The sequence below is a fragment of the Borostomias antarcticus genome, assembly GCF_949987555.1.
Source record: "Borostomias antarcticus genome assembly, chromosome: 26".
Classification (NCBI taxonomy): Eukaryota; Metazoa; Chordata; class Actinopteri; order Stomiiformes; family Stomiidae; genus Borostomias; species Borostomias antarcticus.
Window position 1 is genome coordinate 855,482 of NC_140259.1, and position 72,089 is coordinate 927,570.

The 72,089-nt window shown below is 46.4% G+C and overlaps 1 protein-coding gene across 1 annotated transcript; it reads right to left on the reverse strand.

The window, feature by feature from the left end:
* Positions 1–44,084: 44,084 nt before the first annotated feature.
* On the reverse strand, positions 44,085–53,442 carry LOC311326203 (peroxiredoxin-like 2C; the record flags this gene model as incomplete). Its single annotated transcript, XM_084459070.1, has 7 exons — positions 44,085–44,215; positions 44,481–44,615; positions 44,792–44,897; positions 44,993–45,046; positions 45,175–45,243; positions 52,881–52,993; positions 53,313–53,442. The coding sequence occupies 7 exons, from the start codon at positions 53,440–53,442 to the stop codon at positions 44,085–44,087; spliced, it is 738 nt and encodes a 245-aa protein (XP_084315196.1).
* Between the last annotated feature and the right edge of the window lie 18,647 nt (positions 53,443–72,089).

Consider the following 72,089-nt stretch of genomic DNA (forward strand, 5'->3'; position numbering starts at 1 on the left):
GCAGATGGCTCTGGTTTGTCCTCTGTCCTCCCTCCTCTTACACCATTAAGCACACTGGACATGGATATTCTATGATTTTACACCCTGCCTTCTGTTCATATGTTATGCACCTGATCAACAGGAGGAAAAATGGCCCTGATCCAATGTGGCTCTCCTTCCGGTGTAGACACTACTTTCTGTCTTCTCCTCTCACGGTTTTCTGTTTTAAGTTAAGGCTAGGTCTTAGGGGGCTAGGGGCCTAGGGTGCTGACCCGGGCTAGGGTCTGAGCCGACCTAGGTGGGTTTAGGATGTAGGGTTGATGGGGAGGGTTCAGATTGGACCTGTATGGGAGTTCTCCCTTCACATGGTCGTGTCATCATAGATTTTTTCACCCTATTGGACTGTCCAGTCTCTGGTTGGACTCTCCCAGTGGCATCACCTGTGGAGATAGGAGAGTGTGGTGAGTAGGCTGGTTTTGTTTTCCGGAAACTATATGTAGGGGGTGTGCGTGTGTGTGTGTGTGTGTGTGTCCCCAGGTGAGGTGTGTATGCTCTCTAGGACCCTCTCCATGTTGTTCACCTGTGCTCTGGTCGTGTCTGTCAGTTTGTGTTTGTATCTTTTCTCTGCCCATATCCCTGCTATGTGTAGTTCAACATTGTTGTCTGGGTGAGAGGGCTGTGTGTGTGTGTGTGTGTGTAAACAGAATTAATAATGTCCTTATACTGTGTATGCATTATATTGAAGATGTTAGTCAGCCACTGTGTGGTGCATTCTGTTATCAGTGTCCTAATGTGTTCTGTGGGTGAGGAGGGCTTAATGAAGTCTGCCATCCTCTTGGCCTGTCTCCTTATGCCTACAGGGAAGGTGTGTTTCTCCAAGGCTTCCTCCACTCTCTCCTGATGGTGCATGGCTTGGATGACCCTGAAGTAGCCTTTGGCTTCCTCCCTAATGGCTGGATCAATAGGTGAGTATTTGTGTGTAATGTTGCATGTGTGGCGTGGTCTAGTGTGGTGTGCGTGATAGGTGGGGTACATCCTGTTCTGCTCACTAGGTGGAGGCATAGTGTTACTGCTGGGAGGAAAAGTGAAGAGTCAGTCAGGGGGTGAGGTTCTTACCACCTTCAGTGGAGGTCCAGTCGTACCGTCCTTGGTTTCCTGGTTCAGGTTCTGTGGACTCAGGCGAAGAGGTAAGTATCCTTCAATTGCAGGTTTTCAACAGTCAATCTTCTTAGTAGGGTTAGTAATCCTTTAGATGTGACAGTTTATAAAAGGGTTAAAAGTCCATGCTGCATGGTTCTCTTGGAGGTTATTCCAGCAAAGGCCTAGCTTTTTCTTCAAACCCTCCCCAGATTAAAACTTCACTTTTATTTAGGTTCAATTAAAAAGCCAGTATAGGCTCAATTGTAAAACTCCCAGCAGCTGCAAAGCTAAAATGGGTTCTGTAAACTACCCGACGTTTCACAGCATCTCCTGCTTCTTCAGGGGTAAAACAATCTAATGTGTGTGCAGGTACAATAGCTGAATCCCAATCTGAGTGCGCAAACCACCCTTGCGGCCCCTCGTACTTGTGGCCTGAGGCCTGAGCACTTAATTGACGTCAGCTGGAAGGGCCAGAGGGTGCAGGGCCGTGAATTAAATGGGACAGCACTCCCAGTTTCGCTCAATGCCCCTCCCACTTCGTTTTCATTGGCTGCCGCGTTCCTCCGACGCAGAGGCTGCTCTGACGCTCCCTTCAGCTCTGCAAATTGACCGATTGACGTCTGTTTTAATTTATTAATAATTAAAACATTAGGTTGGGTGGGATATGTTTGCAGCATGTGGATTTCAAGATAAATGTTGTGTTATCTGCAAATGTCATCATTTATGTGTGATGCACTCGGATCATGACTCGGATGCACTCAAGCACTGTGTCACATGAGACGCGGTGGGCTGTGGGTATTTTCTGCTCCTAAGTCCGTGAAATTGCGGACTTTCGGTAAGTGCGGTTACAGTGCGCAAAATGGCGGCGTGGCGCACTTGTGGACCTAGCAATTCCGTTTTGGGACTACCCTGAGCCCTTGTGGACTTAGCGGGAACGCGCATGTAAGGCCACAAGGCCGCGAGTGCTCTGCACTTTCGCCTAAGTGCGCGATTTGGGATTCAGCCTATATGTAGGCCCTAACAGGAACGGGAAGTCTCTGTCTAGGGGGGTGGGACTGGAAGCTGCCCTTCTAATAGGTGGAGGCCATAATCAATCAGTCTCTTCTAGTTTCGGCGGGAAACGTGCTGATAGGTCAGTTCCAGATGATAGTGCTGCCCTCCATCTTTGTAGTTTCTTAGAGGTTTTTCCTTTTCAGGTTGTTGTGTAACCACTAAAATGTATTTTCTACAATGTAGGTACACAGGTAAGTAAAAAGAATAAAATGCAGGAGAAGAGACAACACCATGGCACTGGCTGGGTTAGGTTGAGGTAAATGATACTTTATCTGCTTTTTTAGACTTTAGTTGCACGGGCCTATAGTGTGCTCTATCCCCTCAACAATACTACAACATAGTCAAACATAAAAGAAGGAGTGTCAGACATTATTGGCATCTCATGTCTTTTAATGTCTAATGTGATTTTTTCTTTTTCAGGTTCTCCTTCAGATGGATCCAGGCCCCTTTGGACTTTGGCGGCGCCTAGAGGAGTTCAGGTAAGTGTATTTGTGTGTGTGTGTGTGTGTGTGTGTGTGTGTGTGCACTGTAAAAAAAATCGTAAAAATACGGTACAATGTACTGTGTTAATATGAAGGAAATTTTTGTATCATTTTTTCACATTTTGGATTTCGGAGTTGAGGTAACCTTTTTAGCACCTATGTGGTAAAAATAATCAATAATTACTTTTTTCTTTTTATCTAAAACTTTATGTTAAGCTCAGCTGAGTAGCTATCATTTTTAGTTGGGAAGAGTTCATCTTTTAGCTAACGTTAACTGGGTCTAGCTAGCTAGCATTAGCGAGCTGGAACGTTACCAGATAACTTTAAGATAGGAATATTTTGCCGACTCATTCTGGGACTCATGTTTGATGGTATTGTGTTAACTTAACTTATTATTATAAATTGGATATCAGGTAGAGTTAGGCTAATGCCCCAGTTTTAGCCTCAGGCAGTCCGGAGGACCGCGTTAGTGGTCGGTTGGTACAGTCAGGTAACGTTATGTGAATTCCCATTTCTACCAAATTAACTAACGTTAGCCACCATAGTTTGGTACTGTTTGACTGACTGCAAATGTTAACTTAACTCTCAAACTGTTAAAGTCATGTTAACTTAGTTGCTCTCTGGTTGTTTGACACATTGATGTTGGATCCGGCACATTTATCGTCGCATTGTAACACGTTGAAAGGTTTGATATTCGCGGAGGTACCCAGCGTGTGTATTGTGTCCTCACCCTCTGATTAACTTAGCTAACTTATGTGGAGATGCGGTTGATTGTTGGAGATGCGGTTTATGTAGGCATAATATATAATAATAATAATAATAATAATATAATAATAGGTTTATGTAGGCATAATGCTGAGCGGAGCATTTTAAGCGCGCGCATATTGCAGTGACATTGTTGAGCAGTAGTGATAAATGTATGTGTGCACGTAGGTCAGTGTCAGGTCAGGGTCAGGTCAACACCCTACCGGAGTGCCTAAGAAGGGCCGAAACAACGGAGGTCTTCAAGCGAGACCTCAAGACATACCTTTTCGACCTAGCCTACAATCACTAGCTAGGAACTTGAGACACAAAAAGGCAGCCTCAAACCTACCTGTGAATCCTCTGTATACATTGGTCCAGTAGATGCCCCACTGTCGCCCGCAGACAATAGATACCCCCGTGTCAGTTGTGGATGTTGTAGTACTTAGTTAACACACACGTACACACAGACACACACCAGTCCACATCCAGCTTAGGCCTGGACCTGGGCCCAGTTCCCTTTCCCCTCACCCTACCCCGGGTCCGTATCCTTTTCCCACCCCCAACCCTACCCCCGACCCCTGCCTCTAACTGGACCCAGGCACACCTACACTCACGCTCACACACATACAGACATACACCAGTCCTGGGCTCAGATCCCCTCCCCCTCACCCTAACCCGGGTCCGTATCCTTTTCCTACCCCCCACCCTACCCCTGACCCCTGCCTCTATCTGGGCCCAGGCACGCACACACACACAGACACACATCAGGGTTTGCCACACCTCTCCCATGATGCTCTTATCCTTTCTTGCTCTAAAAATGTAGTTTGATGTAATGTACTGCTCTATATATGGCTCTGTGTGCTACTAACCCTGTTCTGCCTCCCCTCTCCCTAGTGCCTCTCTCTCTCCCTCCTATCTTCTAACCAGGTCCAGTGGATGCCCCACTGTCACCAGCAGACCACCCTGAGACCGATAGATACCCCTGTGTCTGCTGCAGATGTCGTAACAAATTAGTTAACACACACACACGTACACACGGACATACAACAGTCCACTTCCGGCTTTAGGCCTGGGCCCAGTACCCCCTACCCCTCACCCTAACCCGGGTCCGTATCCTCTTCCTACCCCAACCCTACCCCAGACCCCTGCCTCTACCTGGACCCAGGCACACTCACACACACACTGACATACACCAGTCCTGGGCTCAGATCCCCTTCCCCTCAGCCTAACCCGGGTCCGTATCCTTTTCCTACCCCCCACCCTACCCCAACCCCTGCCTCTATCGGGGCCCAGGCACATTTATGCACACACAGACATACACAAATGTTTGCCATGTCTCTCCTATGATGTTATTAGCCTCTCTTACTCTGAAAATGTAATTTAATGTTATTTATTGCTCTATAAATGTTCTTAGCCGGTAGACTAACATACTCCAGGAGCTTGCTCGATTGCCTCGTTGAGAGGGGTCAGGGAAGAATTTTTACAGCTCACTTATCTGGCCCCCGGGTGATTACTGTGTTTTTGCTTCCCTCTGGAATATGTAGGGGTGGGATGTCTGCCCACCTCCCTTGTTCTCTGTAAAGCGCATTGTGTTGCCTCTGGGTATGAAATGCGCTATATAAATAAAGCTTTGATTGATTGATTGATTGATTGAGTGTAATGCCTTCAACAGTCAACAGGTGGTGCTGACGCTTTACATTCCTCCTTCCTGAGTTGTCTGATGATGCAGAGCAAAGTAATGATGATGTGAGTGAAGTGCAAGATGCCTACAAAGAGAATCTAGCTCTGTTTTACTTGAGTTCTCAGGCAAAGTATTTAGTCCCAGCCTCCACAATTACAGAGATAGCAAATTAAATGAAAACTTCAGGATATTCAACAGGAGTATACAATGGGTGTGCTGTCCCGTGAACTTGAACAGTGTGGTGTTTCAACAGAGACATTAACACGTCTTGGGAAGAGTACATACGAGCAGAGCCCTATGCATGAGGCCTTGCATGCAAATGGTCCTTTAACTACGCACCATCGAAGGATGCAATATGACAAGACGCACTATAATTATGTTCAGCCAGTTGAAGTCTCACTTGGGTACATTGAGGGGCAGAAGAGGCACTATCATTACATTCCAATACTGGAAAGCCTCAGAGCAATGCTAAAACAGGGAAGTGCAGCTCAGCAGAGTTTGAACCTTCTTGTTGAAGATGGTACACTCCGTGATTTCACTGATGGGCATGTCATTAGATGTAATGCTATGTTTGCCTCAGACCCAGATTCTTTAAAGGTGATGCTTTTCCAAGACGCTTTTGAGGTGGCTAATCCTCTTGGATCTGCCAAGCAAAAGCACAAAGTATTAGCGGTCTACTTCACTCTGGGAAATGTCTATCCACACCATTGATCAACTGTTGATCAATTACAGTTGGTACTGCTCTGTAAAGAGAAAGACTGTAAATATTTTGGAGTGGATAACGTTTTCAGTGCGCTTATGTCAGACCTGTGTGAGCTGGAGACCAAGGGCATCTTTTTTGAGGGTAAGACCTCTACGGGTACTGTCGCATGCATAATGGGAGATAACCTGCACTGTAAAAAATACACTGTGAATTTCACAGTAACTAACTGGCAGCCAGTGGCCAGCGACTTACTGTAAAAAAAAATCACAGTAAGTCGCTGGCCACTGGCTGCCAGTTAATTACTGTGTTTTATTTTACAGTAAGTCGCTGGCCACTGGCTGCCAGTTAATTACTGTGAAATTCAGTGTATTTTTTTTAAAAACACAACAGTATCATACTGTAAAATAAAACAGTAATTAGTATGTACTGTATTTTTTGTTACAGTAGTAGTGTGGTAACTGTAAAATATAAAACAGTAATTACTGTCTACTGTATTTTTTGTTACAGTAGTAGTGTGGTAACTGTAAAATATAAAACAGTAATTAGTATGTACTGTATTTTTTGTTACAGTAGTAGTGTGGTAACTGTAAAATATAAAACAGTAATTACTGTGTACTGTATTTTTTGTTACAGTAGTAGTGTGGTAACTGTAAAATATAAAACAGTAATTACTGTGTACTGTATTTTTTGTTACAGTAGTAGTGTGGTAACTGTAAAATATAAAACAGTAATTACTGTGTACTGTATTTTTTGTTACAGTAGTAGTGTGCTAACTAAAATATTTTTAGGGCTGTAAAAAAAACAGTGATTTCCTCATACTGTATTTTTATTTTCATCATTAACATCAGCAACATCAACTCTAACATGACTCACACTCAGCATTACTTTTTACCTTAACATGACTCTAACATGACTCTAGCATGACTCTAACTTGACTAAAATAGAGAGGAAAAAACAGAGAGAACTGTGGCTATTGAGAAGAAAGGGCTGTATATACTCATCTAAACGCTGTCACAATATACTAGCGGGCTATGAACATCCATGAATATTAAACCGCTTACTTCAACAAGGGGTAGAGAAGTGAACCACGTCAAAGCAGCTTTGCATTTTTTGCATGGGAACAATGCTGTAAAGCACGGTGAGCTTGTTTCTATTCTTACCATTCTATGTGTAACATATGTGTGTATGTTGTGCTAACTCCACACAAAAAAATAATATTGCCAACCACATGAATACAAAATGCCTGAGAAAAATGTTCAAGCAACTCCCAGACCTAATGACCTAATTTTGATGACAAACAAACTTTTAAACTATTTGACGAAGCCAAATACTACTTTTTACCTTAACATGACTCTAACATGACTCTAGCATGACTCTAGCATGACTCTAACATGACTCTAACATTACTCTAACATGACTAACATTCATCATTACTCACATGACGTGCATAACATGACTCTTAATGTGTCTCTTTCAGATCACTCTTGCTTGCGTCTCTTTCAGATCACTCTTGCTTGTAGGGTGCACCTCCTGTGAATCAAATACAAAATGGAAAACAGCTTTTTAAATCTCCAGGATCTTAAGAGATTAATTAGAGACTAATACTGTAAAAACTTAAGATGAAAACAAAACGCATCTTCATGGATAAATCCACAAGACCTCTTCATTATCAGAACCTCACCTCCACCTAGTTATTTTGCCAGTCAAAGGCATTGAAGTCCCTCATGAACGAAAGGACGTGTGGGTTTATGTACGATGTCTTCCGCTTCACAACTCTTCCAGTTTTCCGGCTTGTCTGGACCTTAGCAGTGCACTTGCTGGAGTCAGGATTAATCCTTACAAGGAACCTAATAGAAATTAAAATGGAAGGTAATCAAATAACCTGACTCTAGAATCAGTTACGCCAGTTAGGAGGTCAGAGGTCAGTCAGATGTGTGTGTGTGTGTGTAGTTTCCCACACTAGAAGGTAAATAGTGCACTGAAAGCCAAACCCTAACCCTAACCCTTCTATTTAAGTAAATGTAAAAGAAATGTAAAATAATGTTTTGTTAGCCTTACCTCTGAACAAACTCCAGAGTTGTGGCAGCTTCTACCTGATATTCAATATTGAATATGTAGAAACTGGCGAACAAGACGGCCAAGGCAGTTACGAAGTCTGGGATGGGAGGTGAATGTGGGATCACAACTCGGCCCTCTATGGACAGCATCCACTTGTTCGCAGACCACACAGTGTCTCCTGCAATAATCAAACATAAAAAACAATTCAATTAACATGTCCGCAGACCCTCTTCATTTTTGTCCTATGCAGAACAGAAAAGGGAGTGGGACCCTATGACATCTTTGAAATGGTACTGTATTTAGAAAACAGAGCCGCCACACATTACCCCACTGTATTTTGTATACATGTATCAATGTCCACATAATTGTATTAATCTTCAAAAGACTACTTTTATTGAATGAGTTTTACCTAGCACAATGAGCCTCGGGGTGATGGGAAGGGAGAGTTCGGCCTCGGCAGATGTTGTAGTCGTCTGTCAGTATTAGAGTTAGATGTTAATAGAAACACTCCCAAGCAATTACTATAGTCTGTAACTTAATAGTTTCTGCTTCAAGGGTAAGTGTGTCTTCAGCCTGGTCTCAATATGATAATTTGTCAATAATTTGCAGGCCAACAAGCAATAGTTTAAAAACATAAATGCATATTTAAGGGCCCCTGGTTAGAGTGTATACAAACCTATTATTTGATTGCAGGGTAGAGAACATTAATTACAGAAAGAATAGTGACAAAAAAACGTACATCAGCAAGGACAAAAAGGGCGCCCTCTGCCTCTTTGAAATGTGTCATCATGACCAAAATCGCTGCAAGACCATTGGTGCCCTCTCGGTCCTCCTTCAACGCTTCTCTCAGGACAGCTTTGACTTCCTTACTCCACTTCATCAGCTGACTTCTGAAGAACTCCAGGAGCCTCTTCCCTTTCAGTGATAATTTAAAAAAAAACTTCCATTAGTATATAGCACCTTTCATACAGTACACAAATTGCAGTATGAAGACATAAAATAAGCATAAAATGACAAGAGTAAGAGAAATGCAGAACATAATAATAAAATAGCAATGGATTAAAAGGCTACAGTAGAATAGCATCTCATAAGTATGTCAACTAGTTGCCAGCCTACCTTTTTGGTCGAGATCTTCGTTTAGTCTGGTGCACAGGTCAAACCAGTGAGGTTGGTGAAGTGGGAAAGTAAAAGTGGCCAAGACAGGAGAAATGGCCACTGCTTACTTATGTCCAGAATGCTGGGGGGTGGGTCTGCATTTATATCCTCTCGCTGTTTTGTGTAAGTAATTGCCATTAGCTCCTTTACCCTCCCTCTGCCAGTTGCCCCTAGCCCCTCTTGACTGAAAATATCCACCATCTCCTTCCTTTTTTCTTCAATTGTTGCGGACGTTTCCCCCTCTGGATACTCCTGTGGCTGCCAATTGACACACCCATAACTATCAACCTTAGCACACTTGGCAGGTGAGAGCTGGTTGTCATCACTTATCAGAGAGCGTCTGGGTTTCCTCAGACGGGCAAGTGTGTTGCCTCTGTTGAGATATTCAACTCGGGTCTTCAGCTGAGTCTGTAGACTATAGTAGCCACATCCAATTATTTCTCCCTCCTCCGTTTTATCTAAAAAACTGCTTGGATGCTTCTGGATTATAGCCTTTGCTACTGCTGCGCAGTCTTGGCGTGTCGGGTTCAAGGACTTCTCTCTCATGGAATTGATGGTGACTTTCACCATGTGTCTGCGATCTTCTGCCTCTGGCCTCTTACCAGCCTCAATGGCTCTTTTGAGAGTGGGCCTAATTTTGTCCCATGGCACCTGGAAGTTGTCCAAACTACTGTTCTCACTGGCTATTTGCCTGGGGGAAGACACAGGGGTGGAGGAAGAGCTGGAGGAAAAAAACGCTTCTGTCTCAGATGAAGAGGCGGCCGATTGGGGACTTCTTAGATCTGCATACAAATATTAGCACATAAGAAAAAGTACAGCTTAGTACCTTAATAGTGACAAAATAGTTTGCCTACATTTTGCAGTGTTAATTGGAATCACTATCATGAAGATATAATCAGCATATTAAAACATATAGGCTAAATGAGATAGCTGTAAAATGCACCTACTGTAATGAAATTCTTACCACACTAAAATTGAGCTACACTGAAATTCTTACCACTTTTGAAGGCACGGAGAATCTTTCTGCACTGAATAGGTGTGACCAGATGTCTAATGTCTTCCTCCTTAATTAGTTGTAGATCATCTGGCCCTTCCACCCCTATTGACACCAACTCCTCAACTAGTTTCTCTGTGTCTAATTGTGGTAGCACAGTCTGTATGACTCTCTTAATGGAGTCCATTATTTGGTCTTTTACCTGTAACACAGAAAATGGTGCATGGCAATCAGGTGGAGAGAACAAAGTGATTACATACTGGGTACTGGCAATGGATAGTAATCTGCAAGACTGTCCACTGTCACACACTCATAATGCACATTTGCTGCCAGCATGCATGCTGTCCTTCATTGAGTCCTGTTATTTATTTATTGCATTTATTTATTGAATGAGTCATTGTATGTATGTCCTTGTATGCATGCCCATGCCCATGCATGTTAACCTGTTTATTTATTGTATTTATTGATTGATTGATTGATTGTACTGATTGATTGTATTTATTTATTGAATGAGTCCTTGACTTTATTGAATGAGTCCTAACACCCAGCCATGCATGTTAACCCTTTGAATCATGCAGACATGCACTACTATGCAATGGTCCTTTACCTGTAACACACAGAATGGTGCATGGCAATCAGGTGGAGATCAAACTGATTATATACTGGCAATGGATAGTAATCTGCAAGACTGTCCACTGTCACACATGTGATAGTTATTTTAGACTGGTGTAGTCCAAAGATTTACCAAGATACGTTCAAAAGGTTGAGTCTGGTTTATTGAATGAAATCAAATACTTGCGCAAGGACTTCCTGACAAACGCAGCAAAGGTGGTTCAGTCAGAGAAGTGAAGTCAGTCACTTCTGGCTGTGGCTTATGTACAGTCCAAACAAAGGTACAGTGTTTCCAGGATGTGATTGGCTACTGCATTGTACATGAATGGCAGGCGTGGCCAAGAGTAAAGACATGTGACATGAGAAAACAAAGAAAACAAAAGTCTGAATCAGGACGAGGAAGACCAAGGTGGGGCCCCTCCGACCTAAACAAAGAGATGAGGAAGAGCTATGCAGAGTGTGCTCACAATTACAAAAGAGGGAGAGCTGAGGTGTTTTACATGACTGAAAACTGGGTTTTGCAGGGGACTTGGGGGGAGGTGACAAATTACAAAGACAAAGGCCCAAGGTGTTTGGATGCAAATTCCTGGACAATCCCTCATTTGTGCCTGAACAGGCACACAAAAATAAAATCCAAACACAGTGTAAACAGTCAGCTATGCTATACATGTGGAAAGGAAATAATCTCTCCACTAGGTGGAGAAAAAAAAAAAAAAAAAAAAAATCTCTTTTTTTTTTTTTTTTTTAAATTATTTTCTCTCAACATGCAAAATCACACACCAAAACCCCTTGCTTCAGAAATTTGACAGGAAACAAGATAAAAAAATTGACATGATTATATACTATTTATAGTCTAAGAGTGGACAACCATTCACCAAAAAACAAACTTGATTAAACAAGGCAAAAAAAAAAGATAAAATGGTTACCAGTGTAAGAGGGGCAAAAAACCTCTTGGTCAATTTAGAGGAAAAACCCAAACTTATTTATCAACTCATGTTTCAACCATTGCAACTCTTGTAAACAAATATGATATTTTCCAGATTATTTCAAAGTTCATTCACTCTTGTGAATAATTGCATGTGATGTCCTATGGAACATAGATTCCATGTGTGCGTCGCTGAATGTTTAATGTAGGTTCCAGTGTGTGCGATCAGAGGTGCAGTCCGATTGCTCATCAGAGGAGAATGTCATCTGGGGAATGCAAGGCGTCTTCTCTTCTAGATCGCAACTTCGATGTCGCGTTGCTTGAAATCAGTTATGTTCAATGTTAGTGTGTGCAGGTGTGTGTGCGTGTGTGGTGCATCTTGTGAGGAGGTGACCAGCAAGGTCATTTTTCCTCCGATTCCTCGTCAGAGGAGAGGACAGTGTGATGGCCCATGGTTTTGGCCTCTGAGCCCTCTGGTTCAGCTGCATTCTGATCTCCTGGTGTTTGCGATCCCTTGGTGGACCGTCCTCTGCTGCTTGGACCCGTCGGCAATGCTTGCATGGATCCAACGAAGTCCTCTCAGATCGCTGTCTGCGTGATGAGTAGAAACTGGTACGGCCCGAGCCACCTCGGCGAGTTCCAGCTCCTTCGTCTGTGGTCGTGGACCAGGACCCAATCCCCAGGAGAGATGTGATGCAGGAACCCCTCCTTAGCCTCAGGAAATGGCGGTCCTCATTCTGTTGGAGACATCTGTTAACATCCTCCGCCACCCCTGTTTTTGAAACATGATCTGGCCCGTGGGCTAGTTTGAAAGCATAATGAAAACATGAACGAGGTAGTACAGGTTTGTCATTAGGCCCTAGATACAGGTTAGTTTGGTGGTGGAAATGTGCACTTAGTCCTTCATTTCTTTTTCTCCGCAGGTGGAGCAGATGCTTGTAGGTCAGAAATGTAGGCTCTTGAACTGAACCCGGTCCATCCCTGTACTGCTCCACGTAGGGTCGGCCCGGGTCGTGCTGCTGGAGGGCTCACCTCGGCGCTCCCGCCTCCAGCACAGGCTGATGAAGTGCTCCGTCTGTGGATCCACAGATGAGAGAGACAAACAGAGACAAAACAGAAGAGCAAAAGAGAGTCCTCTGGTCTGGTCTCCCTGTTCCCTTCTTTGGTCAGGAACGGTTATTCAACAGTCTGTAGGAGATACTCAGAAACATGGTTAAGCGCAAGCTCCTGCTTTGGGGAAAAAATGTTGTTATTCTGTCAGGAAAACTTAAACAGGGTGACTGTTCAAGTGTCATTTAGAGCCAGTCTGCAGTACCCTACAGTGACATCAGGGGCAGTGTTAGAATGACTTCAACACGCCCAGTCCCCAGTCATGATCAAGGCAATTGGATTTGGCTCTAGCAGTTCTCTTGCAATTTTATGAAAATAAAATACGCTATATTCTCGTCTCAACAAAACAACACCCCCTAAAGGTGAAAGCAAAAATTTCCTGAAGTCAGGATAAAAATAGAGATGGGGCAAAGAAAATGACACTAAAATGAACTGGCTTCATTTACAATTAACTAATCAAAAAACTCCATCAAAGCTTCATTTGTATAGCTAAAATTTGTATATCTAAACCCTCCCTCTTCTGCATTTGAGGACAGAGTATTTGGGCACTGCTCCTGTTTCATACTTATCTGTCGCTCACAGTGAGTAGGTGACATGGCGTTGGTCTGCATCTCACGAACCCCAGATCGCCCATCTGTAGGGAAACAGGCCAGTAACCTCCGGTGTCCTGTGCCCGTCTCCTGGTTCGGCATTCACCCATCACTCCCGGAACGACAGTTGTCTGTAAAAAAACCACTCAGAAAAAACACTCAGGCCCGATGAATGTGCCTCAAACTATAAACATGAGATATTTAACATAACCATTTAAAAAATATAATTGGGTTATGAGATGCTGCATTCAGATTAAGACACTAGCAACCCTTATCTATTCCCCCCACTATTATGCACAACCCTTATGTCTTAAGCTACATATCAGAAAGAGAGACAAAACAAACAACAGTTAAAACAGACCAACAGCAGGTTCCAATGTCCCCAGGAAGGCATGATCCCATGATCCAGGCTCCTCAAAGACCTGCCGCCCAGGGTCCATAGCACCTGAAAATTAAGACTCAAAACACAGACTGGGTTCAATAGCAGAGGAGAAGGCCTAATGCCAGCTCCTCAAAAAACACATTATCATTATATGAATGAAAATTCATACAGTAGAAATGCATAAAACGAACAGCTTATGGCCATTCATTGACTATTGAAACAAAACTCCTGAATCAAACACCTATTCAAAACCCTGTCAGACTTTTGAGTTCGCTCTACATCTATTTTATCCTGTTTATTTACCCTTAAAAATTTAAAACTCTCTATCTTGGCTAGTTTAAAATCACTTTTATGGGTTGTTCAAGGGAAGTCCAGCAGGTGGCGCTCGACCCCAAAATCGGAGGCTCTTCCCTTTCATTTAGCTTGCGGTAACTGTGACACTGTTCAATCCAGTGACCATATTGACCACAATGAAAACATGCCTCATCTTTCCCACTCTGTCTGTACCTGTGAACATGCTTAGACCTACTGCTACGTTGCCTATTCTCCCTTTGTCGCCGTCCCCGTTTTTGTTTCAGACCTGCACCTTTATTTTGAATGTCTAATTGTCTCAATTGAGCAGCCTGAAGTCTAGCGGCACCATCCTTGACTTTTTTCAAATTCCGTTGTTCAATGTAATGTCGGAGGCGTTCGGAATACCGGAAATGATCAACAACTTCCCCGAGAGAAGTTGATTCCCAGGTGTGGCATATCATCCTCACTTGGTCAGACAAAGAGGAGAGAGAGTTATTCATTAACTGTTGTTTCAAAATCTTTTTATAATCGGCGTTCGCTTTGTCCATGCCACTGTGTGACGCGAAGACTGATTCCAGTCTTTCCCAAAATTTCTCGAACTGCTCATCGGAATTTTGTTTACAATACGTGATACGGTCCCAATCCATCTTTTTAGGGAATCGAGTTTTGATTCTGTTCAACAGCGCAGTGTTTTGTGCAGTAAAATCGACATGAGAAAAAGGCAACGTTATATCAAACGGGTCTTTTACTTCGATCCATTTTAACCCAAGTACTTGTCGCATGATCATGGCGATTTCCTCGGCGTGAGGCTCATACATTCGAACTAAACTGTTAAAAAGATTCTCGAACTCGTTCATGTCTTTGGTTGGATCGGGCAAGGTTTTAGCAACATCACGGAGTTCGTCTGAACGCCACGGTCTGTACACCCTGATTTCAGGGGTCCAGGCCGCGTGGCCCTCTTCATCCTCTGTTTGAGACGGTCGGGGATTAGGGTTCGGGCATCGTACCATTGGGGCTAGGAGTTGCGGTTCCTCCAGACTATTACTAGCTATTTGTAGTTGTTCCAACTTTAACTTAGCCTCAGATATGGCTCCAGCCAATTCTTTCTTCCTGTCCTGTTTTTGCTCGGCCGAATACCTCGTAGAAAGGGGCGCGCTTAACTCGTATTGTAGAGGGGAGAGAGAAGGGGCGTGGCTAAATGCGGGAGCAGCAACAGCCTGGTTGGGTGTGAGCACGGAGCATCGAGTCGAGGGGGGGGGGAAATCTAATTTTAAATCAGAGTTATTCTGCTGGGGAAATGGCGGAGAGACTGTTTGCTGAACCTCATTATCTTTCCTTCCTGACCTAAGAACCCGCTCTCGTGCTACTCTCTCCCAAATCTTAAAAACAGACCAGTCTACAGAATTAACAGGCTTTTCCCTTAACCTAATCATCTCAACCACCTCTAGCTGAGCCCGAATCTTAGCTAAAAATGTAACACTAAAATGCAGATGTGGATGTAAGAAATCGAAAATGCTTTAGTACATAACGAAATTCTGCCAACAAACGCTCGCAGAATAATGCTTCAGCGCAACAATCTTCTCAGGCTAGCAGTAGAATCCTGTGACCTCCTCTAGCCCTATGTTATTAGCCGGGGTTACATTGACACCTAGTGGTGATCCCAAAATGTTGCATGTATGACCCGGAAGTTGTCTTTGGCAGCGCGGGGAAATTTAAAGAAACAAATCCCAAATAATCACGACGCAGCCTAAAAAAACCCCAAAACAGCAATGAAAGGAACCCTTGTGGTTAACTCACGGCGGGAAAGAATACAATTTCGAAAGAAACACACATTAAGACATTAAATTCGCTTAGTACTCACTCAGTCAGGAATCTCTTTGTTCTCCCTCTGGCTCAAGGCGGATCACCGGGAGTTGTTTTCCGGCGTCTCCTAGGCAACCAGTTAACTAGCCTACTGGGAATCTAGCAGAATTTTAACAGTCTAAAAAGGGTACAAAACAATACTTTACCTGGATCCATGGCGCGCATAACAAACAATTATCAAGAGCCGAGGCTCAAACAGTGAACACATAAGACGAACAAGACGAAAACAAAGGCCCACGTTTACAAACAAAGCATGCTCGGCTACACTAGCAACTTTGGTCCAGGCTAAACCTGACGTCTAGATCCTACCAAAATTACTGTACAGCCACTTGGTCAGAGGTAACGCTCGTTATGTTTACCAAGTCACCCGGGAACAAAGGGGAAAACGTTTCTCCAAGAAACGCGGATTGCAAAAACGCTCAATCACTCCCGTAGCTACCATCTCGTTGGTAATCGTTCTTCAACGAACATCAACAATCACTTCGAAGCTAGTCGGCAATCGTGCTAACACGAACATCAACAACGGGGCTTAAGCTAGTTGGTATCGTTCTTGAAACGAAACATCAACAATGAGGCTTAAGCTAGTTGGTATCGTTCTGGAAACGAAACATCAACCATGCTCGCCCTACCCTCGGTAGGACTAAATACCCACGCTGGGGTTCCTGTTTTCACCAATCCAGACCAACACAACTGAACCAAATCAAGGCAAATACAACTCAGAACCACAAGAGGGTTCGTTTAAACGTACCTGTGCGCTTCAAGAATCCAGTGGAAGAACTGAGGAAATAATCTCACCTTGCGCTCTGGCGCAAGAGAGAAAATTGATTTTCCAACGCCCACTATGGACCGACACGTCTGCCGATCAGTCCTTTCCACTGGAATCCCGAAGCAAACGCAGGCAGTGCTCCCATTCCCGTTCGCCAAACTGTGATAGTTATTTTAGACTGGTGTAGTCCAAAGATTTACCAAGATACGTTCAAAAGGTTGAGTCTGGTTTATTGAATGAAATCAAATACTTGCGCAAGGACTTCCTGACAAACGCAGCAAAGGTGGTTCAGTCAGAGAAGTGAAGTCAGTCACTTCTGGCTGTGGCTTATGTACAGTCCAAACAAAGGTACAGTGTTTCCAGGATGTGATTGGCTACTGCATTGTACATGAATGGCAGGCGTGGCCAAGAGTAAAGACATGTGACATGAGAAAACAAAGAAAACAAAAGTCTGAATCAGGACGAGGAAGACCAAGGTGGGGCCCCTCCGACCTAAACAAAGAGATGAGGAAGAGCTATGCAGAGTGTGCTCACAATTACAAAAGAGGGAGAGCTGAGGTGTTTTACATGACTGAAAACTGGGTTTTGCAGGGGACTTGGGGGGAGGTGACAAATTACAAAGACAAAGGCCCAAGGTGTTTGGATGCAAATTCCTGGACACACACTCATAATGAGCATCATTAGTGCTTTGTAGACAGTGCACACCAAGATCCACAACAGGCACTGACTGATGCTGTTCAACAACAAAGTGCACACATGACTGATTAATCAATATGAGCACTATTTTTCCAAACTTGTAGCCCATTTCACTTTGGTGAACTACAACAGCCATGCCTCTTTTGTACAGTGTCCCCTTGAATGTGACAGAGGGTGTTTCAATAGTCTCCTCTGGACGAAGGCCTTTGAGACTGACAGCCCTCTGAATGTCATGCTGGTACAGTTGGTCATTAAACCTTGTTGCTTCCCCTATTTGGAGCATTGGAAGAAATAAGCTGCCAGCATATAAATACGCTTGTAGCAACTGGTGTCGTTCGGCTAAAGTACTGCAGAGGTTTTTAAAGTTGTGCAGTTTCCGAGCACACTGCTTAAAATAGCTGTGCTTGCTCTCAAAGCGCAATGTCCACAATCGAATAAGTGGACCAAAATGGAGGATGAGGTCAGGGTAGTGGACAAGGTAATGGTGCTTGGGTTTCAGCGGTTTTCTGGGAAATAAAGTGATTCTTAGTTGGATATACTCCTCAATAGAAGTCTTCAGATATGCTACTTGGTTGGCATGGATCTTCGGTGCACATATCAGATCAACAACTTCTCTTAGCTTTAGACACAACTGCCAAACATTGTTTTCTAGCGGAGTTTTGATCCTGTCCCCAATCATTACAGGAAGGAGACGCAAGAGGCACCAGTTTTGAGCAGCATGCCCTCCGAGCTTTTCCCCATCTGGTCTAACCTCACATGGTTTGTTGTTAGCATCGCTGCCTTTGTATGGGAAGTGTGATATTATCCTGTTTAGCTGGCAATAAGTGAACTGTTTCTCGACCGTCACCAAGTGCTTTATGTACATGGCAAGATCAACAGAAACAATACCTTCAAACAGGTCATGACCCAAACAGGGAGGGAGGCCTGGCTGGCACACATGATAATACTTCAGCTGATTGAAAACTGAGTCAAACTTTACCCCATTGATAATGTCCCCAGTTACTGATTCCTGTGCCACACAGTTGTTATAAGTCTCTACTGATCTAACAGGACCTGATTTTGTTGGTGTTCACTGGAAGGTTTCCCTGTCTATGAGGCAAAATCTGCAAAAGTATCTGCTTGAACTGAAGTTTACAGTAAAACCTCCAATCCAGTGTGATCCTAGATTATCCCCAGTGATAGCAATCACAGTACCCCTCACCATGTTCCCATCAGGGCCCTGAATTCCAGTTTCTTCCATTTCCTTCAAGTCACCAACTACAGCAGAAAATACCTTTTCCTGGCCAAAAAATTTGAAGTCCTCCTCCCTGCACAACAAAACTAGCTGCATTGGATCAACGGCAGACCTGTTGTGTGTTGCGATCTCTGCTAGTGTCATATACACTGCTAAAATCTTATGTTTCTTTCTACCAGATCCTAGAGGGTTAGCAACCTCAAATGAATCTTGATACAAGATTATGGATATTGAGGATGGTGATTCTTTTAACAATTTATTGTTTCTGAATATTTTCCCATCTCTCAGGTCTTCCAGCACATCAGGAGTTGGTGTGTCTAATTTTGCTTGGCGATATTGTTGTTGAACTGAGGACTGACTGAGTAATGCCTTCACTGTATCTTTAATGGACACATACTGGAAAAATCTCTCTTTTCCATTAGCATCAATACCCAAGTAAATCTGGGTTGGCTCAACGTAATCAAATTCACTCTTGAAGAGAGTTTTTCTTGTTTGATCAGTTCTAAATACTCCCTCATTGCACCTTTTCAGGAGGTCTTTTTTTTTTAGATCATCAACTAGTTCCCTAATATCATTTTCCGGCACATTTTTGTGCAACTTTGTGTTACAACTTTGTTAAATCATCATGCAATTTATACAAAAGATGGTCTGTGCTTTCACTGTGCACCTTCTGGAACTCCGCAATTAGAGTCTGAATAACACTGGCTGGTAGCAGCATTTTAGCCTGCATTCTAAGATAAAACAAAGCCAAACTTTTCATAAAATCGTTCTCATTGATTTCATTACTTGTACTTCCATCATCCATCTCCTCCACTCCATCATCATTTACATTAGCACCATCCAAATCTGCTTGAGACGTTTGGGTCATTTCACTGGAGCTAGTTGTGCTGCTGACATTACTAAAGGTGGAGGATCTTATTTTATGTTTCCGAGTCATGTGTGAGGTGAAAGACGAACAGACACTAAAATACTTTGAACAATTATCATAGGGGCAAAACACGTGTTTACCGTCTTTAATATGTAACTTTAGATGCTCACATAAGGTTGGCAAATGTGTTGTCTCAAAGCTACAAACCTCGATTGTACATGCTAAGGCATGTCCTTCCATGGGTGTTTGTGGCACTCGTTCAACTGTGTGGAATCTGTACATATGAGTTTTAAGTGCCGCAACTGTCCTAAAACCATTCAAGTTAGGGCATCCTGCATGTCCACACTGAAAGCTAATGTTTGGTATATTTCTATGAGTTTTAGCATGCCAAATGAATGCATACAATGATGCTGTACTTAACTCACAAATGTTACACGTGTAAGACATATTGACAAGCTAACACGAACACGACGAAAAGGTTGAAAAGCTAGCTAGCTAGCTAACCGGAGATTCTAGCTAGCTCAGCTAGCTAACTCTGAAGGACGTCTGAGTTAACCTTTTCCACGAACGTTAGTTAAGCAGCCTGACGTCGGACTGTAGGCTAAAACATAACTTTCATAAACGAACTGGAACTGAATTTTGAAAAATGAAGCTGGATTTAGTCACTTACAGGAGGCGAACTGTAACGTTGCTCCACTCCCAGACCTGGCGCGTCCACAGCCACTTGTTGCAGTCCACTTGGAAAAAAAAAAAAAGGCAACGGATGCAGGTCTGTTTCTGTAGACTGCTCCCGACTGGAACTAAATTAGATTGAACTGAAATTTAATGAAAATGCAAAAATGAAATGAAAATGCAAAAATACCGCTATTTGTGTACGCTAGATCTCTCTCTCAAAAGAAAGGATGGAAAAGACGGAAAGTTTCCGTCTGACTAGGAAAAAGTGGCGCGCCTTTCAAATTTCCAACCAACGGTCCGTAACCCTGTGAATTTATACAGTATTACCGTGGTTACTGTGAATTCCTACAGTAGTATAATGGCTACTGTGAATGTCCACAGTAATATAATGGTAAGTTTGAATTTCCACAGTAATATAATAGTTACTGTGAATTCCTACAGTACTATAATGGTTACTGTGAATTTCTAATGGCTACTGTGAAATTCTACAGTAATATAGTGGTTATTGTGAATTTCTACAGTACTATAATGGTTACCGTGAATGTCCACAGTAATATAATGGTTAGTGTGAATTTCAACAGTAATATAATAGTTACTGTGAGTTTCTACAGTACTATAATGGTTACTGTGAATTTCTAATGGCTACTGTGAAATTCTACAGTAATATAGTGGTTAGTGTGAATGTCTACAGTAGTATAATAGTTACTGTGAATTTACACAATAGTGTTTTTATTGCTGTGATTTCCACAGTACCATGTTGATTATTGCTTATTACACAGTACTGTACTTTAAAGAATGTTCACAGTAAGTAACTGTGCAGAAACCAAGTAAATTACTGTGAAATTCACAGCCATTTTTTACAGTGTATGTGGACAAAGGAGACCCGGCGATGGCCGTCACGCTGACCATCTTCCACAATACGGTGAACGCACTCACTCACTCACGCACGCACTCACTCACTCACGCACTCGCTCGCTCGCACGCACGCACACACTCGCACACGCACACACACCCACGCACGCACGCACTCACACGCACTCGCACGCACTCACGCACGCACTCGCACGCACTCACGCACGCACTCTCACGCACGCACTCACTCACACACACACACTCGCACTCACTCACTCACTCACTCACTCACTCATTCACTCACGCACGCACTCACGCACTCACTCACTCACTCACTCACTCACTCACTCACTCACTCACTCACGCACGCACTCACTCACTGCCTGACATCTTCTTCCTCTCTCTTTCTCTCTCTCTCTTTTTCTCTCTCTTTTTCTCTCTCTTTCTCTCTCTCTCTTTCTCTCTCTCTTTCTATCTCTCTTTCTCTCTCTCTCTGTCTATCTCTCTCTTTATCTCTCTGTCTCTCTCTCTGTCTCTTGTCTTATAGCTGCGGTGCTGTGGACTGGTGGGTGCGTTGGACATCCTAGTGAAAAAGACGTGTCCTAACCATAGCTTTCTGGAGACCTTCACCATGCCTGTGAGTATACTAATATGACCTCACTATACCTGTGAGTATACTAATATGACCTCACTATACCTGTGAGTATAATAATATAATAATATGACCTCACTTCACTGTACCTGTGAGTATAATAATATAATAATATGACCTCACTTCACTATACCTGTGAGTATAATAATATAATAATATGACCTCACTTCACTATACCTGTGAGTATAATAATATAAACTCACTTCACTATACCTGTGAGTATAATAATATAATAATATGACCTCACTTCACTATACCTGTGAGTATAATAATATAAACTCACTTCACTATACCTGTGAGTATAATAATATAATAATATGACCTCACTTCACTATACCTGTGAGTATAATAATATAAACTCACTTCACTATACCTGTGAGTATAATAATATAATAATATGACCTCACTTCACTATACCTGTGAGTATAATAATATAATAATATGACCTCACTTCACTATACCTGTGAGTATAATAATATAATAATATGACCTCACTTCACTATACCTGTGAGTATAATAATATAAACTCACTTCACTATACCTGTGAGTATAATAATATAAACTCACTTCACTATATCTGTGAGTATAATAATATAAACTCTCTTCACTGTACCTGTGAGTATAATAATATAAACTCTCTTCACTGTACCTGTGAGTATAATAATATAAACTCTCTTCACTGTACCTGTGAGTATAATAATATAAACTCTCTTCACTATACCTGTGAGTATAATAATATAAACTCTCTTCACTGTACCTGTGAGTATAATAATATGAACTGTCAGCCAACTACTCTCAAGGATTTATACTCAGAATGACTGTAGCTGTATTAGTCACACTTAACTACAGTAGGTCTGTCTTCTCTATACCACATAAGACAACAAAATGGATGACCAAAGATGCCTTCAGTTGTGATTAAATATCTATTTCTCTAAATGGTTCACCAGATATAGATGAAAAAACTCAATTCTAACTCTCAGAGTAAACAGACTGCACCTTAATTATTATTATATCAATTAAAATTCAATATGGAAGATTACAGAATAACTGTCCTAATACTTTAACCTCCTCTCCTCTCCTCTCCTCTCCTCTCCTCTCCTCTCCTCTCCTCTCCTCTCCTCTCCTCTCCTCTCCTCTCCTCTCCTCTCCTCTCCTCTCCTCTCCTGTCCTCTCCTCTCCTCTCCTCTCCTGTCCTGTCCTCTCCTCTCCTCTCCTCTCCTCTCCTGTCCTCTCCTCTCCTGTCCTGTCCTGTCCTCTCCTCTCCTCTCCTCTCCTCTCCTCTCCTCTCCTGTCCTCTCTCCTCCTCTCCTCTAGGCCTGTCCCACGGTCATCATGAACCTGTTCCAGGAGAAAGCCCCCCTGGTGATGGGTCTGTTCCTGGGCACGGCTGCCCTGCTGGTGGGCCCACTTCCATACTATACACTACGCACTTCCATACTATACACTACGCACTATACTAGTGTAGTAGCACAATAGAACACACACACACACGCGCACACACAAACACACAGTAGCTCAGGAGGTAGAGCAGCCGTCTGCTGAGTGGAAGGTTCCCGGTTCGATGGCAGCTCCCAGCAGCATGTCGGAGTGTCCTTGAGCCTGCCCACTTCTCCTAGCTTCCTTGAGCCTGCCCACGGCTCCTAGCTTCCTTGAGCCCGCCCACGGCTCCTAGCTTCCTTGAGCCCGCCCACTGCTCCTAGCTTCCTTGAGCCTGCCCACGGCTCCTAGCTTCCTTGAGCCCGCCCACGGCTCCTAGCTTCCTTGAGCCTGCCCACTGCTCCTAGCTCCTAGCTCCTTGAGCCTGCCCACTGCTCCTAGCTTCCTTGAGCCCGCCCACGGCTCCTAGCTTCCTTGAGCCTGCCCACGGCTCCTAGCTTCCTTGGGTCAATCACAGAGGACCCATTCCACCGGTGACACTGCTGTACTTAACTGCCCCCTGGTGGCAACCGAACACCCAGCACCGTACTGCACACTATAAACCACTCCACACTGTCTGTTAGAGCCACGGTACAACACACAGCTCTGAGAACTACTGACCTGTTCACTATGAACTACTGACCTGTTCACTATGAACTACTGACCTGTTCACTATGGAGCAGATGGAGGAGAGAGGGAGAGAGAGAGATAGAGAGAGGGAGAGAGAGATGGAGGGAGGGAGAGAGAGGGAGAGAGAGATAGATGGAGGGAGGGAGAGAGAGGGAGAGAGAGATAGATAGAGGGAGGGAGAGAAAGGGAGAGAGAGATAGAGGGAGGGAAAGAGAGAGACAGAGGGAGGGAGAGAGAGAGGGAGAGAGAGAGGGAGGAAGAGAGGGGGAAAGAGAGATAGAGGGAGGGAGAGAGAGAGATAGCGGGAGAGAGAGAGAGATAGAGGGAGGGAGAGAGAGAGATAGAGGGAGGGAGAGAGAGATAGAGGGAGGGAGAGAGAGGGAAAGTCAGTTTGGAAGGCACCAGGTGGTTAAATAATGGTAAATGGTGTAAAGAACCAGTGAGGAGCAGAGCAGATGGAAATGCTAAATGGACGGCACTTATAGAGCACGTTTACCCAAAGCGCTTTACAGCGAAGGCCTCTCATTCACCCACTCACACACACATCAATGGCGGCAGCTGCAAGATGCAAGGTGCCAGCCTGCTCACTGGGAGCGATTTGGGGTTCAAAAGGGCACTTCGACATGTGGTCAGGAGGAGCCGGGATTCGAACCGCCGACCCTACGATCACCGGGTGACCCGCTCTACCTCCTGAGCTACAGACGCCCGGACGAGAGACATCAACTCCAAACCTCAAGATTGTTAACATCTCTTTGTTCCCCCTTCTCCTCTCCTCTGCTGTGTGCTGACCCCTACCTACCTGTGTGTGATGACCTGTGACCCCTACCTACCTGTGTGTGCTGACCTGTGACCCCTACCTACCTGTGTGTGATGACCCCTACCTACCTGTGTGTGATGACCCCTACCTACCTGTGTGTGCTGACCTGTGACCCCTACCTCTGTGTGTGATGACCCCTACCTACCTGTGTGTGATGACCCCTACCTACCTGTGTGTCGCTTACATCTCACCTCCTCATCTAATGACTTTCTTCCCTCGCTCCCTTTCTGTCTCCCTCCTTGCCTCTTTCCCCCTCCATCTCTCTCTCTCTCCATCTCTCTCTCCCTCCATCTCTCTCTCTCTCCTTGCTCTTTCTGTCCGTCTCCTCCTCCTCCGTTCTGTTCTCCCTCCCTCCATCTCTCCTCTCGCTCTCTCTGTCCATCACCTCTATCTCCTATCCGTTTGTCCTCTCTCCATCAATCAATCTCTCCTTGCTCTCTCTGTCTGTCACCTCCTCTTCCTCCTCCTCCCCCTTGCTCTCTCTGTCTGTCACCTCCTCCTCTTCCTCCTCCCCCCACCCCTCCTGTCCTCCTCCATGACCCTCCGTCTCTCTCCCTCCCCCCCCCACCCCTCCTCTCCTCCTCCATGACCCTCCGTCTCTCTCCCTCCCCCCCCACCCCTCCTCTCCTCCTCCATGACCCTCCGTCTCTCTCCCTCCCCCCCCATCCCTCCTCTCCTCCTCCCTGATCCTCCGTCTCTCTCCCTCCCCCCCATCCCTCCTCTCCTCCTCCATGACCCTCCGTCTCTCTCCCTCCCCCCCCATCCCTCCTCTCCTCCTCCATGACCCTCCGTCTCTCTCCCCCCCCCATCCCTCCTCTCCTCCTCCATGACCCTCCGTCTCTCTCCCTCCCCCCCATCCCTCCTCTCCTCCTCCATGACCCTCCGTCTCTCTCCCTCCTCCCATCCCTCCTCTCCTCCTCCATGACCCTCCGTCTCTCTCCCTCCTCCCCCCATCCCTCCTCTCCTCCTCCATGACCCTCCGTCTCTCTCCCTCCTCCCCCCATCCCTCCTCTCCTCCTCCATGACCCTCCGTCTCTCTCCCTCCCCCCCATCCCTCCTCTCCTCCTCCATGACCCTCCGTCTCTCTCCCTCCCCCCCAGGTCGCAGCCATCGTGTTGAGCTCAATCCTCAGGAAGGAGATCTGGCGCTCCCACTCCTCCTCCTCCTCCGCCACCTACGTGCTCCTCTCCCCCCCCGCCACCCCCTTCTCCCCCCCCGCCACCCCCTTCTCCCCCCCCCGCCCCCTTCTCCCCCCCCCAGCCCGACCCTTACCAGGACCCCGTGGTCTTCACCCCTCTGACCGTCTCCATGACCACTGCCTCCGCTTGCATCTAACCCCTCTGTCTGCAGACCTGGGGGCAGTTTCATTAGTCTAGGGGCAGTTTCATTAGTCTAGGGGCATTTCAGTAGTATTTGTAAATAATACAATACCCAGGTCTGATCTCCCATATCGCACACTACCGGCTTTGTTTGCCTCTGTGTTCAGCTCAATCCTCTGTGTTCAGCTCAATCCTCTGTGTTCAGCTCAATCCTCTGTGTTCAGCTCAATCCTCTGTGTTCAGCTCAATCCTCTGTGTTCAGCTCAATCCTCTGTGTTCAGCTCAATCCTCTGTGTTCAGCTCAATCCTCTGGCTTCTTTTCACTGTTTAGTGACTGGATAATGTTTTCATTCTGTCCTTGGCTTGGGTGAGGGTTTCAGACTGTAGTAGGCTAGGGTTAGGGTTATAGGGTTAGGGTTAGGGTTAGGGTTAGGGTGAGGGTTAGGGTTAGGGTTAGGGTTAGGGTTAGGGTTATAGGGTTAGGGTTATAGGGTTAGGGTTATAGGGTTAGGGTTAGGGTTATAGGGTGAGGGTTATAGGGTGAGGGTTAGGGTTAGGGTTATAGGGTTAGGGCTTGGGTGAGGGTTTCAGACTGTAGTAGGCTGAGCAACTACTCACACTCTCCTGCACCACCATGACCTTCACACCATGACCTTCACACCATGACCTTCACACCATGACCTTCACACCATGACCTTCACACCATGACCTTCACACCATGACCTTCACTCCAGAGAATCTCCATTACTTAACCCTCTCTCTGTCTCCTCCTAGTCCTGAAAGTGTTCAGGGTCAAAGTTCCCGCACCTCCTGGTCCCCTCCCACTCTGCTTAACCCCCCGACCTTGCCCCCCCTCCTCCCCCTCCCCCTCCCGCAGGTCACAGCGTCGGCGTGCGCCGCCGTCCTCATGAAGGAGATAAAGAGGAGCGAGCGAGGGGTGCCGGTCCACTACAGCCAGCCCATCTGCTGAGGGGTGTGGAGGAGGACCAACCAGTGCAGCCACTGGCAACGTTTAATGCAAACTTGAATGGAGGTCCCCCGCCCGCGTTTCTTCTTCTCCTGCTGCTTTCACTGCTGCTTCACACAGGAAGTGTGGACCCACAAGGGATGTTTACTGTTAAGTAGTTGAGTGTGATTTGCATGGTCAGCTGGTGTGAACCAGAATAGTCTCAGGACTGTATTCCATGTTCGTACCAGAAGGGCATCGTGTTTCTATGAATCCATTCCACAGGGGTCAGTAAATTGGCTGGCTTTGTGCATTTTACCTTCAATCATTTATTTTTGTATTGTATAGCCTAACATGCTAGCTTCACTATGACGTTGTCATAACAGCTTCTGATGGCCACATAAAGAAGTGAACCTAGTTGTATTATGCAAATAAAAATGCATTTATTTTGGCCTTCCGGGAGTCCGTTTATAAAGAAGGGCCCGGCCATGTGTCTACTGAGACGGGCCAGGGTGTCGTTACACTGAGAGAATCCCCTTCCTGCTCCCCAGAATGGCTGTTGAGTGAAGCGACAGGCCGGCAGCCTGTGGTAATAATCAAGGCTTTGGCTGCACAAGCAGTTGATCCCGAGGACCTCGAGTGCAGACAGCTGCTTTTCTAGTGACCAAATGATGCCGAGAGACTCGCCAGTTTGTGTCATCTGACAAAAATAGCCGGTAGAGATTTTTCCAAACGCTTGTTTGTACGTTTGTTACACTGTAATCCAAGTATTTCCGTCCTGTTACAAATGGCTGTATTCTAATGTTGTTCTACTGAGTATCTTGGCCAGTTGTTGAAAAAATAAACATTCTTAAGTGCTTCTTTTCTTTAACGCCGGCTCCTGTCTGTCTGTGATTGAATGAGTGCTTGAGGATAAACATCACAGACCAATGTTGTGGATATACTTTATTTGTAATATTTATTTTTTTATTGTGCTCATGTATAGAAAAAAAGGCAAGGCAGATGGAGTATTATATGTACATTGATTAACAGAGTAACAAAAAGACGATCTGTACACCATGCAGTCCCAGGATGAGAAGGTCAGAGGTCAGGTGTGTGATGTAGCAGTGATGCAGTCCCAGGATGAGAAGGTCAGAGGTCAGGTGTGTGATGTAGCAGTGATGCAGTCCCAGGATGAGAAGGTCAGAGGTCAGGTGTGTGATGAAGCAGTGATGCAGTCCCAGGATGAGAAGGTCAGAGGTCAGGTGTGTGATGTAGCAGTGATGCAGTCCCAGGATGAGAAGGTCAGAGGTCAGGTGTGTGATGTAGCAGTGATGCAGTCCCAGGATGAGAAGGTCAGAGGTCAGGTGTGTGATGTAGCAGTGATGCAGTCCCAGGATGAGAAGGTCAGAGGTCAGGTGTGTGATGAAGCAGTGATGCAGTCCCAGGATGAGAAGGTCAGAGGTCAGGTGTGTGATGTAGCAGTGATGCAGTCCCAGGATGAGAAGGTCAGAGGTCAGGTGTGTGATGAAGCAGTGATGCAGTCCCAGGATGAGAAGGTCAGAGGTCAGGTGTGTGATGTAGTAGTGATGCAGTCCCAGGATGAGAAGGTCAGAGGTCAGGTGTGTGATGTAGCAGTGATGCAGTCCCAGGATGAGAAGGTCAGAGGTCAGGTGTGTGATGTAGCAGTGATGCCGTCCCTCTCGGCGGGAGAGCACAGGAAGTACACCTGAAGAACACAACACACTGTCCAGAGACCACCTGATGAGATGCATCACTATACCATACAATAGTTGTTTTATAGATTAGGACTGAGATGTATTATCTGAGAGGGTGTTGGTTGGAACCCCGGCTCTTCAATGAGCTTTGAGTTGAAGACGAGAGCTCCACAGAGGGCAGTTTGGCCTGGCAGGATGGAAGGGTGTAGCCAAACCAAGCCCTCCTCTCCAGCCTACACCACCTGGCAGCCCTCCTCACCAGTCTACACCACCTGGCAGCCCTCCTCACCAGCCTGGCAGTCCTCCTTCAGTCTACACCACCTGGCACCTCTGTGACAAGCTGACTGCTTTGAAAACAGTCTTTAATTGTGGCCTGTTCCCCACCATCTGATCAACTATAGAAGTTTGTGCCTAAAGCCTAGTTTTCTCAATCCATGCTCAAAACATGCACGGCTGGTATACTTCCATCCACTCCCGTCTCTTCCTGGGCGCAGCACAGCAGGAATGAGAAAGAGGGGGGAATGGGTGAATTAATTGGAGTGTGACGCCCTCTAGTGGTGAGAATTGTGAGTCACATACTGAGAACCTAGGTCAAGTACACACACTGTACATTTGACTTGAGGTGCGTTAGATTTATCTCTGAGTTTGAGGCCCAAGTATGAGAGAGCTAACCGTCTTTTATCCATATCTGGGCAACATAACGCATGAAAGAAACATGAGACAACTTTAAAGGTTATGTACATTTATACAGTTTCACAAATACAGTACGTCATTAACAGTAATGTCACATGACACACAGACATTCAGATATGGAGCAACATAGAACCATTTGGGGGAGTCGATCGCCTCGTTGAGAGGGGTCAGGGAAGAATTTTTACAGCTCACTTATCTGGCCACCGGGTGATAACTGTTTTTTTGCTTCCCTATGGAATATGTAGAGGTGGGTCGTATGCCCACCTCCCTTGTTCTCTGTAAAGCGCATTGTGTTGCCTCTGGGTATGAAATGTGCTATACAGATAAAGCTTTGATGGAGCAAGCTCCTGGAGTATGTTTGTCTACCAGCTAAGAACATTTATAAAGCAATAAATTACATTTTCAGAGTAAGAGAAGCTAAAAACGACATAGGAGAGACATGGCAAATACTGGTGTGTGTTTGCTATGGCCCAGGCCTAAAGCCGGAAGTGGGCTGGTGTATGTCTGTGTGTATGTGTGTGTGACAGGAAGTCCAGGCAGCTCACTGAGCACAGTCGTGGGATACAGTGGAGATAGGACCCAAACACAGGCAGAGAATGTTCAGAGACTTTATTCATGAATGACATCAGTACAAGCACAAGACATAACAAGTAACCCCAAACTGAACAAACCAAATGTTGAGGCCAATGGGGTAGATGGTGATGGTCTAGATCAGTGATTTTCACTAGTGTGCCGTGAGAGATCGTCAGGTGTGCCGTGGGAAATTATCTGTCATCGTGGGGTTATTTATTATGTATTGTGTCTTGAACGTCTTGTTTCCGGCCAGGCTGTTAGCAGGATGTGACCTTGGATTTTTCCTGGTTCAGAGCCGGTAGCCCATGTTCAAAGATTGCAAGCTTTCTTTTGAACGCTTGAACAAAGGTGCAACTCGCTCTGACAAGCGGGTCTTGGACACAATCAGGTGACATGTGCTGACGGGACTCTTCACTGCGAGCCACCTCCTTCAGCCTGTCCGGCAGCAGCATCCCAATGATGCGGGTCATCAGGATGGCTCCTCTCCACAGCCCACGGATGCGCCTCCGACGGAGAGTCAGATCCGGACATGGCCTCCAGTGGGGCTTGGGTGATCGTGGAACGTCCGCGTCAGATTGTCCCTTTACCAGCACACCACTAGACGCCATGGGGGTGGTGATCGCGAATGGTGGTCTAACAGATGGAGCTGTGATAGAAGGGACTGGGTCCGATGGACCTGTGACAGACGGGGCTGTGTCAGGTGTCCTCTTCATCAGAGAGTCCGAAGTAGAAGTGGTCGCTCCTTCACAGACTTCTTCCCACTCCTTACAAATGAGCCTCCGATGCCGAGAGAGCTCCAGATTGCATCTCCAGTGGGGCTCGGGTGATCGTGGAGTGTCCGGCTCAGATTGTCCCTTTACCAGCACACCACTAGACGCCATGGGGGTGTATAAGTAGCTAGCGGGGCTGTCTCCTCTACTGGTCCTGGTCATGGAAAGTGGTGGACTGACAGATGGAGCTGTGTCAGATGGAGCTGTGTCAGGAGCCCTCTTAACCATAGAGTCCGAGGTGGAAATGGCCGCCCCTTGAAAGACTCCCTCCCACTTCTTGCGAAAGAGTCTCTGACGCCGAGAGAGCTCCAGATCTCGTCTCCAGTGGGGCTCGGGTGATCGTGGAACGTCCGGGTTAGATTGGTCCTTTACCAGCACACCACTAGATGCCATGGAGGTGGATAAGTAGCTAGTGGGGATGTCTCCTCTACTGGTCCTGGTCATGGAAAGTGGTGGACTGACAGATGGAGCTGTGTCAGATGGAGCTGTGTCAGGAGCCCTCTTAACCATAGAGTCCGAGGTGGAAATGGCCGCCCCTTGAAAGACTCCCTCCCACTTCTTGCGAAAGAGTCTCTGACGCCGAGAGAGCTCCAGATCTCGCCTCCAGTGGGGCTCGGGTGATCGTGGAACGTCCGGGTTAGATTTGTCCTTTACCAGCACACCACTACACACCTTGTTCGTGGATAGGTGGCTAGCGGGGCTGTGTCCTCTACTGGTCCTAGTCATGGAGAGTGGTGGACTGACAGATGGACCTGTTACAGACAGGGCTGTATCAGGTACCCTCTTCATAAGAGAGTCCGAGGTAGAAGTGGTCGCTCCTTCACAGACTTCTTCCCACTCCTTACAAATGAGCCTCTGACGCCGAGAGAGCTCCAGATCTCGTCTCCAGTGGGGCTCGGGTGATCATGGAACGTTTAGCTCAGATTTGTCCTTTACCAGCACACCACTAGACGCCATGGGGGTGGATAAGGCGCTAGCGGGGCTGTGTCCTCTACTGGTCCTGGTCATGGAGAGTGTTGGACTGACAGATGGACCTGTTACAGACGGGGCTGTGTCAGGTGTCCTCTTCATCAGAGAGTCCGAAGTGCAAGTGTCCGTCCCTTGACAGACGTCTTCCCACTTCTTACGAATGAGCCTCTGACACCGAGAGAGCTCCAGATTGCATCTCCAGTGGGGCTTGGGTGATCGTGGAACGTTTAGCTCAGATTGGTCCTTCACCAGCACACCACTAGACGCCATAGGGGTGGATAAGGCGCTAGCGGGGCTGTCTCCTCTACTGGTCCTGGTCATGGAGAGTGTTGGACTGACAGATGGAGCTGTGACAGAAGGGACTGGGTCAGATGGGGCTTTGTCAGGTGCCCTCTTCATCAGAGAGTCGGAGGTGGAAATGGCCGCCCCTTGATAGACTCCCTCCCACTTCTTGCGAAAGAGCCTCCGACGCAGAGAGAACTTGGAGGAGGACGGGGCCGTGTCAAATGAACCGGTGACAGATGGGGCTGTTTCAAATGAGCCGGTGACAGACGAGGCCGTGTCAAATGAACCAGTGACAGATGGGGCTGTGTCAAATGAACCAGTGACAGACGGGGCTGTGACAAATGAACCGGTGACAGACGGGGCTGTGACAAATGAACCAGTGACAGACGGGGCTGTGTGAAATGAACCGGTGACAGACGAGGCTGTGTCAAATGAACCGGTGACAGACGGGGCCGTGTGAAATGAACTAATCTCAGACACCATGTCTTGTCCACAGCCCCCCGGATCATAGGAGTCAGAACCTGGATCGTCTTGTCCTGGACAGTCCCAATAGCTCGCATGCATCTTCGCATGCAGTCCAAATGGCTCGCATGCATGCATGCACCGGGCTGTCACTCTGTCCTGCCTGGCCCTTTTGGGATTCCAAAAAATAAAATGACTTTTGATGATTGCTAATATCCAAAGCGCGATCAGGGTCACATAGAGCACAATCAAAACTCCCGTGAAGAGGTGTGTCACCTCAAGTTCCAGGAACCGGGTCTGAAAGGGCGTCGCCTCAGGACCTTGGTTTACAGGTCTACTTGTAGTACTCCTACTTATGCTGCAGCACCCCCTAGCGAGCTGGAGTGAAAAAATGTTTGGGGGGCGGATTGACGTTGTACACTTTTTAATCAATGCATTAAAACATTTTACATAATGTGTCTGTTGTTACTGATCTAAAGGTAGTTTGTTTGAGGAAGATTTGTTTGTTTGAGGAAGATTTGGGGAAAATGTGCAATGAATAATTTAATAATTATTAATACCCAATAAACGCTGACGCTGTGCACGTAGCCTAGCCTACATCCGTTGGTGCGTTTCAAATGAACGATACGTTAGTGGAGATCAAACCGAAGCATCGCAATGGCCACTCAGAAGCGAATTTCAGAATTTTTTATCAGACCACCTAAGAAAAGCACAAGAACTGAAGAAGTCCAGCGTCCTGAGGATGAGGAATGCAGCACTGCCACTCTCACTTTGCGGCCTAGTAGGCCTACTACTACTAGCACCATTGCCGCCGAGATCGAAGCCGGGCCTGTTAACGTACCTACTCCAGCAGCAGCAGCGTACGCGGGAGGAGAGGCTAGCAGCAGTAGCCTAACAGGAATTAAGGAGCCCTTTCAGCCAACAGACTTCAATTTTCCAGGCAGGCGTTTTGGCTCAGAGATTTTTAGTCGTACCTTCAAAGCAGTGTGGTTTACAAAATGGAGGTGGCTACATTACGAGGCAGAGAGTGACCGTGTTTTGTGTTTTTTGTGCGTGAAAGCTGATAAACCATGATCGTCTGAGAGAACAAGCTACAACTTTTGTTAAAGGGGGATTTGCGAACTGGCGGAAAGCCATTGAAAAGTTCAAAGAGCACGAGAAATCCAAGTTGCACACAGACTCAGTCCAGAGACATGCTGCTTTGGGGAGCATTCCTATCAGTGCCCTCTTGTCTGATGCTGCTGCCAAACAGCAGCAAACAGCACGAAACGTCTTGGAACTACTGTTCAGAACCATTCGATTCCTAGGCAGCAAGGGAATAGCCTTCAGGGGTGACACACTACATGATGGAATACTTTATGAGCTAATGCTTGAACGCACCTATGATCTCCCGAAAGAACGTGAGTGGGTCACGAGACGAGAAAACTGGATATCCAACACCATTCAGAATGAGATAATCCAACAGTTTGCTTATGCCATCCAGAGGGATATTGTCGTCCGTGCAGCGGGATGCAGTTTTTATGGGCTTACAGCCGATGGCACCACCGACGCAAGTAGTACAGAGCAGTTCTCGTGTAATCTGCAGTTTGTTGACAGGAACAGCCTCCAATCTCATTGCGTATTTTTGGTATTTTATAGTGCACCAGACAGCACTGGAGAAACTCTTTTCATGTGCATTAAGGATGTGTTTTTAAGGTTGAACCTTCCTATTGAACGCCTTACAGGATATTGCTTTGATGGAGCAAGTAACATGTCTGGATGTTTTTCTGGAGTTCAGGCTCGTCTTAAAAAAGAATGCCCCCAGTCACTGTATGTACATTGTAGTAACCACTCGCTGGACCTGGTTCTACAAGAAGTCACACGCGAAGTGAGTCTTGTGGCCGAGACTTTGAACTTTGTACAGGGTGTTGCGGTTGTAATCAGAGAATCAGCAAAGCGGAAACAACTTTACGAATCGCTCTTCGGATGTTACGAGGTGACTGTCACCATCCTAGGCCTGTGCCCGACAAGGTGGTGCGTCCGCACGACAGCCATCAAGCGCGTTTGCTCCTCATACAGCACTCTTCTGGCCAGCCTGCAAACGCTGAAAGACGACAAGAGTGTCAGAGGGGATGCAAGGGCAAAGATAGGGGGACTATACAAACAGGCTCTAAAAGGGAGAACATTGTTCGGTCTTCTCTGCAGTGAAGCCCTGTTCGAGCCTTGCGAGGCAGTGGCCAAGAGCTTGCAGAGCCCCAAAGCAAGTGCCCTCGGCGCGCTCGAATGCGCAAATGTGCTCAAAGAGCGCGTAGTGTCACTGAGAGATGACGAAATCGTGGAGAAGATGGTCCGTAAAGTGGAAAGGTGTGCTCCAGAAATGGGCCTGAAGATGCCAGACACTGCCCCAAGGGTGAGCAAAACCCCTGTTCGCTATCGCCAAACCACGGTTCCAGAGGCCGTGGCGCACGACACAGCAACGGTGATTTGGAGACGTGACTTTTATGAGGCGGTTGATTTGGTGTCAGCGGAGCTGACGAGAAGGTTTGATCAGGATGCTATGAAAATAGCAGCAACCAGAGAGAGGGCAGTAATCCGAGCAGCAGAGGGGAAACCAGTGGACTTCGAGCCCCTTCACCTCCCCAAGGAGCTGGACACAGGCCGCCTAGATCTGCAGCTCAAAATGCTTGGCAATGTCACCAAAGGGTCTGATTGTAGCACAGTTCAAGATGTAGCAGTATGTATATCCAAGCTCCATCCACAGACAAGAGCTCTCTTTGTAGAAGCTGAAAAACTCATAGTAATGTCTGTGTCTACCCATGTCTGTGGCCTCATCTGAGCAGACTTTTTCTACCTTGCGTCGCCTGAAAACATGGCTGCGCAGTACCATGACACAAAAGAGACTTACTCACCTGATGCATGTCCACACGGAGATTCTGAACTCGCTGGACATACATACCCTCATGAGAGCTTTTATCAACACAACCCCCGAGCGCAAGGCCACGTTTGGTCTGATGTGATTGACCCGCCCTGCAGCAGCTCAAGGTAAGACATGGTTAATTATAATCTGCCGCCGTGCAGAAGCCTACTTTTATAGTCTTGTGCTGGAAAAAATGTAATATCTATTTGGATAGTCTTGTGTGCTGGGCGCAATGGCTTGGGTTTGTAATAAGACTTGTATTGCAGTGTTGGCAATGTTGTGCATTGTGCTTTCTTACTGACTTGATTGTTTTCTGTGGTGAATATAGCCTACGTTATGGGCCCTGTTTTTGCATTAACGTAGGCCTACGTTTGTAAAGCGCATTGTGTTGCCTTTGTGTATGAAATGCGCTACACAAATAAAGCTTGATTTGATTTGATTAACGTATAGCCCTAAGCGGTAGGCTACGCATGATAAACGTGACGCTTTCTGTCATCAGTCTGCGGGTTTGTGTATTGTTTGCAAGCTTTGGACCTGTTTGCAATATAGCGTATGGCAGACATTTCATGTTTGCTCAGGTTTGTGTCAGTTGCGACCTGATTTTGCATTATAGGTGGTAGGCTATGCTCATTGATAAACATGACGCGTTCTATCATAATCAGTCAGCGGGGCTGTGTAGGCCTATTGTTTGCAATCTTGAGTAGGTCGAAAATGTCAATGGGGAGGACCACCAGACCCTCATATTTACAGCACCCCCTCCCACAAAATAGTTCCCACGGCTCTGGGAAGAACTCAGCTCCACTCGGACTCTGACTATGATGGTTCAATTCTACACCTCCATCATCGAGTCCATCCTCACGTCTCCATCACCACCTGGTTCCCCACCGCTACAGTCAAGGACCAGAGTTATTAACGGCGGGTGATCGGGGGGGTGGGAGAAGGCTGCGCCCTGCCCTCCCTCCAGGCCCCGCCCCCCCTCCAGGCCCCGCCCTCCCTCCACGTCCCACCCCCCTCCAGGCCCCGCCCTCCCTCCAGGCCCCGCCCCCTCTAGGCCCCGCCCTCCCCCAGGCCCCGCCCTCCCTCAAGGCCCCGCCCTCCCTCCAGGCTCTGCATGATTTCAGGGTGCTATAGCGGGCCAGAAGATCATGGCCGACCCCTCCCACCGGGCTATGGCCTCTTCACACCGCCCCCCTCTAGCAGGAGGCTGCGGTCCTCACAGACATAGGCCCAATCTCAAACCACCCCCTAAGCCCTCGCCCTATCCACTCCCCCTCCGTTTGCGCGTTCACGCCGAGCTTCGCCATGTTAAGGGCCGTCCCAAACCAATTAACGCGGAGTGCGCTGGGAGTGCGAGTGGGCTGTCAACTCCTTAAATAGCAAGCCTGCATCGGTGCAAGCTCCCGATAGCCAAAGCAGGAAGTGCACGTGCCAAAGAGATGCTGCAGGCAACCACATATAAATAACGTTCCGTCTTCCTACACTGTCAATTATTTTAGATTATTTTACAGCACTCAAACATTTGTTTTTCTCACACTGATTTCACTGCCTCAAACAAAATCGCAGAATGTGGTGTCAAAAGATACAACCAAAAATAGGAGAGCATCACTTTATCCCTATATCACTTGACTTGTAGCAAACTCTTACAAGCCTGTATTCATAGCCGACATAAAATAAATCTAGGCCTAGGTCTACGTCAAATGTAGCCTACATCATATATTCCATTCCATTAGGCCGCGATATGCAAATGGCTCTTCACAAAAGAAGGAATGCTGCCAAAGAGACATGGGAGTAAGTTATTAATTGATTGATGTATTGTAGTGTTATAGTATGTATATGTATATGTGATCTGTATATATAATATGTAGTGTTATAGTATTCATTTACTTAGAGTTCATTTGCAAAAACATATTTGCGTTTGGGTTTTTGACCATTTCTCATCATACATTGATTTAATTATAGTCAATCAATCAATCAAAGCTTTATTTGTATAGCGCATTTCATACCCAGAGGCAACACAATGCGCTTTACAGAGAACAAGGGAGGTGGGCATACGACCCACTCTCTACATATTCCAGAGGGAAGCAAAAAAACAGTAATCACCCGGGGGCCGGATAAGTGAGCTGTAAAAATTCTTCCCTGACCCCTCTCAACAAGGCGATCGAGCAAGCTCCAGGAGTATGTTTGTCTACCGGCTAAGAACATTTATGAAGCAATACATTGCATTGAATTACATTTCAGAGTGAGAGAGGCTAAAAGCATCATAGGAGAAAGAATATTCTACGGACATGCTACATCATCCACAGTAAACACAGGGGTATCTATCGGACTTCGTGAGGTCTGCTGGTGACAGTGGGGCATCCACTGGACCTGGTTAGAAGATAGGAGGGAGAGAGAGAGGCACCAGGGAGAGGGAAGGCAGAGGGAAGGCAGAGCAGGGTTAGTAGCACATAGAGCCATTCAGACCACACAGATATTGAAACAGGCAACCTGGGGCAGGCTCCTGGAATATATTTGTCTAATGGCTAAGAACATTTTAAGAACAATAAATAATATTAAATTAAGTTTAAATTAAGTTTTCGGAGCAAGAAAGGCTAAGAGCATCAGGTCCAGGCCTAAGCCGGATGTGGACTGATGTGTGTCTTGTGTGTACGTGTGTGTGTGTGTGTGTGTGTGTGTGTGTGTGTGTGTACTAAATACTACGATATCCACAGCCCCACAGCTGACACTGGACCTGGTTAGAGGATAGGAGGGAGAGAGAGAGACACTAGGGGAGACAGAAAAAACGGTTAGTAGCACACTGTGTCATTGAAGCAACACAACAGTCAGAACAAGCCTGTTTCAGGATAACCAGCTTCTGTACACTACTTGATATACATACATTGCATAGCAGGACAAGTATCAATGTATACAGAGGATTCACAGGTAGGTTTGAGGCTGCCTTTCTGTATCTCAAGGTCCTAGCTAGTGATTGTAGGCTAGGTCGAAAAGGTACGTCTTGAGGTCTCGCTTGAAGACCTCCGTTGTTTCAGCCCTTCTTAGGCACTCCGGTAGGGTGTTCCAGAGGTTGGGGGCATAGAAACTAAACGCTGCCTCTCCATGTTTCTTGGTCCTGGCTTTTGGAACTGTTAAAAGTTCAGTGCCTGAGGATCTAAGTGGTCTGTTTGGCATGTACTTAACAAGCATGTCTTGACATATATTCTGGTGAGTGACTGTGGAGAGATTTATAGACTAGTAATAGTATTTTAAAGTCTATTCTAGAGTTGACAGGTAACCAGTGTAGTGATTTTAAGGCTGGTGTGATGTGTGCCCTTCGTCTAGTCTTAGTGAGGACTCTTGCTGCAGCATTCTGTATCATTTGTAGCTTAGAGATTGCTTTCTTTGGTAGGCCTGATAGTAGAGCATTGCAGTAGTCCAGCCTGCTTGTGATGAAAGCATGCATTAATCTTTCGGTGTCAGCCTGAGAGAGAAAGGGTTGCACCTTGGCAATGTTCCTTAGGTGGTAAAAGGATGTCTTTGTAATATTCTTGATGTGGTTTTCTTGATAGTGATTCTTGATAGTGATTTATATTTGTTTCCCATGAATCACCTAAACATGCCATGGTGACGGCCCTGTCCCGGTCGGTTCTGGTGGAGTGGGGAGTCCGTCCCACATTTGGCTCTCCATTTATATCCCCTCCTCATCGATTGAGAGTGCCCTCCACAGCTGTGAGTGACACTTCATTTGGAGGGACACTCGGTGGCGGAGTGGGAGTGGGTAGGGGGTGGTTTGGGATTGGGCCTAAAACTGTCCGACACAGGAACAGCCTTTTCCCCTCGGCCATCAGCCTCATCAACATGGCTCCCCTCTGACTCTCTCCTCTGACTCTCTCCCCTCTGACTCTCTCCTCTGACTCTCTCCCCTCTGACTATCTCCCCTCTGACTCTCTCCCCTCTGACTCTCTCCCCTCTGACTCTCCCCTCTGACTCTCTCCCCTCTGACTCTCTCCCCTCTGACTCTCTTTACTCTGACTCTCTCCCCTCTGACTCTCTCCTCTGACTCTCTCCCCTCTGACTCTCTCCCCTCTGACTCTCTCCCCTCTGACTCTCCCCTCACTCTCTCCCCTCTGACTCTCCCCTCACTCTATCCCCTCTGACTCTCTCCCCTCTGACTCTCTCCCCTCTGACTCTCTCCCCTCTGACTCTATCCCCTCTGACTCTCTCCCCTCTGACTATCTCCCCTGACTCTCTCCCCTCTGACTCTCTCCCCTCTGACTCTCTCCCCTCTGACTCTATCCCCTCTGACTCTCTCCCCTCTGACTCTCCCCTCTGACTCTCTCCCCTCTGACTATCTCCCCTGACTCTCTCCCCTCTGACTCTCTCCCCTCTGACTCTCTCCCCTCTGACTCTCTCCCCTCTGACTCTCTCCCCCGCCCCCTGCATCTTTGCAGTATACTGACTACTGCACTCACTCTTTTGTAGTCCAATTGCACTGTGTTTGTATCTTGCACTGTCCTGTCCTGTCCTTGCATTTGTCCATTATTGTATTGTTGTAAAGCACCACAGTGTTGCAAAAAGAAATCCTATTTAGGCTATGTATAGTACAAATGGCAACAAATGAATTCTGATTCTGACCTGGTCCTAGATCTGTGATTGGAGGCTGCAGGCAAAGCCGCAAAAAGTAAGTAAGTAAGTAAGCAAATATTCATTGGCTCTACTCAAAAGTGAATCATCCAGTTCTTCTTCTTTCGTGTGTCATCATCAGATGTCCAGCTCAGTAGCGTATAGCCACGCCCTCGTCTCAGGTCCCACATCGAAGAGGCCAGCCTCCGAGGGTGGTTTATACAGGGGACAGGCGGTGATTATGTGCTCAGCTGTCTGCTCCGGCTCCCCACACTCACACGTTGCTCCGTCTGCCAGGCCCCACTTCCTCATTGTTGCTCTGTAGCGTCCGACCCCAGTTCGCAGGCGGTTCAGCAGGGTCCATTTCCGGCGCGGCAGTTCCTCTCCTTGAATACCGCCTCCCGGGTCCTGGATGTAACGGTGGATGCGTGTAGGCCCGGCCGACTCCCACTCCTGCTTCCAGGCTGCCGCCAGCCATGCCTCTGTGGACTGGTCCTCAGGGATGGACCTGAGCAGATCTTGTGCCGCCTTGTTGTACGGGTGGCGGGACTTGAGTCTATGGGGGGGCAGTGGCATTGTGGTGGTGTTGTGCAAGATATGCCAGTCGTGTCTTTGGGCTTTCCTTGCTAGGGCGAGGGTAGCAGCCTCTCGTCGGAGGCCGGCCGGGGCAATTCCTGCTAGTACTGGCAGGTGGCACACAGGAGTGGGCTTCAGGCAGCCAGTTATGGTCCGCAGAGCGTTATTTATCGCAATGTCGACCTTCCTGGCATGAGGGCTTCTGCACCAGGCTGGGGCACAGTATTCAGCTGCAGAGAAGACCAGGGCTTGGGTGGAGATTCTAAGCACCTTGGCGGTTGCACCCCAGCTAGTTCCAGCGAGACGTCGGATTAGTGAGACCCTTGATGACACTTTGGCCGTCACCTCTTCAAGGTGTTGTTTGAAGGAGAGTGTCCTATCCAGGCGTACACCGAGGTACCGCGGGGCTTGCTGGCACTCCAGGCGCTTGTTGTTTACAAAAACTTCCAGTTCCCTTCTTGCCTCGCTGTTGTTGAGGTGGTAAGCTGCTGACACTGTCTTGCCAATGCTGAGCTGGAGGCGCCACATGCGCAGATAGGCTGCTAGGGTGTCCATGTCGTGGTTTAGGCCGACTTCCATCGCCTCCCATGTTGATGGGATCAACTTAATCAACTTAATCATCCAGTTAATAACATGCTAGAGATTATCATGACTACTGTATGTTACTATATTTATAAATTCAGAATTATTGCTTATGCTTTCATAAGGATGAAAGGTGGAACATGAGGTCTCTTTGTCCCTGTATGAAAAAAAAATTGTATTAGAAAAAATATTGTAGGTAAAGGTGAGGTACTGTATGTTTGTTGTGACAAAAAATAGAGAAAAAAAAATCTGACAAATAAAGCCACAGTGTGGTGTTAGTTCCGAAAGGGAATGTTTTTGGTGACAAAAACAAATTCATCTCACATTATCCAACTGTGTGCACCCCACAGATAGAACACACACCATAATATTCTAATATTATGAGAAAAGGAACTAGAATGTCATGAAGATTCTAGAGATGATGTCACAGCTTTCTCCTATGACATAATAATTGTTGCCATAACAATGACAACAAACCATAGGTTTTTGGAACATTCTGAAGATTCATAAAACAAACCTCACCAAAGTGCAGACACTATTGAATTTCCTCTGAACTTTTCTGACTTCCCCGATGGCTTTTGGCCGTTTAAAGATTCTCATTGCAGCTGTTCTCTTAGTGGCGCTGATCAAGACTGAGCCTCCAGATATTGAGGCCTTCAGAGACGCCTTGATGCCTCCTATGGTCCCTAAACAATGGGCTGCTACTCCACCGGTTAGAGCGGACCGGGTCTTCATCACCCTCCACTTTGACTTCCTGGACTTCTCCACCTTCATCGGCCTGACAGAGACAGACACGAAGACACGCAACACCCACCAGAGGACAGGAGAAGCCCTGGTCACTGAAACATCCCTGGCCCAGGAGACTGAGCTCAGAAGCTCTGAGGAACAAGCAGTGATGGAGACCCTGCCCGTCTCCTCCAGCAGGACCAGGGCTCTGGGCGCTGGGACACAGATGGACACCAGCATGTTCTGGGACCTCTCAGCTAAGGCCTTGGATGGAATATCCTCTGTTGTGGGAGGATCGGCCCTAGCAGCAATCTGCTGTCTTCTTGGAGGAATCGGCCTGCTCTTTGGGATTACCATCAGGGCAGTCCTCCAGGTAGACTGGGCACCATGGAAGGGCTTTGAGGACCCAGGGGGGGCAGACAAGGCAATGGGAGGAGATGGATGATTAAACATTGCAGTAATTTAATTCCTTAATAATAGTTGTGTCCTCTCCTCAGGTTAAAAGCAGAGTGGACCAGGGACTGGGACAGGACAGAATGCCAGACCAGAAGAGCAATACTTGTGTTGCTGAAAGCCCACTGGTGCCACGCCTTCAGCGCTGCCCGAACAAGAGAGCCAGACAGTCAAAGAGGAGGGGCCAAGGGGCCTGCTGATGACCATGTGACCACCAGCCCTTCAGCTGCAGGGAAGACCAGCATGACTGTCTCTCTCACTAAGAGAGACTGCAAATTATAAATAAACAGCATATTTTATTGGCAAAAAAGATTTGCAGTCTGTACTTCAATCAGGAATCATTTGAGGCCCCATCAGCCAACACATAAACAAGTGATATTGCCTATATCAAAAGATGAGGAAATTAAAATGAAATGCACAAGCCAAAAAGATTAATTCAGACTACTCCTTCTTTCCTTCACAGTTACCTCTATAATCTAATCTATACCTCTAATATCTGCACCGGGATTCTATAGCAGTGCCACAATCACCATGTGCTGTGTGCATCACTAAGGGGATGAAAAGAGCATTAAACCAAATGAATGGGATAATCCTAATCCTTATACCCGCTTCTCTGGCGTTTTCCCGCCATGAACTAAACCCATAAAGCCCTGATATGGGTAGCCTAATACGATACACAAGATAAAGAACTGATATGCTGTTATTGAATGATGACAAGTGAGCTTAATCTGTTCTAAAGCATACATGTTTGTATATGGTGATGATGATACACTTCTACACCTCCATCATGGAGTCCCTCCTCACCTCCTCCATCACCACCTGGTACTTCACCACCACAGACCAGGCTCAGCTGAGTATCATCCGCTCTGCTCAGAGGGTGATTGGCTGCAACCAGCCTCATAAACAAGGCCATGCTAGACTACGGATAGTCAATTGCCAAATTGGAAACCTTATAATATCTAGCTGCATACCTAGGCTTTCCCCATGGAAATTATGACCGTTGATAAGATATTGATAGGATAAGATATTTTAAGGATAAGATATTTTAAGGATAAGATATTGTAAGGATAAGCAATAACTACAATTCCAATGTACGTGTACCTGTAGGGCTACTTGTTACATATGGTGAAATAAACGTTCTGTTCTATTCGGCCCGTGTCCCCCTCTGACTTCCCCCTCTGACTCTCTCCCTTCTGACTCCCCCCATCTGACTCTCTCCCCTCTGACTTCCCCCTCTGACTCTCTCCCTTCTGACTCCCCCCATCTGACTCCCCCCCTCTTACTCTCCCCTCTGACTCTCTCCTCTGACTCCCCCCTCTGACTCTCTCCCTTCTGACTTCCCCCTCTGACTCTCTCCCTTCTGACTCCCCCCATCTGACTCCCCCCCTCTTACTCTCCCCTCTGACTCTCTCCTCTGACTCTCTCCGGTTGCCTCCTCTTGCCTTTGCGCTTCATTCTCACTTTATGCATGCATCGCAAACATTCCCAAATCGAGTGGCGAGATCTCCGGTCTGCAGTGCGGAATGTCCGAGCTTTTCAGAGCATTAATTCGACATCCTTGGGTTGTTGTGCTGGCGTGTCATCCGAGGGACAGCTGTATTCCAGGGCAGCAGTTTTTCCAATGGTGACGTTGAGCAGGGCAAGTTCTGATCCTCTGTGACGTAGCCTAATGGTTCGGCCACCCCTCTGCTTCTACTTCACTGCAAAAACATTCTATTTGCCTCCGATTAAAGCAAGTCTCGTCTGCATGACAAATATAGTGACGATGACTGAATTTGCATCTTGCCTATGCAGGCTCCCGAACAATCCGAGATATGAAACTTTATTTACAATATCAGTTATGGACAATGGCATACACATCAGTATGGCAAATCAGCAGATTACATCATTATATTCCAAAAGCCGCCAATGGTCACAAAGTCAACAAAAGCAGTCTAGTCCTGCAGTATTACCCCAAATAGTCCTAAACTGGATCCCGATTCACGTCCACTACCGTGTCACTCCCATCCCAGCCGTAGACCTGTAATGTGTTCTGTGATGCCAAGTCTACGCTACCCTACTTTGCCAAGCAAGACAGACCATAACAACAAAGATGGCGAGAGCCGAGGCACACTGCTATTGATGCCGGCCAGGGGCGGGGGGCAGCTTGGCATGGGCTACAAGCGGGCTACACATGGATTATCCTTGACCTGGCGCTGAGGTCCACAGTCCGCTGCACTCTGGCCATCTGTAGGAGCCAGGGGATGGGCATGTGGTCCAGACGGTTCATGTCAAAATGGGCAAAATGCACCTCAGAGCCTGCGGAGCGAGAGACAGCCAGTCACAGCACAGCCAACCACGCCGACTCACACTCGGCTTCGCTCACACAGAACGTGAGCTTGTGGAACCAGGAGGGTCGTACGGGTCAGAGAGGAACAGCACCAGCACAAGGAGCAGAGGAGAGGTCAGCAGGCTGACCAATGACCTTGCACAGCACAAGCTGGGCCATTTTTGGAGAATTGCTCGTTGCACACTTATCGTACACAACTTTGCAATGGCATAATCACTTGTAGTAAGGCATTACCTGGGTCTGCTATGAGGGCCCCCCCTTGTTGAAGGGGGTCTCCTTGGAAGTCGAACGCTTGACTGGTCATGGCCCTCCACATGCTCTTCATATGGCCCACCAACATGCCTGACTTCACATGAGGGCTCGGGTTGGCTAAACACACACACACACACACACACACACACACACACACACACACACACACACACACACACACACACACACACACAATGTATAAATGTGTAACCATAATTACATTGTTACAGTATAGTGGTACACAGCACACATTTGTGTGTGTAGTAGTCACAATCAAGTGCTGACTTTTTCACCTGATTCCACAAATACATCCCCTCGTCGCATGCCAAGCTTTTTGTGAATGCATCTCTCTGGGTCCACATAGATTTCATGAGGGTATCCCGTCAGTGAGCAGAACTGCTGCAAGACATCAGGCAAGGCACCATTAAAGGGATATGACACCCAAAATAACAAACAGGAAAATAAATAACTGAGCTGTTGCAAATATGAGATACCTCTATATGGCGATGGGCAGATTGTCCAATCACAATCAGTCTGATGCCAGCTTCCTGGATAAACACATCAGAGGTAGGATCACTTCATAATGGGAGCAAGATTAACAGCCTTTTATTAATAATTATCTTTCCCCAACCTCTATGTCCAGGTGCCATATGGTCCCCAACATGCATGTGCTCACCTCCAAAACCTCCCGAGGTATTCTGCTCAAGTCATCCACATATTCCTTACAAGTATAGCACAAGAAATTCTGTTGAAAGAGAGTAATTGATTTTACTCCTTAAATTCTCTAAAAGCCTTGCTATTAACCTGATGCACCAGATCTGTGTAGAGAAAAATAATATAAGCTTTCAAGATCAGGATGGTCTAAGGCTAATTAGGGGCCTCAGTTCTTTCCCCCTACTATTCTCACTGCACATGAACAGCTGCACCTCCAGCCATCAGTCCATGAAGCTCTTGAAGTTAGCAGACGACACCCCTCATAGGACTCATCTCTATGGGGACGAGTCTGCCTGCAGGTGGGAGAATGAGCAGCTGCTGTCCTGGTGCAGCTGGAACAACCTGGAGCTTAAAGGACAATGCTCGTTTTTGACAACCTGGACCTTATTTACGACATATTATAAGACGTTTGACTCACCGAGATCACTTTGGTGTAGTTCGGAGGCATGTAGAAGAAATGTAAAATCCAGCGCGAGCCAGTATATCCATGTAATGGCAGTGGTGGGGGCACCGGGAATGCAGCTTCTAAAAATCTATTTTCTGCCCCGAAACGGTTGTTTTCATCAATCTGTCTTTATGAATCGCTAGTTGTGCTTACATAGAGCGTAGGCCTGTTGTGGTTTTTCACATGCCTCTGTAATATGATCTTTAGAAACATCTTTAGACACGAAATAGCTTCCTCACTTGCTCCAGCACGCATGCGCACAGCGCGCAATCGTTGCTCTAGCACGCTGTGCGCATGCGTGCTGGAGCAAGTGAGGAAGCTATTTCGTTTCGACTCTGACTATGATGGTTCAATTCTACACCTCCATCATCGAGTCCATCCTCACGTCTCCATCACCACCTGGTTCCCCACCGCTACAGTCAAGGACCAGAGTTATTAACGGCGGGTGATCAGGGGGGTGGGAGAAGGCTGCGCCCTGCCCTCCCTCCAGGCCCCGCCCCTCCTCCCTCCAGGTCCCGCCCCCCTCCAGGCCCCGCCCTCCCTCCACGTCCCACCCCCCTCCAGGCCCCGCCCTCCCCCAGGCCCCGCCCTCCCTCAAGGCCCCGCCCTCCCTCCAGGCTCTGCATGATTTCAGGGTGCTGAAGCGGGCCAGAAAGATCATTGCCGACCCCTCCCACCGGGCTATGGACTCTTCACACCGCCCCCCTCTGGCAGGAGGCTGCGGTCCTCACAGACATAGGCCCAATCTCAAACCACCCCCTAAGCCCTCGCCCTATCCACTCCCCCTCCGTTTGCGCGTTCACGCCGAGCTTCGCCATGTTAAGGGCCGTCCCAAACCAATTAGCGCGGAGTGCGCTGGGAGTGCGAGTGGGCTGTCAACTCCTTAAATAGCAAGCCTGCATCGGTGCAAGCTCCCGATAGCCAAAGCAGGAAGTGCACGTGCCAAAGAGATGCTGCAGGCAACCACATATAAATAACGTTCCGTCTTCCTACACTGTCAATTATTTTAGATTATTTTACAGCACTCAAACATTTTTTTTTCTCACACTGATTTCACTGCCTCAAACAAAATCGCAGAATGTGGTGTCAAAAGATACAACCAAAAATAGGAGAACATCACTTTATCCCTATATCACTTGACTTGTAGCAAACTCTTACAAGCCTGTATTCATAGCCGACATAAAATAAATCTAGGCCTAGGTCTACGTCAAATGTAGCCTACATCATATATTCCATTCCATTAGGCCGCGATATGCAAATGGATCTTCACAAAAGAAGGAATGCTGCCAAAGAGGCATGGGAGTAAGTTATTAATTGATTGATGTATTGTAGTGTTATAGTATGTATATGTATATGTGATCTGTATATATAATATGTAGTGTTATAGTATTCATTTACTTAGAGTTCATTTGCAAAAACATATTTGCGTTTGGGTTTTTGACCATTTCTCATCATACATTGATTTAATTATAGTCAATCAATCAATCAAAGCTTTATTTGTATAGCGCATTTCATACCCAGAGGCAACACAATGCGCTTTACAGAGAACAAGGGAGGTGGGCATACGACCCACTCTCTACATATTCCAGAGGGAAGCAAAACAGTAATCACCCGGGGGCCGGATAAGTGAGCTGTAAAAATTCTTCCCTGACCCCTCTCAACAAGGCGATCGAGCAAGCTCCAGGAGTATGTTTGTCTACCGGCTAAGAACATTTATGAAGCAATACATTGCATTGAATTACATTTCAGAGTGAGAGAGGCTAAAAGCATCATAGGAGAAAGAATATTCTACGGACATGCTACATCATCCACAGTAAACACAGGGGTATCTATCGGACTTCGTGAGGTCTGCTGGTGACAGTGGGGCATCCACTGGACCTGGTTAGAAGATAGGAGGGAGAGAGAGAGGCACCAGGGAGAGGGAAGGCAGAGGGAAGGCAGAGCAGGGTTAGTAGCACATAGAGCCATTCAGACCACACAGATATTGAAACAGGCAACCTGGGGCAGGCTCCTGGAATATATTTGTCTAATGGCTAAGAACATTTAAAGAACAATAAATAATATTAAATTAAGTTTAAATTAAGTTTTCGGAGCAAGAAAGGCTAAGAGCATCAGGTCCAGGCCTAAGCCGGATGTGGACTGATGTGTGTCTTGTGTGTGTGTGTGTGTGTGTGTACTAAATACTACGATATCCACAGCTCCGCAGCTGACACTGGACCTGGTTAGAGGACAGGAGGGAGAGAGAGAGACACTAGGGGAGACAGAAAAAACGGTTAGTAGCACACTGTGTCATTGAAGCAACACAACAGTCAGAACAAGCCTGTTTCAGGATAACCAGCTTCTGTACACTACTTGATATACATACATTGCATAGCAGGACAAGTATCAATGTATTGTGATAGTAAAATAACTGATCTAGTCAAAAGGATTTCCCAAGATTCGTTCAAAAGGTTAAGTCTGGTTTATTGTGAAAAGCATACGAGCGCAAGGACTTCCTGAAAACGCAACAAGGGTGGTTTAGTCAGCGAAGTGAGCCTTCAGCCTCTTGGGCTCACTTTTATTCAAGCAAAACACAGGTATGGTGCTTCCAGGATGTGATTGGCTAATCTATTGTACGTCATATGAAATGGCAGGCGTGGCCAAGAGTACAGACATGTGACATGAGAAAAAGGGCGGCAATTGGGAACAAAGGATGGTTATTCTATTGTAGACAGATGGCCTCTCTGGAAGCCATTTTGAATGTTAGCACAGCTATGTGAATATTTGGGGGAGGTGATGAATTACAAAAGGAGTGAGAGGACAAAGGTTTAAGGTGTTTGGATGTAAATTCCTGAACAGTATACAGAGGATTCACAGGTAGGTTTGAGGCTGCCTTTCTGTATCTCAAGGTCCTAGCTAGTGATTGTAGGCTAGGTCGAAAAGGTACGTCTTGAGGTCTCGCTTGAAGACCTCCGTTGTTTCGGCCCTTCTTAGGCACTCCGGTAGGGTGTTCCAGAGGTTGGGGGCATAGAAACTAAAAGCTGCCTCTCCGTGTTTCTTGGTCCTGGCTTTTGGAACTGTTAAAAGTTCAGTGCCTGAGGATCTAAGTGGTCTGTTGGGCATGTACTTAACAAGCATGTCTGACATATATTCTGGTGAGTGACTGTGGAGAGATTTATAGACTAGTAATAGTATTTTAAAGTCTATTCTAGAGTTGACTGGTAACCAGTGTAGTGATTTTAACACTGGTGTGATGTGTGCCCTTCGTCTAGTCTTAGTGAGGACTCTTGCTGCAGCATTCTGTATTATTTGAAGCTTAGAGATTGCTTTCTTTGGTAGGCCTGATAGTAGAGCATTGCAGTAGTCCAGCCTGCTTGTGATGAAAGCATGCATTAATCTTTCGGTGTCAGCCTGAGAGAGAAAGGGTTGCACCTTGGCAATGTTCCTTAGGTGGTAAAAGGATGTCTTTGTAATATTCTTGATGTGGTTTTCTTGATAGTGATTCTTGATAGTGATTTATATTTGTTTCCCATGAATCACCTAAACATGCCATGGTGACGGCCCTGTCCCGGTCGGTTCTGGTGGAGTGGGGAGTCCGTCCCACATTTGGCTCTCCATTTATATCCCCTCCTCATCGATTGAGAGTGCCCTCCACAGCTGTGAGTGACACTTCATTTGGAGGGACACTCGGTGGCGGAGTGGGAGTGGGTAGGGGGTGGTTTGGGATTGGGCCTAAAACTGTCCGACACAGGAACAGCCTTTTCCCCTCGGCCATCAGCCTCATCAACATGGCTCCCCTCTGACTCTCTCCTCTGACTCTCTCCCCTCTGACTCTCTCCTCTGACTCTCTCCCCTCTGACTATCTCCCCTCTGACTCTCCCCTCTGACTCTCTCCCCTCTGACTCTCTCCCCTCTGACTCTCTTTACTCTGACTCTCTCCCCTCTGACTCTCTCCTCTGACTCTCTCCCCTCTGACTATCTCCCCTCTGACTCTCCCCTCACTCTATCCCCTCTGACTCTCTCCCCTCTGACTATCTCCCCTGACTCTCTCCCCTCTGACTCTCTCCCCTCTGACTCTCTCCCCTCTGACTCTATCCCCTCTGACTCTCTCCCCTCTGACTCTCTCCCCTCTGACTCTCCCCTCTGACTATCTCCCCTGACTCTCTCCCCTCTGACTCTCTCCCCTCTGACTCTCTCCCCTCTGACTCTCTCCCCTCTGACTCTCCCCTCTGACTCTCTCCCCCGCCCCCTGCATCTTTGCAGTATACTGACTACTGCACTCACTCTTTTGTAGTCCAATTGCACTGTGTTTGTATCTTGCACTGTCCTGTCCTGTCCTTGCATTTGTCCATTATTGTATTGTTGTAAAGCACCACAGTGTTGCAAAAAGAAATCCTATTTAGGCTATGTATAGTACAAATGGCAACAAATGAATTCTGATTCTGACCTGGTCCTAGATCTGTGATTGGAGGCTGCAGGCAAAGCTGCAAAAAGTAAGTAAGTAAGTAAGCAAATATTAATTGGCTCTACTCAAAAGTGAATCATCCAGTTCATAACCTGCTAGAGATTATCATGACTACTGTATGTTACTATATTTATAAATTCAGAATTATTGCTTATGCTTTCATAAGGATGAAAGGTGGAACATGAGATCACTTTGTCCCTGTATGAAAATAAATTGTATTAGAAAAAATATTGTGGGTAAAGGTGAGGTACTGTATGTTTGTTGTGACAAAAAATAGAGAAAAAAAAATCTGACAAATAAAGCCACAGTGTGGTGTTAGTTCCGAAAGGGAATGTTTTTGGTGACAAAAATAAATTCATCTCACATTATCCAACTGTGTGCACCCCACAGATAGAACACACACCATAATATTCTAATATTATGAGAAAAGGAACTAGAATGTCATGAAGATTCTAGAGATGATGTCACAGCTTTCTCCTATGATATAATAATTGTTGCCATAACAATGACAACAAACCATAGGTCTTTGGAACATTCTGAAGATTCATAACACAAACCTCACCAAAGTGCAGACACTATTGAATTTCCTCTGAACTTTTCTGACTTCCCCGATGGCTTTTGGCCGTTTAAAGATTCTCATTGCAGCTGTTCTCTTAGTGGCCCTTCTCCTCTGCAGCTTACGTTGTGAATCTTAATCATAGTGGTACGTTGTGTTTTTCAGCTGGAGACATTGACCATAGTTTTATTCGCACCGGTTATATGATTCTGTGTTCTGCACTACATCGGGTTGTTTTGTTCTGCATTATACAGGGAGGTTACGTAGGCTGTTGGCCGCATGACTGTTTACGGAATCCTGTCCTAGGTTGGGTTTTCAGGCGTTTCTGTTACCTCGGAAAAGCCTGGTTCTGTGTCGTGGGGTTGCGCGACTCAACGTGGGTTTTTTACTCCAGTTGTGAGGGCACAACAACGGAGATGGCTGTGATAGTTCGAGAGGTTATTTGAAACCCCGGGTGATTGGCTAAGTTAGACGTGAAGGCCTTGTTTTGTTTCGTTTTGTTTGAGTCTTGTCTTGAGATTTCAGATCCTGTTTTCTGGGTTTTTGTTTAGTGTTGTACTTCTGTATATGCTAGCAACGGTTTGGTTTTGCATTTAAGTGTCTGTTGTTGTGCTGGCTTTGTTTTGTGTTAAGTTTTGGGGTTATTTTTGGTTTTTACGGCACTCTGTGCTCAGCCTTTATTCTTTTGGTTCTGCTCCAAGCTACCTATCTTCTCTGTTAGCGTGTTTTTTGTTGTTCTATTGTTGTGTTTTTTGTTGTTCTATTGTTTCAGGACTCTAGCGTCCACGTGCTAGGTAGTTCACCGCATGTTAACTAGTCCACCACATGGTTTGACTTCTGTTTTGCTGCTTGTGTGAAAAAAAAAAGTTAGAGAATTCCTGTTTTCCCTTGTGGTCCACCATTTTGGCTTCTGAAGTCTGCCATTTTGGGAAAAAATAATAATAACAGGAAAGAGGAAAAAGAAAAGAGAATCTCTCAGCACAGCAGTTATTGTTTTTTACTGTACTTTTGACATTGTTTGTATAGTCCTCATACTTTATTTTAAAATGGGAGCTACTTCTAGTGCACCAAAACGTGAACCTTTTCTTGGCGCTGCCAAGATAGTTGCATTGAGGTGTGATCCTACTGTGTGTGAGCAAATTGCATCATTGGCTAAACACAGTGATTTCCACCTGTGTCAGGTACACTGTCTGTTAAGTTGCTAGGAAAAGTTAAGGGACAGCTTGAGAAGTTTGAATTAACTAAGCTAGGAAAAAAGCCAGAGAATGCCATTAAGGCGAGACACTACAGGTGAATAGGGCAAAAGAGTTAACTACAGGATATCACCATGAAACTTTGTCAGTTGATTATCTACATTATTACAAATACTTTTTGTATTACAAGTTTTCTATAAATCTACATTTAAATATGCAAATGAGGGTGTATCTAGTTAATTATGCTTACATTTGCATATACTTACAAACCAAAAATCTAGTTATTGGAGAGAGCCAGACATAAAATGTTTATTTTATTTTGACAACATATTAGGGGCAAAGGTTATTACAGAACAGATTTTGGATAGATCCTTTTTTTCATTTTTTCATTAAAAAATACTATGTACAGGTAATAAAAATGCATTTTCGGGCTGTTTTTAAGAACAAAATGTACAAAAAATCAGGCAATTAGCAACATATGGAAAAATCCTTCTGTAATAATCTTCAAAATAGTGCTCTGAATGAACATGGAAAGATTTGTTTATGTAAGTGCTCTATTTTTCGTTCAGAGTATTGAAAACAACTCATTTTGAGAAAATGGCCGTTAAAGATTGTATTATGAATTCATACATTCCCTGACTAATCATCACTGTTTATAGCAACAATAACCCAGTCAATCACATCCCCCAGTGCCCTATAACATTGCTGAACACATCTAAACTCTATACATTGTTGATTGATACTATGCACAGGTATATAATCATAGCACTATGTGGTCACAGGACCTATACTGCGCAACCCTTTTGTGCAATACCCGTTTGTCACATGTTCTCAGGAAAACTGGTTTATTTGACCATATACAAACTTAATCTGCCATGCCTGCCCCATATGTAGGACCTTCCTTTAGTTGTTGATGGTGCCTTTTGACCTTTTTGGCTGTATCAGAGGCCTTTCGCTTATGCTTACTTGCTGTAGTGAATGCAGCAGCTTTTGATATTCTATCATCATCCTCCTCTCTAACTGCATTCACTGTGATGACTGTGCTCTCAAGCCACAGCCTCTTCATCACTGCTGCCATGGAAGAGGCTCCCTCATTGAAAGTGGCAATAGCCATACTGGCTGCAGCCTCAATCCTGCCTTTGCCTACAAAAACGGTTTTGGGGCATCTCAATGTTACAACAGCCTTATATGCTGCACTGTCACCATCTGAAAGCATTTCAGTGTAACGCAGATGGTGGCGATTCACTGATCTTGCCCACATTCGCTTTGCAGCCTCCTGTTCCATGGCTTTGCTTGAACCATTGAAGTTCCTTGCACAATCATCATGTGATTCCTTCAAGCTCTTATACTCCTGCTCAGTAATCTTACCGTCTCTCACAGACTCTTTCAACAAACATGCATGACAATATGAAGATAAAACTTCAGTCTATCACTAGCCCTGTGATGATGTCGATGCACACACCAATGCCGTAGTTTGAGGTGAAACCCCTTTTCTGCCATGTCCCATCAAATGACACACTGATGTTAATGACGGCGTCTGCGTCCTCCCTAAGCAGGTCTGCTACATCTGGATCTATGTCAGCGTAAGCCATTCTGACCTGCTCTTTGGTCCTGTCCATTGACTCCAGTCCTCGTTCTATCTCTGCCACAAAAAAAAAAAAAAAAGCCAAGATAGGCCTACTACATCATACTGGTACATGTTATAGCTTCTAGACTGTGTACACTAAGCAATATAAAAAAACAATAATGCTGTACGTTTATTTGTATTGCACCTTTCATAGCACCTTTCATATAAAAAAATAAAACCCACTACCCACACCTAATCTGAAATTCCCAATTTTAGTAATAAATAGGGTAATAGATATTCTTATTTCTTATTCACTGAATCGTTTTACTCATTGCCAGAATAGTTCTTATTCCTTGAATAGTTTTCATATCCCCCCATAAGAAACAACGCTTGAAAAAGTAGAGTATAACAGCATATGCCTGTAGTGTTGCTGTCAGACATGTATATTGATATCTTACTGTAAAGCACATAATGGTACCTTTGTGTAGGAAATGCACTATATAAATAGCCTACCATTTGATTTGATGTAATATACATATCAATCAATCAATCAAAGCTTTATTTATATAGCGCATTTCATACCCAGAGGCAACACAATGCGCTTTACAGAGAACAAGGGAGGTGGGCAGACATCCCACCCCTACATATTCCAGAGGGAAGCAAAAAAACAGTAATCACCCGAGGGCCAGATAAGTGAGCTGTAAAAATTCTTCCCTGACCCCTCTCAACGAGGCGATCGAGCAAGCTCCTGGAGTATGTTTGTCTACCGGCTAAGAACATTTATAGAGCAATAAATAACATTAAATTACATTTTCAGAGTAAGAGAGGCTAATAACATCATAGGAGAGACATGGCAAACATTGGTGTATGTCTGTGTGTGCATAAATGTGCCTGGGCCCAGATAGAGGCAGGGGTTTGGGTAGGGTGGGGGTAGGAAAAGGATACGGACCCGGGTTAGGGTGAGGGGAAGGGGATCTGAGCCCAGGACTGGTGTATGTCAGTGTGTGTGTGAGTGTGCCTGGGTCCAGGTAGAGGCAGGGGTCAGGGGTAGGGTTGGGGTAGGAAGAGGATACGGACCCGGGTTAGGGTGAGGGGTAGGGGGTACTGGGCCCAGGCCTAAAGCCGGAAGTGGACTGTTGTATGTCTGTGTGTACGTGTGTGTGTGTTAACTAATTTGTTACGACATCTGCAGCAGACACAGGGGTATCTATCGGTCTCAGGGTGGTCTGCTGGTGACAGTGGGGCATCCACTGGACCTGGTTAGAAGATAGGAGGGAGAGAGAGAGGCACTAGGGAGAGGGGAGGCAGAGCAGGGTTAGTAGCACACAGAGCCATATATAGAGCAGTACATTACATCAAACTACATTTTTAGAGCAAGAAAGGATAAGAGCATCATGGGAGAGGTGTGGCAAACCCTGATGTGTGTCTGTGTGTGTGTGCGTGCCTGGGCCCAGATAGAGGCAGGGGTCAGGGGTAGGGTGGGGGGTAGGAAGAGGATACGGACCCGGGTTAGGGTGAGGGGGAGGGGATCTGAGCCCAGGACTGGTGTATGTCTGTATGTGTGTGAGCGTGAGTGTAGGTGTGCCTGGGTCCAGTTAGAGGTAGGGGTCAGGGGTAGGGTTGGGGGTGGGAAAAGGATACGGACCCGGGGTAGGGTGAGGGGAAAGGGAACTGGGCCCAGGTCCAGGCCTAAGCTGGGTGTGGACTGGTGTGTGTCTGTGTGTACGTGTGTGTTAACTAGGTACTACAACATCCACAACTGACATGGGGGTAACTATTGTCTGCGGGCGACAGTGGGGCATCTACTGGACCAATGTATATAGAGGATTCACAGGTAGGTTTGAGGCTGCCTTTCTGTGTCTCAAGTTCCTAGCTAGTGATTGTAGGCTAGGTCGAAAAGGTATGTCTTGAGGTCTCGCTTGAAGACCTCCGTTGTTTCGGCCCTTCTTAGGCACTCCGGTAGGGTGTTCCAGAGGTTGGGGGCATAGAAACTAAAAGCTGCCTCTCCGTGTTTCTTGGTCCTGGCTTTTGGAACTGTTAAGAGTTCAGTACCTGAGGATCTGAGTGGTCTGTTGGGTATGTACTTAACAAGCATGTTTGAAATATATTCTGGTGAGTGATTGTGGAGAGATTTATAGACTAGTAGTAGTATTTTAAAGTCTATTCTAGAGTTGACTGGTAACCAGTGTAGTGATTTTAAGGCTGGTGTGATGTGTGCCCTTCGTCTAGTCTTAGTGAGGACTCGTGCTGCAGCATTCTGTATCATTTGTAGCTTAGAGATTGCTTTCTTTGGTAGGCCTGATAGTAGAGCATTGCAGTAGTCCAGCCTGCTTGTGATGAAAGCATGCATTAATCTTTCGGTGTCAGCCTGAGAGAGAAAGGGTTGCACCTTGGCAATGTTCCTTAGGTGGTAGAAAGATGTCTTTGTAATATTCTTTATGTGGTTTTCAAAAGTAAGATCTGAGTCAAGTATGACACCTAGGTTTTTAGCCTGGCAATTGGTGTCAATTTTCAGAGTTTTTAAGTGCGCAGCTAGTTTCTCTCTTTCAGCTTTTTCTCCAATGATCAGTACTTCTGTTTTGCCCTGGTTTAGTTGGAGGAAATTATGTGACATCCATAAATTTATATCTGTAGTACACTTGACAAGGCAGTCAACCAAGCTGTAGTTACTGGGTGTTACAGAAATATAGAGTTGGGTATCATCTGCGTAGCTATGGTAGCTAATGTTGTGCCTCCTGATGACACTGCCAAGGGGCAGCATGTACAGGCTGAAGAGTAGAGGTCCTAGGATCGATCCTTGGGGCACCCCACAGGTCATTGGGATCTTTCCTGAGCTATAATCACCGAGGGCGACGAAGAAATCCCGACCGGTTAGATAGGTCTTAAGCCAATTTAGGACTGGACCAGAGAGGCCAACCCACTTTTCCAGTCTTTCGATGAGGATTGCATGATCTATAGTATCAAAGGCTGCACTCAGGTCCAGGAGGACGAGGACAGAAAGCTCTTTGGAGTCAGCATTAATTCTGAGGTCATTTACAACTTTGACTAATGCCGTCTCTGTGCTATGATGGGCGCGGAAGCCGGACTGGAAAAGGTCAAGGGTACAACTTGTAGCTAGGAAATCATTAATCTGTTTGAAAACTATTTTTTCCAGAATTTTACTCAAAAAGGGAAGGTTGGAGATTGGTCTAAAATTGCTGAAGTGTCTAAGTTGTTTTTCTTCAGTACGGGTCTCACCAGAGCAGTTTTAAGTATTGGTGGGAAGACACCTGTAGATAGGGAGTCATTAACAATGGATAAAATGTCATAGGATACAGAGTCAAAAATTGTTTTGAAAAAATCGGTGGGGATGGGATCCCACATGTGGAGGTTTTGAGTTTGGATACTACTTTCCTCAACATTTCTGTGTCAATCAGTGTAAACAGGCTCATATGTCCATTGCATGGAGGGAGAGGATCTGTAAACGGGATGCATGGCCTTTCCTGGGTGATATTTCTCCTAATATTCATAATCTTATCTCTGAAGTAAGCTGCAAATTCCTCACATTTGGAGGTAGAGAGCAGGTTATCTGGTGTTTTTACGGCAGGGTTTATTAGGCTATCAATTGTTGAGAAGAGCACTCTTGAATTATTTCGATTGATAGATATCAATTTTGAGAAGTGGTCTTTCCTTGCATTTCTTATTGCTTTATTAAAAGCAGAGAGATGATCTTTGAGAATATCATGGTGGACCTGTAGCTTGGTTTTTCGCCATATACGCTCCGAGCTTCTGCAGGTTCTCTTTAGTTGATATGTTTCCTTATTTCGCCATGGAGCTTTATTATTGGTTGTGATCCTTTTCAGTTTAATAGGTGCTACAGAATCCAAGGCTGCCCTTACTCTGGTGTTAAAGGTGGTCGCCAAGTCTTCAATATGTCCTAAGGGCTGATAAATTGTTTGTGGTCATTATTTCTCTAAAGCTATCGGCTACTGCAGAGGTAAGATAACGTTTTTTGATAAAGCGCTCAGTACTACTTTTGACTTTAGGAACCAATGCAGTGAAGAAGATACAGAAATGGTCGGAGAGAGCGAGGTCACTAATAGAGGAAACAGTGATAGTCAGGCCCTTAGTAATAACTAGATCAAGCGTGTGGCCGCGGTTGTGGGTTGGCTCAGAGATATGTTGGGTAAAATCCATGGAGTTTAGGAGGTTGATAAAGTCCCTAGCTTTCGAGTCCGCCTCAGTGTCTATGTGTATGTTGAAATCTCCAGTGATGATAATCTTATCATAATTTGTATGGATGATGGACAGGAGTTCTGAAAATTCTGTAGAGAAGGCAGAGCATTGTTTGGGAGGCCTATACACGGTTACTGCCAGAACTGGGGGCTGGCATTTTAGGACAATAGCATGGTATTCAAAAGAGGCGAAATCATCAAAGGAGATGGTCCTGCAGCTGAGGGCATCTGTAGCTATGGTGGCTGTACCTCCACCTTTTTTCCCACTTCTGATAGATTGAAAAAAGCTATAGTTAGGAGGAGAGGCTTCAATGAGGGCTGCTGGTCCATTTATATTTAGCCAGGTTTCAGTTAGGAACATACAGTCTAATTTATGTTCACATATAAGATCATTAATGAGAAAGGTTTTGCTTGGTAGGGACCTGACATTCAGGATCGCCATTGAAATAGCTTCCGGAGAAAAGGGCTGGCTCGCCTGTCTAGTAGGCCTGGATGGTATATTCACTGGAACGGATATCAGGTTTTTTATATTAGATCCACCTGACTGTTTCATTATGGTAATAGGGGTGCGGTGGGAGATAATTCGCTGAATGGCATATTTAGGTGGGCAGAATTTTTTTATAGAAGTATAAACGTCGCTATGCCAGGTCTCAGTGAGGGGCAGGGAATCAAGGTCTATGGTGGGGCGCTGGTGAGATGGAGCTGGTGTAGCCCGACCCGCGGGTACAGGAGGTTTATGTTTGGCAGTAGGCTGGTTGAGACGGGTCAGGCTAACCCCACATCAGACGCTGGAGGATCTCAGCGTCAGGTCCATATTCATACTGAGCAGACGGGCACCTGACCTACTAGGATGGAGGCCGTCCCTGGCGAAGAGGTCCGAGTGGTTCCAAAACGTGGTAAAATTATCTATGAAGGGAAGCTTCAACTGGCAGCAGTAGCCTTTCAGCCAGATGTGGAGCTGACGGATCCTACTATATTTGGCATCACCATACCGGGGGGAGGAGAAAGGGCCAGAGATGATGCAGGTCTTTCCTGGTGCCTGAGCAGTGGAGATCAGGTCCTTGAAATCCTCCTTCAGCCGCTCAGACTGCTGGAGCTTGATGTCATTTGTTCCGACATGGATGATAATGGATGAGGCCAGGGGATAATCTGCGAGGAGAGATGGCAGAACAGTCCTGATGTCCGAGACCTTAGCTCCTGGGAAGCAGCACGTCCGGGCTTTCGGGACCACTACATTGCGCACCATGGATGATCCGATGACGAGCACAGATGGGGGGGCGGGATCAGTGGCGGGCCCACTGGGCTTAGGGGACTTCCTTTGCTGCCTCACACCTGAAGGCCAAGTGGTAGAGGGTGGGGGCCGGGGGTCCCCTCGGTGGACTGGGCTATGCTTAGGCCGGGGAGCAGGCTTATTAGCCTGGCTATAATGCCGCTCACTAACCGGAGAGGTGTGGGTGGGCTGCGGAGTATGGGTATGGTATTGAGGAGGGCTGGGTGTGAAATGATCCTCAGTTGCAGGGAGCCAGGACGAGGAGCTGATGCTAGTATCCTTGGACCTCTTGGATTCAGGCTCGGCCAGTAAAGTAAAGCTATTCCTCAGTTGGAGGGTGTTGTCGTCGGAGTGTTGGGAGGGGCCCCTGGAGGTTTCCCTTCCTCGTTTCCTCCTAGCAGTGGTCCAAGGGGTGGAGCTTAAATGCATGGGTTCTGCTCTGAGTCTGGGCCAGGATTTCTCACTCAGGGGGAGATCAAAATCCACATTCCCACCCTCGGGTGCCGCCGACGGTGGAGCAGTGGGAGGCTGGACGTCGACATCTGGGTTGGGTAGCATAGAGTCCAGGTAATTTTCGCCTTGGTGTATAGAGTGTAGAGTAGAGATCCTTCCTTCCAACTCTGAGATTTTTTGGCTACGCTGGAGGCAACCCGAGCAGTTAGGGGCGGGGGGGTGTAGAGCCATCGCGAGACTCGTTAAAATAATATAATAATAATTGCGGAATTAAGATAAAACCGCCAATCTATTTGCTAAAGGCGATGCTAGCGGGGAGAGGGAGTGCTATTTATTTTGTAATGCTAACGGGGAGGTAGGGCTACTTACTTAGCCGTGCTAGCAGGGGGAGTGGGGGCTGCTAGCTAGCAGTGCTAGCCGGGAGAGTGGGGCTACTTACCTAGTAGTGCTGGTAATACTCACGCGATCTACTGGGAGCAAGGCACGGCCTCCGGTGTGTTGGGTTGGTACTGGAGAGGCAGGGGACGGCTGTCCCCTGTGGGCTAATGGGCTAGCCCAGTCAGGAGCTGGTTAGGGCTGGCGAGCCGCGGCTAGCTGCGGCAGCGTAGCTGTTTTGATCTAGACTTGGGGCTCGATGTCCATGCGTCGGATCCAAAAAATCGAATTATTGTGTACCACCAATGTTAGTGCGCGGTTTTAAACACGGAGATATGGTATACAAGTTTAGAAAACTGGAGAAAACAATACACTTTGGGAGAGCTGACGAGCGCAGCAAACTTAGACTACTTCCGTATTCTACTTCCGCATTCCGTAAACCCACATTTGATGTAATATACATCAAATCAAATGGTAGGCTATTTATATAGCGCATTTCCTACACAATGGTAACATTATGTGCTTTACAGTAAGATATATATCTCTCTCTCTCTAGTTCTGCATTATTCTAGGATATAGCTCTAATAGCCTACCTGTTACTTTCCTGTCATGTCTCTGATATGACTTCAAGTGAAGAGATGGAATTCCTAACACTTTACCAATCTTCTTTAGGGCAGCATATCCCAGTCCTAACTCATGAGCTAACAGTACCATTCTGACGTTTATGTCAAAGGCTACATCGCTCCTGGTTGACTCTTGAAGACGCGAAGATGAGAACACGCTCTTCCTGTACCTATTCTCTTGGTCTTTGCATTTGGTGCATTCTAATAACACACTGCTACAAAACCCTTGGTTTTGAGGATCAATATGTATTTGCAGGCCGTTTTCCATGCAATTTGGACAGATCAAATCACCCAGCAGCTCGTTTATACGAGTTACATGCATTATTAGGCACTGTTGTGTGGCCGCTTCATCCATCGACGCTTTCTCCACAGCGCGGATTTTCGGGCTCGTCGTCAACTTTCTGATCAAAGTTATGATCCCGGATTCTTCTGGCAATGCCTAATTGCGCATGTCTTTTTCGAGACGTTTTTCTGCGGTTTCTTTGCGTTTTCCCCATTTTATTTCACGTTTCAATGGATGAATGAACTAAAGTTTAAACTACGCGCGTAACTGTTAATGGTGATGTGTCATAACTTTTGTACCATAATTTTGCTTGCTGCATTGACTATGGCATTACTAGGCTCTTTGCACAAGCTCCACTACTTCCTGACACTCTACAGGCATATTTCTTTCCTGTCCTATACTAGTGGATGGAAGTGATTGATCAGGTGTGCTGCACACCGGATTCATCGCAATTGCTATCCAATAGTATAGGACGGTAAAGAAATATGCCTGTAGAGTTTCAGGAAGTAGTGGAGCTTGTGCAAAGAGCTGATTGGTTTGTAATGCAAATTATAAATGTAGCCAATGGAAGTGTAGACCACGTTGCATCAACGTAAACAAAGTAATATATAGATGTGTATACAACGTTGCAGCCAGGTACGACTACAACGTTACTTCCTGTCCACGTTTCCACAACGGCGACAAAACATGCGAAATATACATCGAAATCATCACGGAAATCACAACGTTATGTGCACATTGCAGGCACGTTGTGGGCAGATTGCGCGTTTGCGTTGCATGCATGTTTAACTTGACGTTGAGTGGTCCATACAAAAGTCTAAATTGCACGTTGCTGCATCATTGCTGCAACCTGATTGTGTTGGTAGGGAATAAGCCGTTTTAATAGCTATGGCCTACTAGTTGTAGGCTATACACAAGTTGATGCGCTCTGCTCTTATGCACGGTTGAGGCGGCAGATACAATTCAATACAATACAATTCAAATACACTTCGCACATATCCTCTGCACCTTGGCAGTGCAACTGCCACAGACAGCTATGGTGCACTTCATGCATTGGTAGACAGTTCTGTTCTTGCTGCAGCTTGTCTTCACCATACGGGTATTTTGGGGGATATTCTTCTGTGGACACTGCGAGGGGCGCCGCCGGTGGCTGTTTGAACGCCAGAGCGCGCAGCTCTTCAGCCAACTGGAGGATGTCGCGTCTGCCAGTCCTGGAGGCTCTGCCAGTCCCTCCAGAAAAACGCGGGCAAAAATCCTTGATTATGCAGGCAAAAGTCCTTGATTATGCAATGGAATATGCAGGGTTTTAATGTGATTTTATGCATTGAAAATGCGGGGATTTTCGGAAGTTGCGGGAACTTGCAAATATTGCGAGAATATGCGAAAAATGCAAGAACCTGTCCTGTATTTTCGTGCACACCCCACTCTAATGCATATAGCCTACACTACGTCATCACATGCTTGGAATGATACGAGAAATAACAAAATCATAGCCTATGCGAGAGCGCCTAGACCAGGCCCTTTATAATTTAACAATAGGGGGTGCAACAGAACACAATTTTAGGGAAAGTTATTGACAGGTGGACTTCAATGTTTTATTAAAATATAGTTATGTGCAAATGAAAACCCACAATCGTCCAATGGACGTCTTTGGCGGTTCTAGTGTTAAGACCTTACCCCGATTTTGGAAATCAGATGAAGGGTTCACAAGACCATTTCAATAATCGCATTATTACAATTATCGGGTTATGATCGGCATATAGTGTGCATGTGAACGCACTCACTGTCAAACCTGCCGCGTATGCACAAGATAGTTAATGTCAGGATATGATTGGCAATGAGTGATCTTTACTCATGGCGTCTATGTCAATTTTGTATGGATCCACACCTCCGATCAAGCTTATTTTTTCTTTGTATCGTGCTGAAGCCATATAGCCTACTGCGCTCAGACTTGGCTACATTAACTGGTGCCCCGTCTTCAAATGTACTTCCGGGGTTTACGAGTAGCCTACCAGTTGAGTGCGTTCCAGAAACAAAATGCAAAACCCTCACGTTCACCACATCTTTACTAACAAATATATTTACAATACTGTTATTTTGCGCATTTGACTTAACAGCCACCACGTCTTGACCCGACGACAGTTACCGAGATAGATAGGCTACTGTAGGCCTAGATATATGTGTTCGTAATAATTAAATTACATCCAGATGGAGAAAACGTGTTTGAGAACAAGGTAATAATAACAATTAAATGTTATTTGTATATCACTTTTCATACAGATAAATTCAGCTCAAAGTGCTTTACAACAAAGCATTTAAATTAAAGAATGTGAAATTTAATGATGCTTCATTCATAGACTATAGGAGAACACAAGCGGCATGCCCACACAGATCTTTATCGCCGGGAAAAGATGGGACGGGCAGCTGGTCTCTCTCGGAGTCAACTCGCTGACCTTTGTCAGGTCGAGCCAGTGGGGGAGATGCGTCGGCTGGGGCTGTGCCCGCTGCTGTCTCTTTTGAGCAGATTGCGGCTCAGCTTCACCACGACGGGACCAAAGAACAGGTGAGGAAAAGGAGACGGCTGGATCGGAAGTTTGGGAACAGTGGATTGGCTGGTGTAACCACCGATTGGACTGACCTGGTCAGGAGGTTGTCACGCGCAGGAAGCACACCACCCCCTGTTGCAGGAGTTAGGCAGAGACTCCTTGATGCGGTCGCGGAGGGGGATGATGTGGTATTCCGACTCGGCCTTTCCACCTTCTCTCTGAGGGGCGTCATCAGGGATCCTATCCTGGTGGAGTCTTCAGCGCTGGAGCTTCTTCGGGAGCTGGGTGCGAAGGAACCACTTACAAGTAGGTCGGCGTCTGGCGGGGAGCACGGGCACACAGCCTTGCGGTCTGGGAGTGGGGTTGACAAAGAGGGGTAGTTACCTTCGGCATCAGCGGATGTTCGAGGACTGCCGCCCCAAACTGGCCACTCTTCTTCTGGACGGTAAGGTGAGCGGTCCCTGTGGGGTCCTGCTGTCGGAGATTACTTCGGTTTTCTCTGATAGTTGGGGCACTGCGAGACCGTTCAGTGGACTCGGTCAGTTCCTTGTTGAGGCGCCGGCTGAAAACAGGTGGTTCTGTTCGCTCGTCTCAGCCTCCGAGGTACGCGAAAACCTCAAGAGAATAAACCCTTTCTCTGCTGCGGGTCCCGATGGTATCGGATCCAGGGCGCTTGGCAAATGGGATCCCAGCGGAAGGCGTCTCGCGGCCGTGTTCAACGCATGGTTTGTCACAGGAATCCTACCGAGGGCAATCAAGGAGTCTCGGACGACACTGCTGCCGAAGTCATCGGATCCGGTGGAACTTAAGATGGTATCAAATTGGCGTCCAATCACCATCGGATCCATGCTTCTCCGCCTCTACTCGCGCATCCTCACGGTGAGGCTTACCAAAGCCTGTGGGACCAAAGGGGGTTTGTATGCTCCCCTGGCTGCTCTGAGAACCTGATGATCCTTGAGGGATTAATCAAACGGAGTAGAGTGAGGCGCGCTTGGCTGGCTGTCGTGCTGATTGACTTTGCGAAAGCTTTCGACACTGTCTCTCACGAGCACCTGGTGAGTGTATTGAGGCAGAGGGGATTAGACAGCCATGTTGTGGAGTGCGTGAGGCACTCCTATGTTGACTCGGTAACGCGAGTAAGGGTTGCTGGGGGCGTCTCCGTCCCCATCGAAATGCACGTGGGTGTCAAACAGGGTGACCCCATGTCTCCGGTCCTCTTCAATCTGGCGCTGGATCCCCTGATCCATGCACTCGAACGAGGGGGTGAGGGCGCCACTCTCAAGGGCCATTCAGTGACAGCGCTCGCTTTCGCTGATGATCTGGTGTTGGTTAGCAGCACGTGGACGGGTATGTCAAAGAACATCGCTATTCTTGAAACCTTCTGCCAGTTGACTGGGATGCGCGTGCAACCCAAGAAGTGTCACGGGTTCCTAATCTAGAGGGTGGATGGGGCAGTCGTTGAGAACGTCTGCACACCTTGGAAGGTGTGCGGGGAGCCCCTCCACCTGATCAGCCCCGAGGAATCTGCAAAGTATCTCGGGATGATAGTGAACCCGCGGACAGGCTTAAGTTTCACAGAACCGATGGCATTGGTCCGTGATTGGATCGGCAAAATCGGGCGCGCGGCGCTGAAGCCTTCTCAGAAGGTCAAGATGTTCAAGGTGTATGCTATCCCGAGGTTGGTCTTCCAGCTGGATCACGGCGGGGCGGGTGTCACGGTCCTCGGGCAGGTGGATGGGTTGATCAGTTGTGCAGTGAAGGGGTGGCTTCACCTCCCGCTGTGCACTTGTGACGGGCTTCTGTACTCCAGGCCGCGGGACGGCGGCCTGGGGATCTCTCAGCTAGCCCGCTTCATCCCTTCAGTCCAAATCCATCGGCTCATCCGCCTAGGTTCATCGGAAGATGAACTGACGCGTGTGGCCACGCTAGCAACGGTGAGCGTATCGCACTTCGAGAGTCTATGGTCGAAGGCAGGTGGTCGCAAGGGGGTGTAGGGGGGAACGCCCAAGCTGAGAATCCAACCACTGAGCCAATATGGCCGAGGTGTCCAGTCCCGTGTGACTGGCGGCAGGAATCGTTTAGGTCCTGGTGCAGGTTAACGACCCAGGGGTCGGGCATCGAGGTCTTTGAGGATGATAGTTTCAGTAATTGCTGGCTTTCGTGCCCCACACAGATGGGGTTCTCGGAGGCCCAGTATATTGCTGGGCTTCAGCTCAGGGCCAACGTGTATCCGACCCTGGAGGCGTTGGCGAGAGGTAGGCCGGAGGTTATCAGTACCTGTCGCCGATGCCAAGGACCGAGCGAAACCTGTTCACACATCCTGGGAACGTGTCCTTCTGTGCAGTCTAGTCGGATCAGAAGACAGAACAAAGTGTGTGACCTCTTGGCGGATGAAGCCACTCGAGCCGGCTGGAAGGTCGCCAGCGAGTTTCGTGTACACTCCTCTTCCGGGGAGCTGCGTGTTCCCGACCTGGTGTTCACGAAAGCCGACTTGGCGTTAGTGGTCGACGTCACGGTACGCTACGAGGTGTCCTCCGAGACATTGGAGGATGCTAGGAAGGAAAAGGTAGAGTACTACTCTCCCCTCACGAGAGAGATCCTGAAACAGCTGGGTGCGGTGAGGAGTGTGCGCTACTTTGGTTTCCCGATGGGGGCCAGAGGCAAATGGCCCGGATCGAACTTCCGCCTGTTGTCTGCGTTAGGGTTGTCCAGAACGAGGATGGGACAGTTAGCGAGGCTGCTGAGCCGAAGGGTCGTCCTGTACTCTCTGGATGTATTGGCCGATTTCACTAGGCCATTTGACCTCGGGACTGAGGAGTTGGACGAGCTAAGCCTCTGACTCTGGGTCTAGGCCGGTTTCCTGTTGAAGCGTTCTAAGGTTCCCATTCATTTGGCCGGTATTGATGGGCGTTCGCCGACTCTCGACAGAGGCCTGAAAGACTTCTGCTCAGGGCATCGGCTGGATCCACCTTGAGAGGCCATCCCAGTTGGCCCGATCCTAAGGCGCGGCCGGTTTTCTTAAACACGGGTTCAATGAGTGTTGGCCGGTTTTTCTGTTGGCGTCGGTTGTTGCCCTGCGTTGTGAACCTCGACTTGTTCACACAGCGCTGTCGATCGGGTAGTATGTTGAGGTGCTTCGGCATGCCTAATCTAGACTAAAACACGATTGCCATACCCGGTTCGAGTTTTCCATTACCGAACCATTAAGGCGTCGTGAACATCCATGTAAGGTGTTGATAAGGTTTCAATCACTGTTGGCCGGTTAGGGACTCGATTTGGTACCGATATGGTTCGGGGAGAGGGGCGGCGCAGTAGCTGAACGGAGTATACCGGGATCTATACGCCGCTCCTTAGCCCCAAAGTGTTCGCCGGTTAGGGCCGAATCGAATACGTTAGGAATCGAATACAGTTTCAATCCACTAGAGCGCCGATTTGTACACACGTAGACGCAACAGCCTTGATGGCATATAAAATCTATTTGCACTAAAATACTGCTCTGGGTTAGGGTTCCTTGTTCTGAATCCGTCTGTCTTCACCTGCTGCTGTTTCAAGAATGTGCGCGCATACTTCTGCCGATGGCTGTAAAAAGTCTATAGGGAGGGAAAGTAATCTCATCGCCCCATAGTGGTAGCGTTCCTAATGCTGAGAGAATGAATGGGATTTCTCATAGACACGTCTTTTGAAAAATTATATCTTGGTCGACACCGAAAAGTTAGTAGAATGCCTTAAACTGCAAATACTTGGAGACAAACTTTATTGATTCTGGTTATCAGTTGATTTTCAATCACAATCCGATTTATGAAAATATTTTTCTGCAATTTCGAAAATTTGAAAGGTGAAATACTGTTTGAAATGATCACGGTTAGTAGGTTATTACTGTAAACACACTCACAAGTTTTTGTTTTGTTTACTTAACCGAAATGGCTTTGTAGCAATTATTAGAAAATCCGGTCTATGGAGTTTACTACATTGAAACTCCTCTCCGATAGGAATAAATCCGCTAGGGGCGCTGTGTTTTCACTTTCCCTCCCTACAGGACTGTAATACAACATCACTGCCACGTTATTTAATTGTAGTTGTAGGCACCACCATTTTCACTGTTACAGCAACGTTGCCATAAAGTGTAAGGAGGGTAATTTATTTTCGACCATACATGGACGTTGTCACATCGCCTGAATGTTGCAACTTACCAAACCACAACTTATGTGCAATGTTGCTGCAACCCACTGTAGGGTTAGAGCTTTTTCAGAATAGCGACCTTTCTGAGCTTTTTCGGAATATCGAACCTTCGGAATAAAGACATTTCGGAATAACGACAGGTAACCGGTACGTCATTGGGTCAGTACCGAAATATCGATAAGCTCATGGACAAACGGTGCTGCTATCGGTATTTAACACGTTTGTTTCATAACTCAGCCTACACAGCTGATATCCGTCCCCTAATCATGACGAAGCTGCTGGTGACGGGCGATGATGTCACATTGTTTGCCTCTCTCTAATAGGCCAATTGAGGAAGTAGGCATAGTGGCGGACAGGGAAAAACGGTTCTTCTCCAAATCTACCAACAGTGCTAAATGCAATTTATGTAAACATTTAGTTGTGTCAAAGGGGGTAACATCAGAAACTCATGAACCATAAGTTTCAAATTCGGTAAATGAGAAGCAGTGCAGCGTGTTGGACTGCTCTAGCGACACGGCTAATGCTAATGCTGGTGGCTTTGATAGGGTAACCAACGGCTATTCCGAAGGTCCGTTATTCCGAATATTGATTTCCATACATCGGAATAGCGGCCCTGGGTCCGCTATTCCGAAAACTAGACCGCTGACGACCGGTCAGAGGGTGTGTTTCAAACTGCCGGTTGCAATGTTAAAGGAGTAGTAAAGGGAAAATGCATGTTTAGCCCTGTTTTAAGGTTTAACATGTTTTTGAAAGATTTTTCAAGATGCCCACCCACATCCATTGTATGACCAAAATGGTGGTAGAGCAATTATCAGACTTTGTCCCTTTTCGAATCCAGCTCCTCTTCCCTCGCCCTATGCACTCCCCCTCGGTTTGCGCGTTCACGCGGAGGCCGCGCCATATTAAGTGCCATCCGAAACCAATTCGCGCCGAGTGGAAGTGGCTTATAACACCCTCGGTAGCGAGTCTGCACCGATGCAGGCTCGATTCACATGTGCAGCTGTTTTTATTGTCCGAAATGGAAAATGCGCCGTACAAATGTAAGTTCCTCACAAATTATACGACATTTGCATTGTATTTCGCATCAAATTCCGTTCTCCAGTTCAGAAAACGCTAGATTATGTTCATTTGATTGTAATGTAAAGTGGTGGCTGGTGGATATTTACCAGGACTGTTGTTCAGACTAAACAGCTGATCAAACTGAGAATGGAAAATAAAAAGTTGTCCACAAAAAAACGAAACAGCACTAAAGAAGCTTGGGAGTACGTTTTTTCATAGGTTTAGTCCATGGCCTGCCACTCACCACAAAACACATCTTTTTACACGTAATGTAGACACTCAACCAACAAGCAACATTTCAGTGAGATATAGGACAAGTGATTTGTCTTTAGATAAATGCATCTTCTTCCAAACATTAAGCAAAGTTTCACTTCCATTGGCAGATTTCACTGATTAGGCCTACAACCAAAAACACCTTAATGTTTAAGATTCTTTGAAAGAAGATTAATTGTGTGATTGTATCCCATTATTAGGACTTGATAAATGATGTGTAGGACTACTACTTGGTAAGATGTGGAGGGATTGGAGGGGTCACACAGCACTCATTCTGACCAAAACATTTTAACCATCTTCCCGGACATATTTCTTAACAGCTTCATCATAAAAGAAATGAACCTGGAGGGTCAGGCAAGTCCAAAACAGCCCTCAAAGAAATGGGTGAATTTAAAGAAGTACACAGTAAATGTGTTTCACATAACATGAATATAGCCTTCTAGATGCTGCAGATATCTCATGCCACTGTTTGTTTTAGGAGCTGAGAGCTCCACCAACTGGCTCTGGGACTGACCAGGGAGAAGAAACCGCTGCTACTTGGAGCTTCTATGATGGCATGCATGAGGCAGTGGGGTCAAAACCATCTTTGACTCCACCTGTCCTCATTGCCTCATGCATGTCGAACCCCACCATCAAGGCCAGTCCAGATCCATCTTCCCTCCTGGGCACATCCAGGTCCAATCCACCGTTCCTCCCAGACACATCCACGTCTGATCAACCATCCATCCCAGGCACATCCACGTCTGATCAACCATCCATCCCAGGCACATCCACGTCTGATCAACCATCCCTCCCAGGCACATCCACGTCTGATCAACCATCCCTCCCAGGCACATCCACGTCTGATCAACCATCCCTTGCAGGCACATCCACGTCCGATACACCATCCCTCCCAGACACATCCAGGGCGTCCTCTCTTGAACCCCCCCTCCCCTGCCAAGAAAGACAGGGGTCCATTGATGGGGATTAATAATTTTCAGTTGTGATCGGTGCTGCCCAATTTTCAGTTTTCAATATTATTTTATTTTCAATAAATAAGAATTGTGGAAATCCCTGTGTATCCTTTATACAGGATCTGGAGACAAATATGTGCAATCTCTGGTTGTCATATTAGTGGTATGGTCTGCAATCTAAACTAGCCTATACTTCAGACCACAGGTGAACACAGCTCTGGAAAGGATGAGATCACAGCAACATCCTGGTTTACCATGTATGGTTTACTATTTATAGATGTTTTTGAGTAAGTGCACTTTCTATATACTACTTTTCCCCAAAATTTAGAATGTCAGACATTATTTGCAGAAAATGACAAGAGGACAAACACAGGTTCATACGGCCAGCTTGTGCAGTTTTTATGGGCTTGTTTGAATAAACTGTATAGCAACTTTCAACACAAAACGAATTGCAGCCCAAAGTGCTTCATAACAGTGAAGATGAAATTAGCATAAAATCAGGCCAAACAAAATCAGGCCTGCTTTGTTTTAATGCAAATAAAAACAAAAATACAAACAAAGAATACACTATTAGCCTACAAATAATCGTGCTGAAGCAGCAGCGGTGGAAAAATGACAATGATTTTATTGACAATAGTCCTAATAATAATAATAATGAATTAGGGTAACGGTGAAATTAATAGGTAAGAGTTCTTAAAATGATGTATAAATATAATTGAATACCTTGGCCATATTGTAATTTGGATATTTCCACTTAGGACCTAGGTAGCTATCTGATATAGGCAACCCTCATAACCTGTAACAAGGAAGATACGAACGATGCCTCTACCACTGTAAAGTGCTGTTGACGCGAAACCATGGTAACCGTTGTGGTTTGTGTTTCCTGTTTCCGCTGGAGTGAGGGGAGTGCGTCCCTAAGGTTTTTATACCCTACACCAAGCCCCCAGGAATCGAAATCTAAAGTGAAGGCCTATTGAACCGCGCCATCTTGGCTAGATTTGTAGTCACTTGGCTATTTCCGGTTACTTTTGACTTGCGCAGTTGAGCTTCTCTGGCCGACGCGCGTCCACGAAAAAGTTCACATTTCTCTGAAATGTAGACGCGCGTTCCCGGCTCTCCCCGCTTTGATTTAGCAATGAAAACCGGCTTGCATATTAACCTGTTTTTGTCAAATATATCAATTGGAGAAATTATTTTTTGATCCTGGCATCTTAGTTTTAACAAGTTAAATATAATTGAACATGTTTTGTTTGCTAGTAGATGGTATTCATTCCGTTCGCGATAACGTTATTGCAGCCAGGCTAAATTCCTCCAGGGAGCCAGTGACAGGCGAGTTGAAGAGCTTCACTCCCCGCCAGCAGGAGCTCTGGCCGCGGCTACCGCATCTCGGAAAACCCGCTGAGTTCCTGGCTGCTATTTCACACTCGCCCTTGATCAATCCCAATACCGATCCATGGTAATAATGAATCAATCGTTCAGATCAGATCGGCAGTGCTGCATGCATGTTACAACATCATTGTTAGCTTTATTAACATAACCATAGCCTACATTTATCTCTCTAACGTTAGGCTATCCATCTTACACCAGTCGGCCATTCGATAGCTGGAAGCGGTCAACGCCAACGTTGACTGAAAACACCCAAACTCAGTGTATCGTTTCATCTTCATGCTACACATCAACTCCTTTACATTGTATGTGAATAAATTCCTGTTATTCTAAAAATATCCCATTTCTGTCCATTCCTGGAAAAGGCTAATAATTGCTGTCAAATGATCACTCCAGTTTATCACCGTATCCCACTACCATTTCAACTATGCACAGGAGGTTGTCTTGTGGTCATTTTCATTAAAAAATTTGAACTTTTTCGTGGACGCGCGTCGGCCAGAGAAGCTCAACTGCGCAAGTCAAAAGTAACCGGAAGGCCAGAAAAGCACAACTGCGCAAGTCAAAAGTAACCGGAAATAGTCAAATGACTACAAATTTTGCCAAGATGGCGCGGTTCAATAGGGCTTCATTGTTGATAGCGGCCAGTGAATGGAGTGGCTGTATCCAGTTTATATAATACATCCATGCCCTACACCCTAACAAGGGAACTACATTCAGCTGTGAGGGGACTACAAAACGGAGTGCACTTGGTGACTGAGTGCGAGTGGGGAGGGACTGGATTCAGAAAGGGCCTTTATCAAAAGTGCTAGGCTGTGTCCGAAATGCCTGCTACCTGCTACATAGCAGGCGAGAAGTAGCATGCTATATAGTACCTACTACTCCAAGAAAGCGATATAGCAGGCGAGAAATGTAGCATGCTACACTACACTCGAGTCAGGTGACGGGAATGCGTGGGTTACGTCGTTACGCTGAGGCGAAAAGGCGTTCAGTTACCCAGACCTCGAACCTGTGGTTAGTTTATATTCTGGTTATATTCTGTCAAATGCTGAGGCGAAAAG